General features: G+C 49.5%; 2 pseudogenes; one reads left to right on the top strand and one right to left on the bottom strand.

Moving 5' to 3' along the window:
• Nucleotides 1-4,192: 4,192 nt before the first annotated feature.
• On the top strand, nucleotides 4,193-5,042 carry LOC112445765 (ubiquitin-conjugating enzyme E2 D3-like; annotated as a pseudogene).
• A 36,852-nt stretch (nucleotides 5,043-41,894) lies between these two features.
• Nucleotides 41,895-68,203, bottom strand: LOC112445764 (melanoma-associated antigen B4-like; annotated as a pseudogene).
• Nucleotides 68,204-71,411: the final 3,208 nt, after the last annotated feature.

The raw sequence follows: 71,411 nt of genomic DNA, 5'->3' as shown, positions 1-71,411 counted from the left end.
CTGTTGGTCCAGTGGTTATGCGCTCCCAATGCAGGGGTCCTAGGTTTGATCCCTCGTCAGGTAACTGATCCCACTTGCCGCAACTAAAAATCTCACATCCAACAACTAAGAGTTCACGTGCCACACCTAAAATCTCACATTCCACAACTAAAGAGCCCTGCATGTGGCAACAAAGATCCCAAGTGTCACAACTAAGACCCAGAGCAGTCAAAAAATAAATAGAAATAACTATTTTTAATTAAAACATATAAAATTACTTTCTACATAGAAGGATAGCGCCAGATAATCTTGTAAGCCCTCGATCACTTGAGGGTGTTTGAATTGCACATGCAGGTGATCATATGCTAACTGAGCATTACCCCCTTCTCCCCTTTATTCACACCTCTTAATTATTATGGTGTTTATATTGCCTTGGCTATGTATTTCATCCCAGTGTTTTCATCACAGAGTCCTTCTTTCTGTCACTCAAGATACATGTTGAAGTGCTAGAAGACAGTGAATTAACTGACTCATGAGCACCTCAGATCGGGACAAGTGGAAGGGTACATGCTGTGGTTAAATTCAGACCAGCGCTCTAGTCCCAGCTCTGCCTCATATCAGTTGTGTGGACTTGGGTCCATCCCCAAACTCGGGGAGCCTCAGGTGAAGTGGCTTTTGTAGGGCCAGTGGCATGTAGCTAAAGCACCTGGCACACTGCCTGGACCACACTGAGACTTTACACAATATCTGTTTTTACTATGATTATGAATAGTTTCATCCTGGAGGATACCACCGACCCTGAGGAATCTTTTAAATCCAGGAGATGTCAGAGAATCTGTGGCATTCTAGCACATGGAACACCAAATCAGTCCAAAATGCTGTTTAGAAAGAATCTTTCATTTCCACTACTAGATCGTATTTTGAGTGTGGGGGTATGTTTTTAACTGAATGAAACTCGAAGAATCTAAATTTGATTCTGAGACTAATTCTGTCTTCCTTCCCGGCTGCTCTTTCATCTGAACAACTCCTAGAGACTTCCTTAGTGGTCCAGGGTTAAGACTCTGCACTCCCAATGCAGGAGGCCCGGGTTCCACTGCTGATCAGGGAACTAGGTCCCACATGCCACAGCTTTGCCGCAACTAACAGTTCACAAGCCACACCTAAAGATCCTATATGCCACAACTGAAACATTCCTCATGCTGCAACTAAAGAACTCGCAGGCTGCAAGGAAGATCAAGGATCCTGCGTGCCAAAGGTAAGACCAAGCATAGCCAAATACATAAGTAACTAAATAAAATAAGCCCGCATCTTCATCAATTTCACCATCACCTAAAATAGACTCACCTCATAGACTTTGGTGGAATTATCAACGTAGCCAAAAACGCTGAATGGAATGCCCTTTCAATAAAATGAGCTCTGTTTCCACGACTCACAGCAAAGAGTGTTAGCCCACTAGCTTCTGAGTTTCCGGTTTCATTCTACTATTACTTTTATTTCACAGAATCTCCTTGGAGATGATATGCATGAAACATCTAGGTTGTGCACTGTGTTCACGGGCACTGGGACAGGAGCACAGGGCACATTCCATCCCCTCCCTAGGGGGGATTTCTCTCTGGTCTACTTGTGTTGCTGTTTAGTCACTTGGTGGTATCTGACCCTTTTCTACCCCATGGACTGAACAGATTGCTCTGTCCATGGGATTCTCCAGGCAAAAATACTGGATTGGGTAGCCATTTCCTCCTCCAGGGGCAGCTTCCTGACCCAGGGATTGAACCCATGTCTCCTGCATTGGCAGGCGGGTTCCTTACAACTGAGCCACCTGGGAAGCCCCATAATTCCAAAGCAATTGTTCGGGGTAGTTTTCCATTCCAGGCTTAAGTCTCTCAACTTTGAGACCCGCCATCTGAGGGTCTGACCCCTATTCAGTGTTTCCACAGCCTCCCTGGTGGGCTCGCCCTGTAGCCTAACTTAAAACTACCTTCCACTGCCAGACTTTTATTGTCCTAAAGTCTCCAAGTGCCTTGCCTCACTGTATTTACACTAGACTCCTCATGAGGAAGCCCTCAATCCCCTCACCTCCTTACACCTCATTTTTATCAGGCCCCTAGATCTCAGTTCACCAGCTACTTTAGATGAATGCTGCTCTTAGACACTAGAATTCTATAAGAAGGGGTTGAGTTTATTTTTCTTAGCATCCCCAAAACCACCCAGAAGCCTTCCAAAGAGCAGATGCTAAATTGATATTTGAACAACTATAGTGCAAGTGTGCAAGAAAGCAATGTTACTGGGATTTCACTTCTTCCACATTCTTAAATAAGCGAAGCCAATCCAGGTAAATAAACTTCAATATTACAAAGAAAGACTAAACAAATAAAACAGACGAAGAAATGAATACTTCTTAAAATTTTTTTCTGTATCTGATAATCACACAGACTTCACTGTGGAAAAATTTCCATTTTCACAAAAAAATCCATATTGCAATATCATGTTATCTTGTTCCGAATGACAAGAAATGATTCAAGGATTTCAGTCTGTGCTATGTAATACGAAATTTCTTAGTTTTCAACTTGATAATCTGCAGTACATGTCAGAGGTGTGCCATTAGTGTACTTGGAATCTGAAGCTAAACACATCTTTAATTAAAAGGAACAATATTTAAAAACAGAAAAAAGAAAAACCTCCAATTTGTGCATATTGTATTGGAACACAAATAAATACCTTATACGCTGAATTTCCATGAGCCCCACCGTGGCCCTCCACTAGTGGGAAGTTTGCCTGCTTTCTTGAAATGCAATGTGAAATATCTGCTCAGACTTCACTAGGGGTGGGAGGAAATTTGGACATGCTCAGGAAAGTGCACTGGCCCTGGCACCATAGGAGCCCTGGCTGCAGCTCTGGCTCTGGCTCTGTCTTCTTCAGCTCTCAAAGCCTCTTCATACCAGAATGGGAAGGCACTTGACTTGGTATCATTGACATTAGCCCCAAACTCCCACATTCTTTTATATATCTATATCTATCATGGAAGCACTCCATATTAGTTTACAAAATTGTACTCATTCCTTTTTATAGCTTTGTAGTACTCCACTCTGTGCATATATCATGTTCCCTCAATTAACATGTGCATGGACATTTATGTATTTTCATATGGTTGTGGATGTCTCTTCAGATTTAATTTCTGAAAACACTGAATTACTGGCTCAAATATAAAAGAACATTTAATTTTCTGACTACCAAATTGTATTTACACTCTAATCTCATTCTTTGATATGTAGCTCTCAAAGAATGAGATCAGTATATTCTCTAACACTATATACAAAAGTAAACAGAAAAGGGATTAAAGACTTAGCTATAAGAGTGAAAACCATAAAACTCTTAGAAGATAATATGAGCAGAACACTCTTTGACATAAATCATAACAATATTTGTTTGGATCTGTCTCTGAAAGCTAGGGAAATAAAAGCAAAAGTAAATAAATGTGTTGTAATTAAAGTTAAAAGCTTTTGCACAGCAAAGGAAACCATCAACAAAATGAAAAGCCAACCTATTATATCGGATAAAATATTTGCCAATGATGTAAGCAATAAGGGGTTAATATCCAAAATATATAAACAGTTGATATAACAGTCTAAAAAAAATCAAGAAAAAGATGGGCGGAAGACTTAAATGCACATTTTTCCAAAGAAGACATACAAATAGCTGAGAGGCACATGAAATGATGTTCAACATCGTTAATCGTCCTATGAATGCAAATTTAAACCACAATGAGGTATTATCTTATACCTATCAGAAGGGCTATCATTCAAAAGGAACAGAAGTAACAAATGTTGGTGAGCATGTGGACAAGATCTATACACTGTTGGTGGGAATATCAATTGGTGCAGCCACCATGGATAACAGTAAGGAGCGTGCTCAAAATCTAAAAAGAGAACTAACACATGACCCAGCAATCGCACTCCTGGTTGTATATCTGAAAAAAAAAAATAAAAAAGAACCCACTAATTTGGATGGTCTCCGTCAGGTACTCGATGCTTGTCTGAGTCTAAGGGTTTGCACTGCTTGTTTCCCCTTCCCCTCCAGCCTCATCTACTCTCTGCCAGTGACCCCACCCCAGTCCAACCTCTCTGTTTATTAAGAAGGGACCTGTGCCTGGCAGAGCCAGTGTGAGATGAAGAGACAGTCCTTCCCAGCCACCAGATAATCAGGAGTTTTGGCCGGACCTTTGAGTACACACTGAGACAGTGAGGAGTCAGACAAAAAGCACAGATGGTGGCACTGAAATGGATTAATAAGGAACTTAGTGATGTCGCCAGGGACCCTCCAGCACAATATTCTGCAGGTCCAGTTGGGGATGATACATTTCATGGGCAAATCACAATTACGAAAAAGAACGGCAACCCATATCAAGGCAGTTTATTCTCTGGGACAATTCATTTCCCTAAAGACTACCCGTTCATACTACCTAAGGTTGCATTTGCAACAGAATTTATCATCCAGACATGAACACTAATGGCAACACTCCGTTCGCTACTCTAGGATCACTGTCGTCTCTTGCCTTCATGATTTCTAAAGTTCTGGTATCCATTTGTTCACTGCTATGTGATCCGAACCCAGATGATAGCCTACCAAGTGCCAGAGGTTGCATAGATCTATAAAACAGAAATAAGTACAAAAGAATTTTTCAGGAATGTACTCAGAAGTATGCCATGTGATGCTACCTTAAAGTCAGAATAACTTGCATTAAAGCTTGAATAAACTTTCAGTTCAGTTCAGTCGCTCAGTCGACTCTTTGCGACCCCATGAATTGCAGCATGCTGGGCCTCCCTTTCCATCACCAATTCCCGCAGTTCACTCAGACTCACATCTGAGTCGGTGATGCCATCCAGCCATCTCATCCTCTGTCACAGTCTTTTCCAATGAGACAACTCTTCACATGAGGTGGCCAAAGTACTGGAGTTTCAGCTTTAGCATCATTCCTTCCAAAGAACACCCAGGACTGATCTCCTTTAGAATGGACTGGTTGGATCTCCTTGCAGTCCAAGGGACTCTCAAGAGTCTTCTCCAACAGCACAGTTCAAAAGCATCAATTCTTCAGCACTCAACTTGCTTTAAATTACTGCTAAAAAAAAAAAAAAACAAAACAAAAAACACTCATTTGAAAAGATCTACACACATACAATGGAATATTACTCAGTTATAAAAAAGAATGAACTTTTGCCATTTTCAAGAACACGGATTGATTGGAAGGCATTATGTTAACTGAAATATGTGAGAGAGAGGAAGGCAAATGCTGTATAATACCATTTATATGGAGAATTAAAAAATAAAACACAGATGAAGCAGACTCACAGATACAGAGAACAAGCTAGCAGTGGTTACCAGGGGAGAGCAGCAAGGGGGAGGGTAAGGGCAGGGATAGAAGATTAAGAGGTGCAAACTTATATGTATAAAATAGATAAGCTACAAGGATATATTGCAAAACAAAGGGGATATAGCCAATATTTTATAACAAGTATAAATGGAACATAACATTTACAAATTGTGAATCACTTTGTTGTGTCCCTGAAACATAAAATATTGTACATAAACTATGAAAATGAAGTGAAAATGTTAGTTGCTCAGTCTTGTTCAACTCTTTTTGACCCTAAGGACAGTAGCCCACCAGGCTCCTCTATGGATGGAATTCTCCAAGTAAGAATTACCCACTGGAGTGGGTAACCATTCCCTTCTCCAGGAGATCTTCCTGAGTAAGTGATCAAACCCAGGTCTCCTACATTGCAGGCAGATTCTTTGTCATCTGAGCTACCAGGGAAGCCCACAACAACTATAACTCACTTTAAAAATATATATATACTCCCAAATCATCCCACCCTCTCCCTCTCCCACAGAGTCCAAAAGACTGTTCTATACATCAGTGTCTGTTTTGCTGTCTCGTATACAGGGTTATTGGGATGACCCAGAGGAATGGTATGGGGAGGGAGGAGGGAGGAGGGTTCAGGATGGGGAACACATGTATACCTGTGGCAGATTCATTTTGATATATGGCAAAACCAATACAATATTGTAAAGTTAAAAAATAAAATACAATTAAATAAATATTCTCTCAGGAACTTTCACATATACAATACAGTATTATTAACTATGCGCTTCCCTGGTGGCTCAGTGGTAAAGAATCTGCCTGTTGATGCAGGAGAGACGGGTTCAATTCCTGGGTCGGGAAGATGCCCTGGAGGAGGACACAGCAACCCAATCCAGTATTCTTGCATGGAAAATTCCAGACAGAGGAGGCTGGTAAGCTACAATCCATGGGGTTGCAGAGAGTAGGAAACCACTTGGCCACTAGCAACAACAATGATCAACTATAGTCACAATGCTGTACATTATATCCCTGCTGCTGCTGCTGCTGCTATGTTGCTTCAGTCGTGTCCGACTCTGTGCGACCCCATAGACAGCAGCCCACCAGGCTCCCTCATCCCTGGGATTCTCCAGGCAAGAACACTAGGGCTTCTTTATTTTGTAAGTGAAAGTTGTGAATGTTTATGCCATTTGGACACTTACACCCATTTCATCCATCCTCCAACCCCCTCTTGTGGCAACCGCCAATCTACAACATGATGGACCTAGAGATCATTACTGATTGAAGTGACTCAGAGAAGGAGAAATATTATATGACATATCTTAGATGTATAATTTAAAAAGAGATGATACAAATGAATTTAAGTACAAAATGGAAAGACTTACAGTCTCAGAGAACAAATTTATGGTTGCCGCTGGGGAACGATGTGGGACAGGGATAGTTAGGGGATTTCCGATGGACATGTACACACTGCTATATTTAAAATGGATAAGCAACAAGGTTGTACCGTGTAACACAGGGAACTCTGCTTAGTATTATGTGGCAGTATTGATGGAGGTTTGGGGGAGAGTGGATACGTGTATATGTATGGCTGAGTCCCTTCACTGTTCACCTGAAAACTGTCACAATATTGTTAATTTGCTATACCTCAACACAAAATAAAAAAGCTAAAATTTTACAAACACTGTGCCTGCAGTGCAAGGGCTGTGAGTTCAGACCCTGGTTGGGGAATTAAGATCCCATGTGCCACATAGCAAACCAATCCACAAAATATCATCACAGAAAAAAGTGATGGGGATCCATGAAAGAAATAATTGATAAGCTAGATTTTATTCCCTTCAAACTTCTGCTCTATAAAAATACATCAATAGAACAACAAGATGAGCCATAGTCTAGAAGAAAATATTTGCAAAAGACATATCTGATGAAGGCTCTAATCTAAAATATACAAAGAACTCTTAATATTAATAAGAAGAAAACATTTCATAAAAAATGGACAAAAGATTGGAATAGATACCTTGCCCAGGAAGATACAGAGATGGCAAACAAGCATATGGAAAGATGCTCCACATCATATACCATTAGGGAACTGCAAATTAAAAAAACAAGCAGAGACCACGACATGCCTTTCAGAATGGCCAGCGTTCAAAGACTGACAACACCAAATGCTGGTAAGGACGTGAATCAATAAGAACACTCATTCCTCAGTGGTGGTGATGCAAAATGGTAGAGCCACTTTGGGAGACAGTTTGCAAGTTTCTTAGTAAACTATACATATTCAACACTGCTGGTACGAATATAAATTGGTACAGCCAATTTACAGGGAAAACAGTGTAGCAGTTCCTCAAAAAATCAAAAATAACACATAATACTTTCCACATTCCACTACTATCCACAGGAACTGAAATCAGGACCTCGAAGAGAGCTCTGCACTCCCATGTTCATTGCAGCACTACTCACAATGGCCAAGAAAGGGAAGCAGCCTAGGTGTCCAGTGACAGATGAATGGATAAAAAAGATGCAAAATACACATATAATGGAACACCATTCAGCCTTAAAAAGAAGCTAACCTCTCCAGTTATTACAGCGTGCATGAACCAAGAGGACCTTCTGCTAGAGTGAAATAAGCCAAACACAGAAAGACAAATACTGCATGTCATTTATATGAAGAATCTAAAATGCTCAAAGTCAAAAAAACAGAGAGCAGAGTGGTGGTTGCCATGGTCTATGGGAGGGTGAATGAGAAGGAATTGTAGACTTAAAAAACATTCACAGTCTATACATGAGACAGGGTGTTCAGGGCTGGTGCACTGGGATGACCCTGAGAGATGGGATGGGGAGGGAGGTGGGAGCCGGGTCAGGAAAGGGAACAATGCACACCCATGGCTGATTCATGTCAATGTATGGCAAAAGCCACTACAATATTGTAAATAGCCTCCAATTAAAATAAATAAATTAAAAGAAAAAAAAAAAAAAACATTCACAGCTTAAAAGCTGACAGGTATGTTCTCTTTGGTACAAACATTTAGGACTTCATCCCAGGAGGCAGCGTCTCCAGTAATCCTGAGAGAACTCCTCCAAAGAAGGGAGGGGAGGAGCCAGGTTACATAGAAGTTTTGCAACAAAGGGCAGGTAGTCTGAATATCAAAAGATTATGATAAATGAAGGAAAACCAGATAACCCTGGTTAAGGAATTTAGCATTTTTCCATATATGGAAAAATGCAAGAATCGGGGCTCACTGAAATCATTCCTTTGATATGAACTTCACATATCTGGGGCCCGTATCCTGTATTTTTACATGCTGTGTTCCCTCAGGGTTCACCATCCGTGGTGGCTGCAACTGTCAATAACTGACAGTATTTATTCACTGATACAGCAGGCAGCATTCCAATTCTCAGTATTAATCAAAAGTTACAAAGTTTAATTATACAAAACGAATAAGTTCTAGGGATCTACTATATAATATAGAGCTTATAGTTAAAAATACTATATTGTACACTCTCTAAGAGGTCAAATCTTATGGCAAGTGTTCTTATCCCAGACACAAAACATAAAGGGTGAGAAGGCATCTGTCAAAATGGCCATCATCAAAAAGTCTATAAACAATAAATGCTGGAGAGGGTGTGGAGAAAAGGGAACTCTCTTGCATTGTTGGTGGGAATGTAAATTGATACAGCCTCTATGGAGAAGACTATAAAGTTTCCTAAAAAATTAGGAATAAAATTACCACATGACCCAACCATCCCACTACTGGGCATAAACCCTTAGGACACCATAACTGAATAAGACACATGTACTCCAATGTTCATTGCAGCACTATTTACAACATATAGGCCACAGAAGCAACCCAGATGTCCATCGCTGAATGGATAAAGGAGCTCTGGTTTCTGTATATGATGAAGTACTACTCAGCCATAAAAAGACCATATTTGAGTGAGTTCCAATGTAGTGGGTGAACTTAGGGCCTATTATACAGAGTGAAAAAAGTCAGAAAGAGAAATATAAACATCGTATCCTGACACATACATGGAATCTAGGAGACAGCATTGATGAATGTATTTGCAGGGCAGGATGGAGATGCAGACATAGAGGACAGACTTGGTGACACAGGGGTGGATGAGAGGGAGGGACAAACCGAGAGCAATACTGAAACATACACATTACCATATGGAACATCGACAGCCAATGGGGATTTCCTGGGTGATGCAGGGAGCTCAAACTGGTGCTCTGTGAAAATCTAGACGGGTGGGAAGAAGTGGGAGGTGGGGGGATGTTCAAGGGGGAGGGGACATATGTATACCTATGGCCGATTCATGTTGATATATGGCAGAAACCAACACAATAGTGTAAAGCAACTACACTCCGATTAAAAATAAATTTAAAAAAGGATAAGAAGGGAATTTTGGAGGTAATGGATATGTTTATGGCATAAACTGTGGTGGTCATTTCACAGGAGTAGACTTATCTCCAAACTCATCAATAAATAAATCAGAAAAATACTGGTTAGCAAGGAAACCTAGCATATCCCAGTTAAGAGTATGCCACTTAAGGTCGCCATGAGGTAGACATCCTCAGTGGATGTAACAGAAAGCTCCAAAATGTTTCAAAGGCCCCAATCTTACCTATCTCTCACTTGACCTTTTACATAAACCACTCCCACTTTCATTCATTTAACCACCCAAAAGTGTCTATTCCTTCCCTATTGTTTGCCACATTACAGTCAAGATAACTTGATTTCAATTATTATTATTTTTTTAGTGGCGTAGGCTCTAGATCCCCCACCGAGGGCAGAACGCGCCAGTCCAGCGGCTTGAAGGCATCATCCCGCCTCAGGGGAGTGCCACCCTGATTTCTGGGAAACGCCACAGACAGAAGACAACATGAATAAACCATCTAATCTGCACAGGGTTTCCCTGTACTGGAATAAGAGCACAGGACACATTCCATGCCAGCTTCACATGATTTCTCTCTGATTTACTCATAATCCCAGGCAGACTCAGAAAATGCTGCAGGTTTGGGTCTCAACCCCCAAAGGAAAGTCCATATCACAATTGAGTCATACAAATTTTTTGGTTTCCAGTGCTTTCATAAAATTTATGTTTATACTATACTATAGGTTATTAAGTGGGCAATAGCATTGTGCCTCAGAACAATATAGATGTCTTAAATAGAAACACGTCATTGCTAAAAGAAAAAAGATGCTAACCATTATGTGAGCCTTCACTGAGTCCATCATTTTTGCTGCTGAGGGTGTGAACATTGCAAGAGGTATCAAAACGTGAGACACAGACATGAAGTGAGCAAACGGTGTTGGAAACATGGAGCTGAAAGACTTGCTGGAAGCAATTTTGACTGACACAAACTTTTAATTTGGTAAAGAAAAACAACAAAGAAAAGAAAAGCAGTACCTGTGAAATACAATAAAGCAAGGTGTAACAGAGTGAAGTGTGCCTGTAACTGTTAAGGGCAGTTTCCCATCCCAGGCTTTGTCTTTAAACTATGTAGCCCACCATGTGAGAACCTGGTTCCTGGTCACGATTGCCACAGCCTCATCCAGCCTGCCATGCACAGAACTTATAATTACTTCCCACCGGAAGACTTATACTTTCCCAAGGCCCACCACTACCTTGTGTCAGGGAATTCACATTTGGCTGCTGTCATGTCACCATTTCCTTTACATGACAGCTGCTTCTCGACTCTATAATTTTACGGTGAGTGGCTAGATCTTTTTCTCAGCTCTCCAAGTATTAGCATGGAGTCTTCTATGAGCAGAGGTTCAATTACTGTTTAGGGAATAAATGAGCCTGTGAGCATGAGGATGAATTTCTTAGAATTTAATTTTACATTTTTGAATTAACAAAGCATACACGGTCACTTATAATTTTGTAAAACACAACTAGGAAAGATGAGGAAATAAAATACCATGCATCTTACTTTCCCTCTATTTCTTGATCCCACATATTGCACTGCTTAGTGTTTTCATATTGTCAAGGAAATAACATATTGTAATTCCATGTTATCTTGAACCAGCTTACTGAATAAGATGGAACCTTTCCCACTTCTTTTACACAACAGAAAAACTCTTAAGACCAATAAACAACAGAAAGTGTGACTGATGTCATTCGTACAGTTAGATTATAAGCTTTCATTGAGGAGCAACCTTTGAAAAGTAGCAAGAACATAAAAACACAGATTTATCTCTAAATTCCTCATACAGAACACAAACCCCAAGAAATTATACACTGTGCACCCTCTGGGATGCCCCGTTCTATAATACTTATAGAACACTGAATGCTATCCTCAACCACAAAGTCCAGAATTTGGCTCAGCTTCATTAGGTGTGGAAAGAATTGCTGGAGGAACACTGGGACATCCGCTGGCTTGGGCCCTCTCTTCCTCGCCTCTTAAAGCTGTGATACCCAGGATCTCTGATAGCTGACAGAAGTGGTGGGGTTGGGGGAGGGCGAAGAAGGCTGGCAGGGTGTTCTACAGTCCTCAGAGTCCCAATCTTCATATCTCTCAGAGTCTGACACTGCTCCCTTTCCCGAACTGTGTCAACAAGCCTCCAAACAAAGTTTCACCTCTTAGAGATCGGCAGGGGAGAAGTCCGGGAATTGAGTGCATGGGTGCCGCTTTGTGTCTCCATCTTTACTGCCCCATGCCTCGTTCGCACTCGGCGCTCTCCCAGTGACTGGAGTTAGGGCCTAGGTTTTCTTCATTTACAGAGTCAAGTAATCGCTTATCTTACAGAATGTCTTAGATCACGATGTACCGAAGAAATTGGCCTAAGAGAGCTGTAGGAACCGTCCCCTGCCGATCATAGAGATGAGACTTTGGGCGTTATCTTTGTTACAGGACGGGGGAATGGTCCCTTGAGTCCACATTCAGGTCCTCACCTTGCCCACAGATCAGTCCTGGGAATCCACTCTTAGCCACACGAATGCGCTGAACATCAGTCCGAGCTCTTTGCCACCAGCACGGAAGTTTTGCAGACACGTCCGGCTATGGCTGCCCTGTGCACGATCTCTGAGGGATGATGGAAGGGGCGGAGCTCTATGGGGACCCCGTAGTTCAGTGTTCAGCAGTCCTTGGGTCATCCCTTAGGGTTCTCACCATGCCGTCTGTCAGAGCCCAGGACCCTTCACACTATGGACTTGAGAACTCCTGCCCCCAAACGAAGCCCTCACCTCTCCGAGTCCCTAGTGGGGAATCAGGGCACTTCTCTGTGCATCTCTCCTTGACAGGGGCAGAGCCACTTTGTGAGCCTTCCTCCTTTGTGGGAGAGACCCTCTCATCAGCACTGATGGTCCTCATCTTCCCAGTCATGAGGGCCAAGATGCCACCCTCCTCAGAACTGGGGTTCCATCCATTCTGTCACTGAGACCAGATAGAAATGAAGAGGCTTCTGATCCCTATAACTCTGCCTGGAGCCTCTGGGGTTAGGAATAGGGGCAGGGGTCTGTAAAGCCTCCTCATTTGTGGGTCTAGTGATACTTCTTTCTTCACTCAGGGACCTCACCATGGTCCTGGCCAGTCCTGGGACCTGACCCTCCAACCTGAGATTCTCCTCTACTGAACTGAGGCCATTCTTCTTAGACTGAGACTTTGACCTCACAGAGAGCTACAAGGCTTATAAGATGGAATGTCCTGTCTGGGCATTCTAGGCCTGAGAGCAAGTTTGGGAGGTCTCTGAATGACCTGTATTTTACGGTGCTTGTCTCTCCAGTCCTCACCTATGGGAGCCCAAATTTTGTCTATCTCTTGGATTAAAGGATTCCTGGGGAGCACCACATTCCGGCAAACTCTTCAGCAGTGTCCCTAATGCAAACCTTACAGTTTCATGTCCCAGACTTGACCTGAGATGGGGAAAATAACACAGAAGGCAGGGGGCAAAATGGGGTGTCCTCCCAGAGAAAAATGCTGCTCCGTCCTTTTCAAAAGCCAGAGTCAGTCTCTTTTCACGACTTGTTTTAATTGATTGACAGGCATACTTTTCAAACATTGTACTGCACGTAATCATGTGTCACAAATACTGTGTTTTGTTACAAACTGAAAGTTTATGGTAACCATGCATTAAACACGTCTATGGCATCATTTCCCAACATCATGTATTCACTTGGGGTCCCTGTTCCACATATTGTTAATTCTTTAAATATTTTAAACTCTTTCCTTATTTCATTTCTTCTGGTGCCCTCATCAGTTGTCTTTGTTACTATTGTAACTGTCTTACATTTGTAAATTAAGCTATGTGCATTTTTTTAGACATCTTCTAGTAAGTGTACAATAGGCTTAACAACTTTTATAAGCACTAGGAATCCCCCAAATTCCTAATGATTTACTCTATGGCAATTTTCACTTTATATCAGTGATCTAGAACCCAAGTCACTATATTTGAGATATGAGTACAATTCTAAAGGAAAAAAGCCATCCAAGATGGTTTTGTGCTATTCTGAATGAGGTTATCTGACACTGCACAGAGAGACGATCTTATGGTCCCTATCATCTGTTTCTCTTCTTTATTCCTGTCATTTATTGATGTAGCCTTCAACGCTTTGTGCCTAAAGAAGTGTATTGGAATATATCCAGAGTCCTTACTTTTATCCCAGGATACATTTGAGTGTTAAGGAACACAAGTTCTGCTTTAGAGCAAGAAGAGTATAACAGCGTCAGATCTAGAGGAATTCAGAGAGGAATCTAACTCCAGGCCTATCAGGCACTAGTGTTCCCCAGCGAGGGCTCACTGCCTGATGCACATAGAAGCCAAACTATGGAATGGGCTTTTGAGAGACAAACTTTAATCCAAGGTGGACTAGCAAGAAGACAGAAGTAGGGCTCTCAAATCTGTCTCCTCAATCCAGAGTTTGAAGTAAAATGAAAGGGTTTAGGGGAACCGCAAACTTGGAAGCTAATTGGCTAGTCTTGAATTAGTTCATGTAAGCTATTCATGCTGCTAGAAGCCAGATTTTCCACATTGAAGGACTTCATAAAGTTCTCCCCTGGCCACATTCCTACTCTGAGAGTTCCACAGACTGAACCCTCTTGGTTCTGCAGTCATCCTGGAAACATAGGCTCCTTTTTGGCACATGCATAGTGCTGCCTCTATAAATAACTCAAGGTTTGATTATTCAACAACCTGTTTTAAGGAGGCAAAACCACTTTAAACTGGTCAATGCTTTATGCTTCAATCCTCCCATTTCTCTTTGTACATTCTTCAAGCTTGTGGGAAATCATCCTCAATTTGGTTAATGAGTCTCAAATTCTGTAGAAAATGATAATCCCAGGTCCCAGAGTTTTGTACCACAAGGACTGGAGTGTTACATAAGCACTGACAAGGTTGGATTAATTGGTATTTAAGAAAGGTGATTATCAGAGGCTTTGTTTCCTTCACATGTCTCTTTTCCGGCTATTGCTTGAAGTTTGGCGTTTTGGTGCCTGGATGGAATTTATTACTATTGGGTCATCTGTCTTGGCTCTTCCTGGCCACTCCTCAGCCCAAACTGAGCTCTGCAGTTGACTGATCAATTTCTTCCACTGTGGTGCTCAAAATAGTTTACCTTTTGGCCAGCAAACAGAGCCTGGACCTACTGTCTTTAACCAATGCATGCTGCCTCTTCCCAGCCTTCATGGATTGAAGTCGTTGTCAACCAGAACTCTTTATCAGGAACTTGATGTCTCCCTGGAAAGCCCTTGCATTCGTGGGAGCTGTAGGAAAGCCTTCAGGGCTTCTCTATCTGTGGCTCAGAGCACTTTGTTCCTCTCTAGGAAGAAAATGGGCAAACTTGAGGCATCGCCCCTTAATTTAGGACCCAATTCCATCTCCTAGTTTGTTTTCTGGAAAGCATTGGCTGTATGAGTTCCCTGGAGAAACCACTGAGAAGAATGGATAGTCTCAAGGTGACCAGCTTGGATCTGAGGGTTGACTTAAAGAACCCTGAAAAGTTTTCCATTATTATATGTGGTTGTCAAACTGTAGCTTGAAAGGCACACGTGCTACCCAGCTTCCAAGGAATCTGTCCCACCAGTTCCAAGACTGGAGCCCATTGGGTCACAGGCTCCTAATATTTCTGCCCCGCCATGTGCTGAGGGCATGCTTGTCTACTGAGGAGGGTCCTATAGAAGTTCAGGCTCTGTCTCAGTCTCCACGGAGAAAAACTTACCTAGTGAGTAGGAGGCTGAGACAGTGATTGCATCCCATTGAAGAAAGTGAAAGAGGAAGCTGTCTTAGCCTCAGGCAGAGCTGATTTTCAGACACACACATTCAAACACCAATTTCCTCACTTCCTTTCTGAGCATGCTGGGGTTTAATCTTTCTGGTAGATGACCAAAATACTTTACCCCTCCAGCAGAGATCACCGACAAGCAAATCTAGATGTCTGGGCAAATTCCAGGGGAAATACATTCACTCCAAGGACTCTATGTAGCCCATGGCCCTTAAGACCACAACCAATGGCTATTTTTTCCTGGTAAAATTTCATTTTTAACATCACGCATGCACAAATATATAAAAGTAGTTCAGTACTGCTGCTAAGTCACTTCAGTCGTGTCCAACTCTGTGTGACCCCATAGACGGCAGCCCACCAGGCTACAGCATCCCTGGGATTCTCCAGGCAAGAACACTGGAATGGGTTGCCATTTCCTTCTCCAATGCATGAAAGTGAAAAGTGAAAGTGAAGTCGCTCAGTCGTGCCCGACTCCTAGCGACCCCATGGACTGCAGCCCACCAGGCTCCTCCATCCATGGGATTTTCCAGGCAAGAGTACTGGAGTGGGGTGCCATTAGAGCCAACTCCTATTAGCCAATCCCAACACATAAAACAGTCAGACACAGACAAACATAGGCAATTAAATACAAAGGCCTGGGACCTTAAGCCAGTGTTCAGAGCTCTAACCCAATCATTCGAGCACCTCAGTAGCTCTAACCTCTGACATTGTCCTCTTTTGGGTGGGTCTTTAACCCACGACTGTAGCCTTAGGATTCAAATCAGACAGAAGAAACTCTCCTAGGTGGGACTCTAACCCACAGTGGTGTTGTCCTTCTTCAATCAATTCGTCATGTCTGACTCTGTGCAACCCAATGGACTGCAGCATACCAGGCTTCCCTGTCCTTCACTTTCTCCTCGGGTTTGCTCAAACTCATGCCCATTGAGTCAGTGATGCCATCCAACTGTCTCATCCTCCCTAACACACAGTCCTGATGAGATTATTAGACTACATATAGCACATTTAGTTACAGGCATATTTTAAGGAGTTTACTCACCCCAAAGATGTCTGATCCAGGAGCTGTTTCCTTCCTTAAAAGTGAAAGGAGCCCCAGAAGCCAGAGGAGCCCAGAGTGCCATGGCTAGGAAACAGGAACCCGAGAGCCAACTCTCTAGACAAACTCAGTATAGGTGGCCACTCAGGGTTGGTGTTGAGGGCCCACCAGGGGCTACAGTGCATCAAGCAGATGGTCACAAGTCCTAAACCTCAGCAAGGCCGCCCAAACTCACGGAACATGGGCTCAAGCCCGATGCTCAGAGAAGTCAATACTTAATGCAAGAGCTTTAGAGAAAAGAGCTTTACTGCAAGGCCAACCAATGCAGGAGGCAAGGTTTCAGATCTCTCTCCAATCCAGGAGCCTGGGTGCAATTGAAGGGGTCTCGGGAATTTCTAATTGGAAGCTAATTGGCTAGTCTTCAGTTAGTCTGTTTCAGCTACTCAGGTTACAGGAAGCCAGGTTTTCCTCATTGAAGGACTTCTCACTTTGTAAATGGCCCAGGGCAATATTTCTCTTCTCTGAGTTTTGCAGACTGAAGAGCTTGGCTCCAGGGTCATCCTGAGGTCATGTGTTCCTTCTTGGACACATGCAGTTCTTTCTTTGTAAAATGACTCAAGGTGTGACTAATCAACAATCTATTTGAGAGGGTCAAACCAGTTTCAGCTGGTCAATTGTTTCACGTGCTGTTTCACTAGCCCCCTAAACTCCAGCACATTACCCAAACTCCAAGACAAAGATAATCACAGTGCACTAAATGTTGCCTAGCAAGGACAAGCATGCAACATTCCCATCACAGGATGTAACATAGAATGTGCCTGAGGTAGAATCTTTCCCAGCTGGAAACAACTCAGAGTTCTTAGAATTTTTGTCATTGACCAGTTATCTTCCCTCCCAGATACCAGTTCATCTAAATAATGAATATTTCCACATATTTAAGTACTAACAAGAAACTGAGAACTTGCCTAGAATTTGCCCAATTACACACAAGATAAAATAATCGAGTAGGTCCTTAAGGAGAGGTCTCTGGCTCCCTCAACTCAGTGTAAAGGTCACCAATCCAGGAGACTGTGGATTTTCTGAGGCCCTCCATCTGAGGATCTGGCTGTGCTCACCACTCCCACTGTCTGGGAGTAGCCCACCAGGCAACTTCAGCCTTCGCTGAAGGCTTTACATTTTCCTAAGGCTCCAAAGCAAGACTGTGTATTAAAAAATGGAGACATCCGTTTGCCGACAAAGGTCCCTGTACTCAAAGCTATGGTTTTTCCGGTAGTCATGTATGGATGTGAGAGTTGGACCATAAAGATGGCAGAGCACTGAAGAATTGATGCTTTCAAACTGTGGTGCTGGAGAAGATTCTTGAGAGTCCCTTGGACAGCAAGGAGATCAAGCCAGTCCATCCAAAAGGAAATCAACCCTGAGTATTCATTGGAAGGACTGATGCTGAAGCTGAAGCTCCAATACTTTGGCCTCCTGATATGAAGAGCCGACTCATTGGAAAAGACCCCGATGCTAGGAAAGAAAGATTGAGGGCAGGAGAGGAGTGGGCAGCAGAGGAGAAGATGGTTGGAAGGCATCACTGACGCAATGGACATGAGTTTGAGAAAACTCTAGGAGACAGTGAAGCACAGAGAGGCCTGATGAGCTGCAGTCTATGGAGTCACAAAGAGTGGGACATGACTTAATGACTGAACAACAAGAAGGCTCCAAACTGCCGCACTGCAGGCCATTTACACTTGCTTTCAACTCCAACTGCCTGCCCCCCCTTACCCCTGCTTTTGACTTGTTCTTTCAGCAGTCCCCAACCTTTTTGGCACCATGGACTGGTTTTGTAGAAGACAATTGTTCCACAGACTTGGGGTGGGGGATGATTTTGGGGTAATTCAAGCACAGTACATTTATTGTGAACTTTATTTCAAATGCAAATGCCACTGCTGATCTCACAGGAGGTACTGGTCCAAGGCCTGCAGGTTGGGGACTGCTGCTTTTGGTCAGAGAGTATCTCACCATATTTTTATGTAATAGTACCTCCTAGATTCTAAAATTCAACGGGCAGGGGCTAGATCTTGTTCTGGTGGTTGCTGTTGTTCCATTTAAAAAAAAACAAAAACAAAAACAAACCATCCATAGTACTAGTAAGCATCCAAAAAGCTCATTCTCAGAACTTCCCTGGTGATCCAGTGGATAAGACCCCCTGAACAATTAATGTAACATCTACCCTTTTAGAAAATCTTTAAGTGTACAATATGGAATTGTTAACTATAGGCTCTATGCTACACGGTATATTCCTAGAAATTATTCACTGTGTATAACTGAAAATCAGTGCCCTTTGACAATCACTTCCTCATTACACCTCCTCCCAGCCCCTGGAAATCACCATCCTACTCTGCTTCTATCAGTTTGCCTATTTTAGATTCCTCATTTAAGTGATATCATCTATTTCTCCTTCTGTGTCTGGATTATTTCACTTAGCACAATGTCTTCTGGGTCATCTCTGTTATTGCAAATGACAAAGTTTCCTTTGTTTAAGGCTGAATAATACTCCATTATAGGCTTCACAGGTAACTCAGTGGTACAGAATCCACCTGCCAATTTGGGACACACAGGAGACTTGCGTTCAATCCCTTGATTGGGAAGATCCCCTGGAGGAGGAAATGGCAACCATTCCACTATTCTTCCCTGGGAAATCCCATGGTCAGAGGAGCTTCGTGGGCTACAGTCCATGGGATAGAAAGAGTCAGACACAACTGAGTGACTGAGAACACACACACACAACACTCCGTGATATGTATATACCATATATTTATCCATTCATCCATCAAAGGACATTTAGGCTGCTTCCCTGTTTTGGTTATTGTGAATAATGCTGCAACAAATACGGGAATACTGATATCTCTTGGAGAGTGTAATTTTAACTCCTTTGGATAGATACCCAGGAGTGGTTTGCTGAATCATATGGTAATTCAATTTTTAATTTTTTGAGGAACCTCAATACTGTTTTCCACAGTGGCTTTACCCATTGACATTCTCACTAACAGTATAAAAGAGTTCTTTTCTAAATGCTTGCACTTAATCAGCTTACTCTCTACTGGAGAGCAGGGCAATCAAAATTTCAAATTATTGTTGTGGCAAACACATTTAACATTAAATCTACTCTTAAAATTTTAGGCACACAGCACAGTACTGTTAAAAACAGGTACACTGTTGCACAGCAAATCTCTGGAATTTATTCATCTTGAATAACTGAAACATAATACCAAGTGAAAAGCAACTGCCCATTTCTCCCTCCTGTGGCCCGTCTGTGTTTCTATGTGTTTAAAGACTTTAAATACCTCATATAAGTGGAACCATGCAGCATTTGTCCTTCTGTGACTGGCTTATTTCATTTAGAATAATGTCCCTGTGGTTTCTCCATGTTGTCCCATATAACAAAATTTCTTTCCTTTTTAAGGTGAAATTATATCTCCTTGTCTGTGTCTACCACATTTTCTTTATCCATATATCTGTTGGTAGATATTTGGGTTGTTACCATATACTGGCTATTGTAAATAACGGTGCAATGAACACAGGAGTGAAGATGTCTCTTCAAGATACTGATTTCACTTCCTTTGGATAAACAATTAACCCTTGCATCATGTGGAGTTTAGAGGCACCAAACCCCCATGCCGTCAAAACCCCCTGTATTCTTTTGACTCTGTTCACACGTAACTAATAATAACCTACTGTTGACTGGAAGCCTGACTGACAAACAGTCAATGCTTATTTTGTATACTATAAGTATTTTCTACTGTATACTTATGCTAAAGTAAGCTAGAGACAGCAAAATGTTATTAAGAAAATCATAAGAGAAAATATAACAGTACTGTGTTTATCAGTACTACAGGATTACAGCATCCATTTACAAGAATTGTCTGTCAGTACCTACATCTATATTGTCTTACTGACACAAAAGACTATAGATACAAGACACTATATATCAAAACTGAAAACATAATGTGAAAAGAAATTCATATTTAGTTACAGGTATAATGATTCAAGCATTGATCATGAAGAAGAAGAAATATAATTGCTTTATAGTAGCCTAGTGTCGGAGAAGGCAATGGCACCCCACTCCAGTACTCTTGCCTGGAGAATCCCATGGATGGGAGGAGCCTGGTGGGCTGCAGTCCGTGGGGTCACTAAAAGTCAGATATGACTGAGCGACTTCACTTTCACTTTTCACTCTCATGCATTGGAGAAGGAAATGGCAACCCACTCCATTGTTCTTGCCTGGAGAATCCCAGGGATGGGGGAGCCTGGTGGGCTGCCATCTATGGGGTCGCACAGACACGACTGAAGTGACTTAGAAGTAACAGTAGCAGCAGCCTAGTGTACTTGATAGGATTGCTTCGTGGTAGCTGAGAATATACAGTAGTGAATGAATCACTAAAATTTTTTTATATCATACACTATTATGGTCATATTTATAATAGAGTACTGAAAACATTGTTGGTTTAAGAGAAAACACCTGTGATGACAGCTTGATATGCATTTATGTTCATCCACTCACAAGAGAGAGGTAGGACAATGCACAATAATATAATTCCTTGAAAGTAAAGTCATAAAACAGTAAAAAAAATGAAACATTATTAATTTTATAGTAAATATCACTCACCTTCTGCCTATGCAATGGTAGGCTATCCATTTCAATACAAGTCTTGCACGCAACGTTCTACATGATGAATCCTTAGCTGGTGGTGATGATGAAGATGATGACACAGAAACATCTCATACAGTCCTTGCCTACAGTTATTAGCTCTTAGAACAAAGACACTCACACACATACTCAACAGATAAGCTGATTACCCATATGGCACAATGATTATTTACTACTCATTGACTGGAAGTGGATCATCATGAAGGTCTTCATTCCTGACACCTTCTTGCTGAGTAGGCTGAAGAGGAGGAGGAAGAGGAGGGGTTGACCTTGATGAGTGGCAGGGATGGAAGAGCAGAGGAGGTGGAAGGGGAGGCAGGCACACTCAGTGTACCATTATGGAAATACATTGTAATTTCTGTCTAAAGATTTTGCTTTTTCATTTCTCTAAAAACGTTTCTGTGTGTTATCAGTCCTCCTTCCACCACTTGCTTTCTTTTCAGTGCCTTTATCATAGAAGGGTCCATGCCATGCAAGAGTCAAAAGCAGTCTTGAGTCCTCAGAACACTTCTGCCAGATTGTCTAATGTCAATTTGTTTTCTGGCACTGCTTCTTCTACATCTTGTTCCTCATCATCCAGCTCTGGTTGGGAACCATTCATCTCCATCAAGTGGTATTTTGTTAATTCCTCTGCTGTAGGGTCTGTTAGCTCTTGGGTTTTTCCAAGATCTGTATTTTGGGATTCTGCACCCCCTCCCACCCTTTCATGTCATATCCACAGTCTCTTTCATGATTTCCTTGACTCTGTCACAAATCCTGTGAAGGCATACACAACACCTGGACTGTTTTCATTAGCAGGAATTTATTGTTTTGGGCTTTCATGTTTGTTTTTTTTTTTTTTTTTGGTAACAACAATCGCATCTTCAGTTGTGTAATCCTTCTAGAGTTCATGATGTTCTATCAGGGTTCTCTTCCATAGCATTGACAATCATTTCCATACAGTACCCTGTGTAACGAGCCTGAAAGGTCCTTTTGACCCTCTGATCTATAGGCTGACTTACAGATGTTGTGTTTAGAGGAAAGGGGACCACTTTCATGCCTTCGGTGTTGAACTCACAGGGTTCTTGGTGACCAAGGGCATTGTCCAATATCAAAAGAATTTTAAAAGGCAGTCCCTTACTGGCAAGGTACTTCCTGAATTCAGGGACAAAGCACTGATGAAACCAATCCCCCTCAAGGTTTCATGCTGTCCAGCCTTCTTGTACAACTGAAACCCTGGCCGATGATGTTTATAGTTTCCCTTTAAAGCTCAGGGTTAGCAGCTGTATAGGTTAGGGGAGTCCTGATCATTTGCACAAAAACCTGATGACATTTGCACAAAGTCAGAGAATTAGCCTATCTCTGTCTCAGTCCTGGAGCTCATTTCCCTTCCTTACCAATGAATGTACTTTGTGGCATTTTGTCCAGAATAGGGTACTTTCATCTGCCTTAAAACCTGTCCAGACAGATCTTTCTCCTCAGTGATTTTCTTTTTTAAATCTTATTGGAGTATATTTAATTTACAATATTGTGTTAGTTTCAGGTATACTGCAAAGTGATTCAGTTATTCATATACATATATGCATCCTTTTAGAGAATCTTACCTCATATAAGTTATCACAGAATATTGAGTTTCCTGCTCTATACAGTAGGTCCTTGTTGGTTATCTACCTTACATACAGTAGTATGTATATGTTCATCCCAAGCTCCTGATTTATCCCTCCCTGACACGTTTTCTCCTATTTCCTCTTTGGTAACCATGACTTCGCCTTTGATATCTGTTCAGTCTGTTTATATTTTCTAAAGAAGTTCATTCGTATAATTTTTTTTAAAGAACTACATTTTCAGATGAGAACAAGATGGCAGAGGAATAGGTGGATGTGGAGTACATCTCTCTCCAAGGATACATCAGGACTACACCTTCAGACACAGAAGTGCATGCAGAACACCAGCTGAGAGTGGACAGGAGTACCTGACCAGCAGAAAAGAATATACAGAACCAGGCAAAACTTGGTAGGAGGAAGGAACTAGGGGAAAAAAGTAGGACTGGACCTGCCCTCAGCGGGTGGGGGCACTGAAGCAGGGGTTTGATCCCCACATCAGGGCAACTGTCTGAGTCAGAGGAAAAACATTTAAGGCTGAGAGTGAAACAGCTGGTCTGTGGCAGCCTAAATGGAATGAGAATCAGACAGTCCTTGCCGCACCCATACATACCCCAGACAGGGATGCAGGTCCCCTAGAAGGCACAGCAGCTTGAAACTGGAGTTTAAGGATTGTGGAGCAATCCTATGGCGAGGGCTGCTGTTGACCGTGGAGAGAACAATTGGGGGGATGTGAGAGGAGATTGTGGTGGGAAATGCCTGTGGAGGAACGATAGGCAGCCATGGAAGCAAGGCAATACTACTGAGTCACATATAGAGAGTGGAGCCATCACCATAGCCTCTCTCCGCCAACATGCCAGCATCGACAGCTGAAGAATAGAAAGGCTGGCCCATCAAACGCCTGATGCACTGAACTACAGAATAGGATCACATCCAGGGTGTCCCTTTAAGTGCCTGACATGCCAATCTACAGAGTAGAGCCCCAGCCCGGGGGGGACCCTCTATGTGCCTAATGTACACAACAGAGAAGGACCACAGGTAAGGGAGCCCTCTAAGTGCCTGAATGGGAAGAGCTACAGAGAAAGACTAGCCAAAGAGGCCTTCTGATCACCAGCTACAAGAAACTTGAAAAAAGACTCTGATAGGGCCACAACTCCTGCAGTGGAGGCAGTCCATGTCCTGCACACTTGGTGATGCCAGGGTCCCCACAACCCAAGTAGGTGTGCCACCTTCACAATCAACCCTCACCGGGGCTAAGCTGCCACGGGCAAAACAGTCTTGTGTCCATGCATGTAGGGTTGCTCCATTCATGTCCAACTCTTGCAACCCTGTGGACTGTAGCCTGCCAGGCTTCTCTGTCAGGGGGGTTAGCCAAGAAAGAATACTGGAGTGTATTGGCCAATACTGGTTGCCATACCCCTCTAGAGCACTATATTTCCTGCTGCCCTAGCTACCAACTCTCCTGAGTACCTGGTGATGCCAGAACCCCTGTGACCCAAGCAGCTGCAGCACCTCCACATCTGGCCCTCATTGGGGCAGACCTCAGTCCTCCAGGGCAGACTCAGGAGTAACCCCAGTGGATGACTCACATGCAGAGGTGGAAATAAAACCACAATTGAAACGCAGGGGCAGTGTGGCTAAGGAAGAAGACCCAAAACCTTCCTACCAGCTGTACAAGCTGCAGATGAAATCCACACAATCAACTAGGCAGACTCTGTGTCTATGGAATATATAAAAGGTCATTGAGAGCTCCCGCAAAAGAAAATGCACTAGTTCTGATAGCTGTGGACATTGGAGGCAAGAACACAGAGTAGTAGGACCAGATTAGAATCTGAGCTGCCCCCACAGCAGGTCCAGAGACCAGCACAGTGTTGGAGGGCATCGTAGGGAGGTGAGGTGGACTGTGACTCCCAGCGAGGGAAAGAACTCTGACAGCAGTGACTCAAGAAAACATTCATTATTCTTATGTTTTGACTTGTTCTGTAGATTCTTTTGGATGTTTTTCTTTTTCTTCCCCCTACCTCTGTTGTAGTTTTCAATTTTATTGGTGCTATTAAATCTAATTAAGGTTTTGGGTTTGTTTGATTTTTTTTTAATTACACTTTTTTCTGTTGTTATAAACCTCTGCCTCTACGTTGGGTTTTTGCCGTTCTGTGGAGTTTTCCTTTTTCTTTTTTTTCTTTCTTTTTTTCTATTTTAATTTTTAAAGCTATTATTATTTATTCTACATATATTCCTTTGTTTGCTTTTCCTACTGTTCTTTCCCCCTTGCAGTTAATCTTTAATGTATATAAATCCTCTTTATCTACCTCTATTTAACTTTACATATCTATTCTTTCTTTCCTTTCCTCTCAACACATTTGTTACTTTTGTTTTCATTGCTTTATTCTCCACTTGCCATCTTGCTTTAGTTTTGTTTTCCAGTTTGTGCTTTAGTAAGCTTTGTTCTTAAATTGTAGATATGATTTTTGGTTTCTTTTGTTTGTTGGGTCAATCTATTGTACTTTATTTTCATTGGACTGTTTTGATTTTGCTTATGGGTTTATATGTATATGTGTATATTCCCTTATTTTAATTATTATTTGCCTGATTTTGTAACTGCCATTTGCCTGGGGTTCATCTTTGGTTTCTTGTTTTTGAGTATTTGTTTTAATCTCATTTAATGCCATAACAAATCACTTGTGGAATCTTCATTCCTGACAGAGGTCAAACCCTGAACCTTTGGACTGGGAGTACTGACTGCAAGACCCTAGATAACTGGAGAACTAACCCTGCTGCTGCTGCCCTAGGGAGTATCAAATAGTGAGAACTCACACAAAAGAAACCACCTGAACACAAGACCCAGCATCACCCAACCACCTGTAGCACCCTCTGCAGGACACCTCATCTAAACAACAAACAAAACAAAAATACAAACCCAATCATCAGCAGACAGGATTACCAACCTCACTCAGCCTTGCCCATTAGAGGAAAAACAAACAAACAAACAAAACATCTCAGCACAAATCTCACCATATACAAGGTTACACAAACCACTGGGCCAACCTTAGGAGGGCATGAGCCAAAAGGAAGAAAGAATTCAACCGTGAAGCCTGGGAAAAGGAGACCTCAAACAAACAAACAAAAAAGAAAGGAAAGGCAAAAAAATACTACACAAGTGAAAGAACAAAGTATAAACACACAAGTCCAAATAAATGAAGAGGAAATAGTCAAACTACCTGAAAAAGAATTCAGAATAATGAGAGTAAAGATGATCAAAAACCTTGAAAACAAAATGGAGAAAATTCAAATATCAACTAACAAAGCTCTATAAGAATTAAAGAATAAGCATGCCGAAACAAACAACCCAATTACTGAAATTAAAAATATGCTAGAAGGAATCAAGAGCAGAATATCTGAAGCAGAAGAACGAATCAGAGAGCTGGATGATAAAATGGTGGAAATAACTTCGGAAGAGCAGAATAAGGTAAAAGGAATGAAAAGAACTGAGGATAGTCTCAGAGACCTCTGGGACAATATCAAACGTACCAACAGTCGAATTATAGGGGTCCCAGAAGAAGAAGAGAAATAGAAAAGGGATGAGAAAATTTTCCAAGAGATTGTAGTTGAAAATTTCCCTAACATGGAAAAGGAAATAGCCAATCAAATCCAAGAGGTATAAGGAGTCCCATACAGGATAAATCCAAGGAGAAACATGCTAAGATACATACTAATCAAACTAACAAAGATTAAACACACACACAAAAAGAATATTAAAAGCAGTAAGGGAAAAGCAACATGTGACATACAAGGGAAACCCCATACATTTAACAGCTGATATTTCAGCAGAAACTCTGCAGGCCAGGAGGGAAGGGCAGGATATATTTAAAGTTCTGAAAGGGAAAAATCTACAACCAAGATTACTGTACCCAGAAAGGATCTCATTCAAAATTGATGCAGAAATAAAAAGCTTTTCAGACAAGCAAAAGTTAAGAGAATTCAGTACCACCAAACCAGATTTACATCAAATGTTAAAAGGACTTATATAGTCAAGAAATATAACAGAAGAAATAGATCTACAAAATCACACCCAAACAATTAAGAAAATGGCAATAGGAGCATATATATCAATAATTACTTTAAATATAAATGGATTAAAGGCTCCAACCAAAAGACACAGATTGGCTGAATGGATACAAAAACAAGAGCCATATATATGCTGTCTACAAGAAACCCACTTCAGACCTAAAGACACATATAGACTGAAAGTGAGAGGATGGAAAAATATATTCCATGCAAACGGGAAGCAAAAGAAAGCTGGAGTATCAATCCTCATATCAGACAAAATAGACCTTAAAATAAAGAAGATTACAAGACATAAGAAAGGACACTACATAATGATCAAGGGATCAATCCAAGAGGAAGACATAACAATTGTAAATATCTATGCACCCAACATAGAAGCACCTCAATACATAAGACAAACACTGCTGCTGCTGCTGCTGCTAAGTGACTTCAGTCGTGTCTGACTCTGTGCGACCCCATAGACGGCAGCCCACCAGGCTCCCCCGCCCCTGGGATTCTCCAGGCAAGAACACTGGAGTGGGTTGCCATTTCCTTCTCCAATGCATGGAAGTGAAAACTGAAAGTGAAGTCGCTTAGTCGTGTCTGACTCTTAGCGACCCCATGGACTGCAGCCTACCAGGCTACTCCGCCCATGGGATTCTCCAGGCAAGAGTACTGGAGTGGGGTGCCATTAAGAAATTGACAGTAACACAATAATAGTAGGAGACTTTAACACCCCACTCACACCAATGGACAGATCATCAAAACAGAAAATTAATAAGGAAACACAAGTCTTAAATGATACATTAAATGAGATGGATCTCATTGATGTCTTCAGCACATTCCATCCAAATGCAGAAAAATACACCTTCTTCTCAAGTGCACATGGAACATTCTCCAGGATAGACCACATCCTGGGTCACAGATCAACCCTCAGTAAATTTAAGAAAACTGAAATTATATCAGGCATCTTCTCTGACAACAATGCTATCAGACTGCTGCTGCTGCTGCTGCTAAGTCACTTCAGTCGTGTCCGACTCTGTGCGACCCCATGGACTGCAGCCCATCAGGCTCCCCCGTCCCTGGGATTCTCCAGGCAAGAACACTGGAGTTGCCATTGCCTTTTCCAATGCATGAAAGTGAAAAGTGAAAGTGAAGTTGCTCAGTCGCGTCTGACTTAGCGACCCCATGGACTGCAGCCTACCAGGCTCCTCCGTCCATGGGGTTTTCCAGGCAAGAGTACTGGAGTGGGGTGCCATTGCCTTCTCCAGCTATGAGACTAGATACCAATTACAAGCAAAAACTTTAAAAAACAGAAACACATGGAGAATAAATAATATGTTTCTAAATATCCAACAGGTTACTGAAGAAAGCAAAAGAGAAACCAAAAAATTTCTAGAAACAAATAACAATGAAAACACGACAACTGAAAACCTATGGGATGCAGCAAAAGCAGTTCTAAGAGGGAAGTTTATAGCAATACAATCCTACCTCAAAAGACAAGAAAAACATCAAATAGACAACTTAACTACACTTAAAACAACTGCAAAAAGAAGAACAAAAAATATCCCAAAATTAGAATAAGGAAAGAAATAATAAAGATCAGAGCAGAAATAATTGAAAAAGAATTGAAAGAAATAATAGGAAAGATTAATAGAACTAAAAGTTGGTTCTTTTAGAAGATAAAGCTGACAAACCTTTAGCCAGACTCATCAAGAACAAAAGAGAGAAGAATCAAATCAATAAAATTAGAAAGGAAAATGAGAGGTTACAATAGATAATGTAGAAATACAAAGGATTATAAGAGGCTATTATGAGCAACTGTATGGCAATAAAATGGATAACCTGGAAGAAATGGACACATTCTTAGAAAATTCAATCTTCCAAGAATAAAACAGGAAGAAAGAGAAATTATGAATGACCCAATTACAAGCACTGCAGTTGAAGCTGTGATTAAAAATCTTCCAAAAAACAAAAGCCCAGGACCAGGTGGCTTTACAGGAGAATTCCACCAAACATTTAGAGAAGAGCTAATGCCTATACTTCTAAAACTCTTTCAAAAAATTGCAGAGGAAAGAACACTTCCAAACTCATCCTACAAGGCCACTATCACCCTGATACCAAAACCAGACAAAGACAACACACAAAAAAAGAAAAGTACAGGTCAATATCACTGATGAACATAGATACAAAAATCCTCAACACAATTTTAGCAAACAGAATTCAGCAACACATCAAAAAGCTCATACACCATGATCAAGTTGGGTTTATTTCAGGGATGCAAGAATTCTTTATTGTATGCAAATCAATCAATGTGATACATCATATTAACAAGCTGAAACATAAAAAAATGATATTAGATGCAGGAAAAGCCTTTGACAAAATTCAGCACCCATTTATGATTAAAACTCTTCAAAAAATGGGCATAGAAGGAACCTACCTGAACATAGTAAAGGCCATATATGATAAGCCTACAGCACACATTATTGTCAATGGTGAAAAATTGAAAGCATTCCCCCTAAGATCAGGAACACGGCAAGGGTGTCCCCTTTCACCACTATTATTCAACATAGTTCTGGAAGTCCTAGCTACAGCCATCAGAGAAGAAAAAGAAATAAAAGGAATCCAGATCCGAAAAGAAGTAAACCTCTCACTGTTTGCAGATGACACGATAATGTACATAAAAAACCCTAAAGATAGTATCAGCAATTACTAGTATTAATCAGTGAATTTAGCAAAGTTGCAGGATACAAAATCAATACACAGGAATCACTTGCATTTCTATATACTAACAATGAAAAATCAGAGAGGGAAATCAAGGAATCAATCCCACTTACCACTGCAACAAAATGAATTAAATATCTAGGAATAAACTTACCTAAGGAGACAAATGACTGTACACAGAAAATTATAAGACACTGATGAAAGAAATCAAAGATGACATATACAGATGGAGAGATATTCCATGTTCCTGGGTAGGAAGAATCAATATTGTGAAAATGACTATCCTACCAAACGCAATCTACAGATTCAATGTGATCCCTATCAAATCACCAATGGCATTTTTCACAGAACTAGAACAAAACATTTCACAATTCATATGGAACACACAAAAGACCCCAAATAGCCAAAGCGGTCTTGAGAAAGAAGAATGGAGCTAGAGGGATCAACTTTCCTGACTTCAGATTATACTACAAAGCTACAATCATCAAGACAGTATGGTACTGGCACAAAAACAGAAATATAGACCAATGGAACAAGATAGAAAGCCCAGCAATAAACCCATGAACCTACTTATTTTTCACAAAGGATGAAAGAATATACAATGGGGCAAGGACAGCCTTTTTGATAAATGGTGCTGTGAAAACTGGACAGCTACGTGTAAAAGAATAAATTAGAACACTTTCTAATACCATACACAAAGATAAGCTCAAAATGGATTAAAAACCTCAATGTAAGACCAGAAACTATAAAACTCTTAGAGGAAAACATAGGCAGAATACTTGATGACATAAATCAAAGCAAGAGCCTCTATGTCCCACCTCCTGGAGTAAAGGAAATAAAAATAAAAGTAAACAAGTGGGACCTGGTTAAACTTAAAAGCTTTTGCACAGCAAAAGAAACTATAAGCAAGGTAAAAAGACAACCCTCAGAATGGGAGAAAATAATATCAGATGAAACAACTGACAGAGGATTAATTTTCAAAATATACAAGCAGCTCATACAACTCAATACCAGGAAAACAAACAACCAATCAAAAAGTGGAAAAACACCTAAACAGACATTTCTCCAAAGAAGACATATAGGTGGTTAACAAACACATGAACAGATGCGCAAAATCACTCATTATTAGAGAAATGCAAATCAAAACTACAATGAGATAGCATCTCACTCCAGTCAGAATGGCCATCATCCAAAAGTCTACAAACAATAAAGGCTGGAGAAGGTGTGGAGACAAGCGATTGCTCTTGCACTGTTTGTGGGAATGTAAATTGATATAGCCACTATGAAAGATGATGCAAAGATTGCTTAAAAAACTAGGAATAAAACCACCATGTGACCCAGCAATCCCACTCCCTGGCATATGCCCTGAGGAAACCAAAATTGAAAAAGACACATATATCCATTGTTCACTGCAGCACTATCTACAATATCTAGAACATGGAAGCAACCAAGATGTCCGTCAACAGATGAATGGGTAAAGAAGTTGTGGTACATATACACAATGGAATATTACTCAGCCATAAAAAGGAACATGTTTGAGTCAGTTCTAATGAGGTGGATGAACCTAGAGCCGATTACACAGAGTGAAGCAAGTCAAAAAGAGAAAAATAAATAATTGTATTCCAAGGCATGTATACAGAACCTAGAAAAATGGTACTGAAGAATTTATTTACAGGGCAGCAATGGAGACGAACAAAGCTAGTGGAGGTGATGGAATTCCAGTTGAGCTATTTCAAATCCTGAAAGACGATGCTGTGAAAATGCTGCACTAAATATGCCAGCAAATTTGGAAAACTCAGCAGTAGCCACAGGACTGGGAAAGGTCAGTTTTCACTCCAATCCCAAAGAAAGGCAATGCCAAAGAATACTCAAATTACCACACAATTGCACTCATCTCATATGCTAGTAAAGTCATGCTCAAAATTCTCCAAGCCAGGCTTCAGCAATACCTGAACTGTGAACTTCCAGATGTTCAAGGTGTTTTTACAAAAGGCAGAGGAACAAGAGATCAAATTGCCAACATCACTGGATCATGGAAAAAGCAAGAGAGTTCCACAAAAACATCTATTTCTGCTTTATTGACTATGCCAAAGCCTTTGACTGTGTGGATCACGATAAACTGTGGAAAATTCTGAAAGAGCTGGGAATACCAGACCACCTGACCTGCCTCTTGAGAAACCTCTATGCAGGTAAGGAAACAACAGTTAGAACATGACATGGAACAAAAGACTGGTTCCAAATAGGAGAAGTGGTACCTAAAAACTGTATATTGTCACCCTGCTTATTTAACTTATATGCAGAGTACATCATGAGAAACGCTGGACTGGAAGAAGCACAAGCTGGAATCAAGATTGCCGGGAGAAATATCAATAACCTCCGATATGCAGATGACACCACCCTTATGGCAGAAAGTGAAGAACTGAAGAGCCTCTTGATGAAAGTCAAAGAGGAAAGTGAAAAAGTTGGCTTAAAGCTCAACATTCAGAAAACTAAGATCATGGCATCCGACCCCATCACTTCATGGGAAATAGATGGGGAAACAGTGGCTGACTTTATTTTTGGGGGCTCCAAAATCACTGCAGATGGTTATTGCAGCCATGAAATTAAAAGATGCTTACTCCTTGGAAGGAAAGTTATGACCAACCTAGATAGCATATTCAAAAGCAGAGACATTACTTTGCCAACAAAGGTCTGTGTAGTCAAGGCTATGGTTTTTCCAGTGGTCATGTATGGATGTGAGAGTTGGACTATAAAGAAAGCTGAGCACTGAAGAATTGATGCTTTTGAACTGTGGTGTTGGAGAAGACTATTGAGAGTCCCTTGGACTGCAAGGAGATCCAACCAGTCCATCCTAAAGGAGATCAGTCGTGGGTGTTCATTGGTAGGACTAATGTTGAAGCTGAAACTCCAATACTTTGGCCACCTGATGCAAAGAGTGGACTCATTTGAAAAGACCCTGATGATGGGAAAGATTGAGGGCAGGAGGAGAAGTGGACGACAAAGGATGAGATGGCTAAATGGCATCACCGACTCGATGGACATGAGTTTGGGTAGGCTCTGGGAGTTGGTGATGGACAGGGAGGCCTGGTGTGCTGTGGTTCATGGGGTCACAAAGAGTTGGACACGACTGAGCGACTGAACTGAACTGAACTGAACTTAATGCAGAAACAGTCATAGAGAATAGACTTATGGGCATGGGGAGAGGGGAGGAGAGGGTGAGATGTATGGAGTGTGTAACACGGAAACTTACATTATTGTGTGTAAAATATATAGCCAATGGGAATTTGCTGTTTGTCTCAGGAAGCTAAAATGGGGCTTTGTATCAATCTAGAGGGGTGGAATGGAGAAGAAATGGGAGGGAATTTCAAAAGGGAGGGGATATATGTATACCTAGGCAGTGGCAACCCACTCTAGTACTCTTGCCTTGAAAATCCCATGGACAGAGGAGCCTGGTAGGCTGCAGTCCATGGGGTCGCTAAGAGTCGAACACGACTGAGTGACTTCACTTTCACTTTTCACTTTCATGCATTGGAGAACGAAATGGCAGCCCACTCCAGTGTTCTTGCCTGGAGAATCCCAGGGACGGGGGAGCCTGGTGGGCTGCCGTCTATGGGGTCGCACAGAGTCGGACACGACTGAAGCGACTTAGCAGCAGCAGCAGCATGGCTGATTCATGTTGAGCTTTGACAGAAAACAACAAATTTCTGTAAAGAAATTATCCTTCAATTAAAAAAATTATATTTCCACATGAGTGATGTGATCTCTCTCTTTTTCTGACTTCACTTAATATGAAAATCTCAAGGATGTCCACGGTCTCCACTTTTACTCAACATGATTTCAGAAGTACTAGTTGTAGCAAGCAGAGACGATAAAAAATGAAAGGATCCAAGTTGGAAAAGAAGTGAAACTGGCACTGTTTGCAGATGGCATGATACTAGACATAGAAAAGCCTAAAGATGCTACCAGAAAACTACTAGAGCTCATCAATAAATTGGTAAATTTCCAGGATACAAGATTAATACCCCGTGATTTTCTTAATGGCATCTGGGAATGCATCTGTTGCCTCTTGATTTCTCAAAAGCTGCTTCTACTATTATTTTGATATTTTAAGTCAAACCTCTTTCTAAAATTATCAGTCCATCCTTTACTGGGATAAAATTCTCTAGCTTTAGATCCTTTACCACCCTTTTGCTTTAGGTTGTCATAATGACTTTGATTTTTCTTCAATCATATTAGAGTCTATAGATATGCCTTGCTTGTAGCAATCCTGCACCCACATACAAGCTATATTTTCAATACAAGATAAAAAGGTATGTCACAAAAAGCACACGGTTTTCACACCTGCTGGTGTAGCTGCAGTGATGGCTTCATAAATTTCCTTTTCTTTTTCTTACAGTGGTCCTTATGCTGGATTCATTCATCTTGAAATGGTGGCAACCACGACTGCAGACCCAAACTGTGGTACATAACAAGCAATTCAACTTTTTGTATAAAGTCATGACTTCTCTCTGTTTCTTGTGAGCACTTCCAGCACCACTAGGGGCACTTCATTTGAGTCCTATGGTGTTATTCAAGGTTATGGTATTGTACTAAACACAATGAGAAATACCCATGCACCATCAGTGATCACTTTGAGATCACAGCTTACTATAGAAATTGCTCATCAGAGATGAACAGTGCTATTCATGTTCCATAAGTGTATGTGTGCATAACTTTTGATAAATTTAATCCTTTTATATTTGTGTATATTTTATGGTAGTAAGTGATAAAATAGACTAGTATCTATATAAATTTTATGCATTCATGACACTTTTTTCTCAATTTTTTATATTTCTAGGCTATGCGAGTCCCCTGTGAGTTTTTTCAAGTCATCTCAAATCTCGGAATAGTTTTCCCATGTATTTATTGAAAAAAATTCATCTATAAGTGGACCTGCACAGTTCAATCTTGTGTTGTTCAAGGGTCAACTGCATACTCAGACGTGGAAATGCTGAGTCGTACGATAGTTACAGTTGTGATATTCTGAGGAACCTCCACACTGTTTTCCATAGTGGCTGTGCCAATTTATATTCCCAGCAACTGTGTGCAAAGGTTCCCTTTTCTCAACACCCTTGCCAATGCTTCTTATCACTTGGCTTTTTGATAATAGCTCTCCCAACAGGTATGAGGCGATCTGTTATTGTGGTCTGGATTATCATCTCCCTGATGAATAGTGTTGCTGAGCCCTTTTTCACATAGCTGTTGGCCATTTGTATGTCTTTTTTGGAAAATATTTAAGTTCTTTGCTCATTTTTTAAGTTATTTTTAATTAATTATTCTGTTATTGAGTTGTATGACTTCCTTTCATGATTTAGATATTAATTTATCAGATATATGGCTTGAAAATATTTTCTGCTATTTCACCTTTTCATTTTGTTGATCGTATCCATTGCTATACAGAATCTTTTAATTTGATGTAGTCCAACTTATTTTTGTTTTTCTTCCTTGGGTTTATGCTGTCAAATTAAAAACAAATGAACAACAACAAAAAACAAAAAAACACCCAGAACTTTGCCAAGACCAATGACAAGGAGCTTTCCCCCATGTTTTCTTCTGAGAATTTTATGGTTTCTGGTCTCATTTTTAAGTCTTGAATCCATTTTGCATTTTTAAAAAAATATGATGTAAGATAAGACTCCAGTTTTACTCTTTTCATGCAGATATCCACATTTCTCAACACTCTTGGTTGAGGATGTAGGTTTTTTCAAACGTTGTGTATTCTTAGTGCCTTTGTCAAGGTTTACATGCCTATATATGCATATGTTTATTTCTAGGCTCTCTTCTGTTCCGTTAGTCTGTGTGTCTATGTTTATGCTGGTATCACACTGTTTTGTACTATAGTTCAAGTCAAGAAGTACCATGCTTCCACATTTGCTCCTCTTTGTCAAGATTACTTGGTCTATTCAAGGTCTTCTGTGGTTCCATATGAATTTTAGCTTTTTTATTTCTCTGGAAAATTCCACTGAAATTATGACACACATTACATTAAATCTGCAGATCACTTTGGGTGGTATGAATATTTTAACAGTGTGAATTCTTCTAGTCCATATACTTGGGACATCTTTTTATTTGTGTCTTTTCCACTTTCTTCCATCAATGTCTTGTTGCTTGTAGTGTACAGCTCTTTCACTTTCTTTGTTAAGTTTATTCCTAAGTATTTTACTCTTTTTGACATTTTTGAAATAGAACTGTTTTCTTAATTTCTTTTTCAGATAGTTTGTTGTTAGTGTTTACAAACACAACTCTTTTTGTGTGTTATTTTGTGTCCTGCAGCTTTCTTGAATTCATTTCTTAGTTCTAACATTTTCCTGGACACTCAACACATTCACCCCACTCTCACTTTCCCCCACCAAGAAAGGTCACAATCTCTCTTGTTACTAAGCTCGGCCATCCTGAGACAGGGCCTGATGCCAATAAAGTCAAATTGCTGTTCTTACCCATTTCAAGTGCAGCTGATCCAGGTTATATGCTTATGTGTGGTACTGCAATTTCTTAATTGCATTCTGGACGGTTACTTGTACAATTTTAAAATCTGGGTTGCTGTAGGTAAAGGGGCTGGGAATTCCTGTTCCACTGTATTGCAGATGCCACTCAGTCAAGATCCTTTTATTTTCTGATACCAACTATTTTACTCAGTGTTCTTTCACATTGGCAAGAAAACCCCAACTCTCTTGACATGTCTTGTTCTAAGCACAAAAGGAGATCCAAGGATTTCTGATTCATTATATAAAATACCAAAACTTTTATACCTATACTGAAATACAGCAATAAATGGCATATACTTTGTTCATAAACACAGATATGGATGTCAAATAAACCTTCAATTATAAGGAATAGTATTTTAAGAGTATCAGAAAGAAAGCCCTAAACAGAAAAAGATACATCCCCCAGTTACTGAGGTCAAGCAAGAACAAAAAAAGACATAGAATGTGTTCCCTTCAGCTCCACCTTGGCACTCAGCTACTTGGAATACTTACTTCTCTTTTCAATCACAAGATGAAGGATCTGCCCTGGATGTCACTATGTGGGAGGAGCTGGAGGACTTGGTTCTGGAATGTGTCCTACCCATGGCAGTAGCACTCTGTCTTTCTCAGCTCTCAAGGCCTCTATCTTCCTCATCCTATGATGGAATTCAGGACCTCCAAGGGCTGATACTGGATGCTACAGAACCCCAGTGGTTCTGGGTGGCTATTTCTTTCACTTCCTTTGAAGGGGCTTCACATATATATCTGACAATTCCTTCTGTGACCGGAGATTGCCCTCCTTAGACCTAAGGTCTCAAACCCTGACAACTATACTGTGACAACACAGCAAGGAGATATTCAGTTTGAGAGCTCTGCCTGAAGCCTCTTACACCTAATATTCTGGGGCGTTGCATTCCTCGGTCCAGGTGCACGGTGTCCTCCTATAGGCCCTTGCCCCTTAGATTAGAGGCTTCTTGGGAAATGCCGCATCCCTGAAAAGCCCTGATCAGCTTCCCTACTCCAAACCTTGCAGGGGAGTCCCTGTCCTACAAGTGATGAGAGATGGGAAAATCCATGGCATAAGTAAGGGGGTCCAGGTAGAGACCTGTGAGGGAAACAAAACGTGGTAACCTGTCCCTTCTCTCTTTCAGCCAGGCTTCTCAGGGAACCTCTATTCTAATAAACTTCATATTTTAGATCTAATAGATATGTCTTTATACAAAGAAATGGCTGTGAGGTGATTTTTTTTTTTTTTTCTGAATTCTGATCTTGTGAGCTTATCTGAATCTTTAAAGCTTTCAGATCTTTTAAGCTTATCTGAGACCTAATATGTATGGATAGATGATCAGCAAATAATATCTCTTTTTTTCCTCTCTTAATATGTCACATATATTTTGCTTTTATTATTGCTCTGGCTATGTATTACAATACAAGAGTTGGACATGAGAGTCCCTCTTATTATTGCTTCAGACACATTTCATAGTAATGCGAATAAAAAGGGAATTAGGAGCATAAGGTCAGCTCAGGCTTGCAGGAGTGAGAGGGTGAGCTTTAGACTAACTCAAATCAAGGGCCTATGACCATCACTGTCACTTACCAGCCATGGGAAGTTTGTCACGTTATTAAACTGAGAGTGCCTCAGCTTTTTAACTGTGAATTGAGTGTGCTAAGCCCGGTCTGGAAGGACTGGTGGCCTTGGTGCTAACTGTAAATAAAGTATCTGCCACAGTGCCTAGCAGGCACCATAACCCTCTCTTTTCATGACTGGTGGCTGCACTTTCCAACAAAGATCTGACCTTCCTTATGCCTGATACAGGGCTCAATGTATCAGGCATAAGGTGGCTCAATGGTAGAGTATCCGCCTGTGGTACAGGAACCGCAGGAGACACAGATTTGATTCCTGGGTCGGGAAGGTCCCCTGGGGGAGGAAATGGCAAGCCACTTCAGAATTCTTCCCTGGAAAGTCTCATGGACAGAGGGGTCTCGTGGGCTACAGTCCATGGTGTCACAAAAGTGTCAGACATGACTTAGCAATTCAGTAATAACAAAAAGGTGTGATATAAAGAAGTTAGGGAGAGTGCTGACAGCCATGCTCTAATCTACTAGAACTGACTTCACAGGGTAGGGCATGACTCTCTTTTGTCCCCTCTATTCAAGGATGGGTAGTCTCCACTCGGGCTCCACAATTTGAATTCTGGTGGGGCCTGGGGAATCCCCTCCTTCTTGAACTCCTCTTAGTAAGACCGATACCTCCCTGTGAGCCTGAAAGAAATAAGGGTGGCCTTAACTAGCCATGCCTGCCAATAGTCTCACAACGATGAAAGCTCTGGAAGCTGCTTGAGGACGACAGATGGTTCCCCTCAGGGTCCCAAATTTGACTCTCAGCCAAGCCCAAGATTCCCTCTTGTTAACATGGGACCACCACCATCAGATCAAAACCCTAACTTTCCTGCTACTCCTCGGTCAGAACTGAAGGGCCCCTTGGCCTGATAACTCTGCCTGGGGCCTTGTAGCCTGACAGTAGGGAGGATTCTGTGTGGACATCCTGGTATGTGTGTTCCCACATTCTTTATCATCCTCAATTTGACTTGGAAATAACCTGGAAATATTCCCTGAATTGCCTTAACGCTTCCCCAATCAGGCCCACAATTCCCTGAGACTCTCAAGGTAGAAGTGCAATTTGCCTCATGGGCCACTCAGCACATGGTCTTCCAAGGCTAACAGGAGTGGAAGGAATATGTTCTGCCCTCACTGTTTTGAGGCAGGTAGTCTTTTCAGTCTTCAGTGTCCTTACCTTGACTTCTGGCACAACCTGGAAATCATCCTTCTACTGAGCTTTGGCTGCTCCCTTTGATCAGGATGAGGTTCCTTACCTCCATGTGATCCTCTGGGAGGAAGTGAGTAGGACTCACCATGTCACCAGGCCTAAGTGGCACAGTCTCAGGCCTGACAACAGGGACAGTGCCCTCTGTAGCCCCCTTCTTTCTGGGAGAGATCCTTCGCTGTCAGTCAGTATCATCAGTTGACTCCTGTTAGGAAAGGGGTACCCTTCCTCAGCTGATAGAGGCTCCCTCCATTAGCCCAAGGACTTTAAGGCACTGAAGCCATTCACCTTCAGAAAATACGGAATAAACCTAGTCTGAAAGCCCTGCCTGTTCCCTCCCAGGGCCCATTACATTTGTAGGACTTTCTAAGAATTTATCTGTAATGGCGTAGTTGGCTGACACACTCCTCATACAGGACTGTGCAAATGTCATGCCTGGGATTTCCACTCTCTGATGAAGAGCCAGCCTATAAATCAATGTCCACATCTCCTTGACACCCTCCAGGCAGAAGTCAGGGGCCCCTTGAGCTGGCCAGCACTTATGCTTCCCAGGGCTAACTGGACAGGAGGGACTAAGTGTAGCCCTGTCGGCTGTGGATTGAGGGGCTTCCATATCCACACCCTGGGTCTTCAATTTGCACCCTTCCTGGGGGTCTATGGCACCCCACTCCAGTACTCTTGCCTGGAAAATCCCATGGACGGAGGAGCCTGGTAGGCTGCAGTCCATGGGGTTGCTAAGAGTCGGACACGACTGAGCGACTTCACTTTCACTTTTCACTTTCATGCATTGGAGGAGGAAATGGCAACCCACTCCAGTGCTTTTGCCTGGAGAATCCCAGGGACGGGGGAGCCTGGTGGGCTGCCGTCTATGGGGTCACACAGAGTTGGACACGATTGAAGTGACTTAACAGTAGCAGTGGGGTTGTATTGTCTGCTGAACTGAGGCTGAGGACTCTGCTGATTCCCAGTGTCCCACCTTCCTGGGACTTGGAGTGAAGCCATTAACCACAGCAGCCTGGATTTTTCTGGACTTTTTATGGGCTTGCCAATGAGGACAGGTCTATACAGGTTGCTACCGTTGTGGCTGGGTCTTTCTATCACCCCCATTCACGTTAATCACCATCAATTCTGAGAGACTGATCGTCACTCCTATCCAACCTCAGAACTCTGCCCCAACACCAAGTTTCTTAGGTCTCTGAGAAGCCTTAAGAATAAGCGAGGCTATGCTTTGCCTAACAGTTCTGAGATCTTCTGTGTCTGAGAGCAGTCGGGAATGCTGTTCCAGTGACCACCCCCTCCTTTTCTGGGGTGCTGCTCTCCTTAATCCTCCTACATGGGGTCCTCCCCATCTTGCTTGCTGTGTCTTGGATTAAAGGCTTCTGGGGAAATTATACATTTCTGCAAACTCTTGAGCCGTGTTTGCTCTGCAGTGCTACAGAGAATGGGTCCCTGTCCTAGGAGTGATGGGAGATGGAGAAGCTATAGCCCAAGGCAGGAGTCCCAGGACAGGTGGTCACCCATCAGGGAAAAAAGTACATTAACCTATCTCCTCATCAGACAGGTGAAGATTCTCATGTTATTTCTGATAGATATACTTTCTACCCGGAGAAGGCAATGGAACCCCACTCCAGTACTCCTGCCTGGAAAATCCCATGGATGGAGGAGCCTGGTGGGCTTCAGTCCATGGGGTCCCTGAGGGTCGGACACGACTGAGGGACTTCACTTTCACTTTTCACTTTCATGCATTGGAGAGGGAAATGGCAACCCACTCCAGTGTTCTTGCCTGGAGAATCCCAGGGATGGGGGAGCCTGGTGGGCTGCCATCTATGGGGTCACACAGAGTCGGACACGACTGAAGTGACTTAGCAGTAACAGCAGTATACTTTCTACAGGCAAGAGACTGTAAGCATGATATGGAGAGCCCTTGGTCTTCAGAGGTTATCTAACATGGCCAACATACATGCTTATGCTGGCACCAAATACTGTGTCATTAATCTGTGAATAATGAATAAGGGGTATGTATTTTTTGTTAAATATGTTTGGTATTCTTACTGCTCTGGCTACACATTCTGATCCAGTAGCTTGAGCACAAGGGCATTCCTTTTTATCACCTAGAACACATTTTGAAGTGCTGAGAAAAACCCTGAAATAAAAGATACAGGGTGGGGACTTTCCTGGTGGTCCAGGGGCTAGGACTCCAAGCTCCCAATGCAGGGGGCCCAGGTTCGATCCCTGGTCAGGGAAGTGGACCCCACGTGCCGTGCCACAACTAAGAGCCAGTACAGCCAAATCAATAAGAAAAAGGAAATGAAATATCAAATATTAAAAGTATTTTTTTAAAAAAGACAAGGGTATGTCTTGGGGTGGGGGTGAAAATAGTATGAGTGCTACAGTAGTTTATAGAGCAGGAGTCTAGCCCCAGCTCTGACATTTACCACCCAGAAGTATTTCAGCAAAAATCAAACACTGTCTCTATGCGCCTCGGGCTCTCCATCATGAACTGTGTTTGATAGGCCCTGTCCTATTGGACTGGTGGAATACATGTATTTACAGAAAGCATCTGTCATGGTGCTTGACTCTGCTGAGACATTAGGGGCAATGGCAGTTATTACTATGATTATCTTGACCTCAGATAATCAGATGGGATTACATCAGCTGTTTTTTTTTTTTTTTTTTTTTTTTTATTGCATCTAAGAGATATCAGGTACTATGCAGCATTCTAACTGAAGGGGGAAAAAAAAAATACCCAACCTCCTGAATCTAGCAAAAATTCTGCCTAGCAATGAAAACAAAGTAATATGCTGTTTCCAACCCCACTTAACCCTTTTTTTCTTTTTCTTCTTGAGGTAGAGAGCATCTCAGCCTCTTCCATAGGATGACAGCTTCTCTGAGAGTCTATAATTGAATGGGAAGAGGCTGGGACATTTCTGACTAAATATCACCAGTATAAGCATGAAGACTTCTTAAGAGCAGATGCTCAATTAATGTTTGTGTAAAAGAAGAACCATGAATCAATCATTTGTGATAATTTATATTCTCAAACATTCTTGAAAAACATAAGCAGATTCAGATATATAACTTTTACCTTTACAAAAGGGGAAACTAAACAGAGAGGAAAGTAAACCAAAAACTGACTAGCTTTCAGCTATATCTCTATTTATGTATCAATGTTCTGAGCCTCTCTTAGTGTGGTGTCTTTCACATTTCTAAGCATATTCTTATCCTAAAGTGATGTAATTCTCATCCTGCATCACAAGTGATTTAAGGATTTCCAATATGTATTTCAAAAAACAAAACTCTTACTCCTAAATCTAACAAACAGCAAACAATGTGTATCCAGGTAAATAATATACTTCTGTCATTAAACTAAATAAAGTTTCTCTTGAGAAAAGTAATATTGAAAATTTGGGGGGGAAGTCAACAAGTTATTGATGCATAATAGGAACACAGGTTGACAGGCTTTTCCAACCACGAAGTGACGAATGGGCTTCAGACAACACCAGGGGCAAGATGAGCGGCTGGATGTGGCCCTGGAGTGGGCACTGGACGAGGCAGAAGTGCTAGCACTGGCCAAGGCAGTAGGACCAGGCTAGGCTGAGGCAGAAACGCCACGCCTGGCCATGGCAGACATGTGAGCCCTGGATGAGACCAAACTGCCAGCCTTGGCAGCAGCAGAAGTGCCAGGTGTGGCCAAGGCAGAAGGGTGAGCACTGGCCGAAGCAGAAGGGCCAGCCCTGGCTGCAGAAGTGCCAGGTCTGGCCAAGGAAGAAGGGCCACCACTGGCCGAGGCCGAAGTGCCAACCCTGGCTGCAGTAGAAGTGCCAAGTCTGGCCAAGGCAGAGGGTTCAGCAAAGGCCGAGGCTGAAGTGCCAGTCCTGGCTGGAAAGAAGTGCCAGGTCTGGCCAAGGCAGAAGGGCCTGCACTGGCCAAGGCAGAAGGGCCAGCACTAGCCAAGGCAGAAGGGCCAGGCCTGCCCCTGGCAGACATGTCAGCACTGGCCAAGGCGAAAGTGCCAGCCCTGGCTGCAGCACAAATGCCAGGACTGGCCAAGGCCGAAGGGCCAGCACTGGCTGAGGCAGAAGGGCCAGGCCTGGCCCTGGCAAATATGTCAGCACTGGCCAAGGCCAACGTGCCAGCCCTGGCTGCAGCAGAAATGCCAAGACTGGCCAAGGCCGAAGGGCTAGCACTGGCTGAGGCACAAGGGCTGGGCGTGGCCCTGGCAGAAATATCAGCAGTGGCTGAGGCCAAAGTGCCTGCCCTGTCTGCAACAGATGTGGCAGGTCTGGCCAAGGCAGAAGGGTCAGCACTGGCCAAGGCAGAAGGGTCAGCACTGGCCGAGGCAGAAGGGCCAGGCCTGGCCCTGGCAGAAATGTCAGCTCTGACTGGAGCAGAAGTGCCAGGTCTGGCCAAGGCCAGAGGACCAGGCACAGGCCAGGCACTGGCAAAAGGGCCAGGCCTGGCCCTGGCAGACATGTCAGCCCTGGCTGGAGCAGAAGTGCCAGGTCTGGCCAAGGTAGAGGGGCCAGCACTGGCTCAGGCAGAAGGGCAGGGCCTGTCCCTGGCAGACATGTCAGCCTTGGGCAAGGCCGAAGTGTCAGCCCTGGCTGCAGGAGAAGTGCCAGTACTGGCTGAGGCAGAGGGGTCAGTCCTCGCCCTGGCAGACATGTCAGCCCTGGCTGAAGCAGAAGTGCCAGGTCTGGCCAAGGCAGAGGGTTCAGCACTGGCCGAGGCAGAAGGGCCGGGCCTGGCCCTGGCAGACATGTCAACCCTGGCCGAGGTCGAAGTGCCAGCCCTGGCTGGAAAGAAGTGTCAGGTCCGGCCAAGGTAGAGGGGCCAGCACTGGCTGAGGCAGAAGGGCCAGGCCTGGCTCTGGCAGACATGTCAGCCCTGGCTGTAGGAGAGGTGCCAGGACTGGCCAAGCCCGAAGGGCCAGCACTGGCTGAGGCAGAAGAGCCAGGCCTAGCCCTGGCAGACATGTCAGCACTGGCCAAGGCCAAAGTGCCAGCCTTGACTGCATCAGAAGAGCCAGGACTGGCCAAGGTAGAAGGTCCAGCAGTAGCCAAGGCAGAAAGGCCGGGCCTGGCCCTGGCCGAGGCCGAAGTACCAGCCCTAGGTCGAACAGAAGTGCCAGGTCTGGCCAAGGCAGAAGGGCCAGGCCTGGCCCTGGCAGACATGTAAGCACTGGCCAAGGCCAAAGGGCCAGCCCTGGCTGCAGGAGAAGTGCCAGTACTGGCTGAGGCAGAAGGGCCAGCACTGGCTGAGGCAGAAGGGCCAGGCTTGGCCCTGGCAGACATGTCAGCCCTGGCTGGAGCACAAGTGCCAGGTCTGGCCAAGGCAGAAGGGCCAGCACTGGCCCAGGCAGACATGTCAGCACTGGCCGAGCCCGAAGTACCAGCCCTGGGTGGAACAGAAGTGCCAGGTCTGGCCAAGGCAGAGGAGCCAGGCCTGGCCCTGGCAGACATGTAAGCACTGGCCAAGGCCAAAGGGCCAGCCCTGGCTGCAGGAGAAGTGCCAGTACTGGCTGAGGCAGAAGGGCCAGGCCTGGCCCTGGCAGCCATGTCAGCCCTGGCTGGAGCAGAAGTGCCAGGTCTGGCCAAGGCAGAAGGGTTAGCATTGGCCGAGGCAGAAGGACCATCACTGACCCTGGCAGACATGTCAGCCCTGGCTCAGGCCGAAATGCCAGCCCTGGCTGCAGCAGAAGTGCCAGGTCTGGTCAAGCCAGAAGGGCCAGAACTGGCCGAGGCAGAAGGGCCAGGCCTGGCCAAGGCAGAAGGGCCAGCACTGGATGAGGCCAATGTGCCAGCCCTGGCTGCAGCAGAAGTGCCAGGTCTGGCCAAGGCAGAAGGGCCAGCACTGGATGAGGCCAAAGTGCCAGCCCTGGCTGCAGCAGAAGGGCCTGGTCTGGCCAAGGCAGAAGGGTCAGCACTGGCTGAGACAGAAGGGCCAGCCCTGTCTGCAGCAGAAGGGCCAGGTCTGGCCAAGGCAGAAGGGCCAGGCCTGGCCCTGGCAGATATGTCAGCACTGGCCAAGGCCAAAGGGCCAGCCCTGGCTGCAGGAGAAGTGCCAGTACTGGCTGAGGCAGAAGGGCCAGGCCTGGCCCTGGCAGCCATGTCAGCCCTGGCTCGAGCAGAAGTGCCAGGTCTGGCCAAGGCAGAAGGGTTAGCATTGGCCGAGGCAGAAGGACCATCACTGACCCTGGCAGACATGTCAGCCCTGGCTCAGGCCGAAATGCCAGCCCTGGCTGCAGCAGAAGTGCCAGGTCTGGCCAAGCCAGAAGGGCCAGAACTGGCCGAGGCAGAAGGGCCAGGCCTGGCCAAGGCAGAAGGGCCAGCACTGGATGAGGCCAATGTGCCAGCCCTGGCTGCAGCAGAAGTGCCAGGTCTGGCCAAGGCAGAAGGGCCAGCACTGGATGAGGCCAAAGTGCCAGCCCTGGCTGCAGCAGAAGGGCCTGGTCTGGCCAAGGCAGAAGGGTCAGCACTGGCCAAGTCCGAAATGCCAGCCCTGGCTGCATCAGAAGTGCCAGTTCTGGCCAAGGCAGAAGGGCCAGCACTGGCTGAGGCAGAAGGGCCAGGCCTGGCCCTGGCAGATATGTCAGTGCTCGTCGGAACAGAAGTTCCAGTTCTGGCCAAGGCAGAAGGGTCAGCACTGGCTGAGACAGAAGGGCCAGCCCTGTCTGCAGCAGAAGGGCCAGGTCTGGCCAAGGCAGAAGGGCCAGGCCTGGCCCTGGCAGATATGTCAGCACTGGCCAAGGCCAAAGTGCCAGCCTTGGTTGCAGCAGAAGTGCCAAGACTGGCCAAGGCCAAAGGGCCAGCACTGGCTGAGGCAGAAGGGCCAGGCCTGGCCCTGGCAGATATGTCAGTGCTCGTCGGAGCAGAAGTTCCAGTTCTGGCCAAGGCAGAAGGGTCAGCACTGGCTGAGACAGAAGGGCCAGCCCTGTCTGCAGCAGAAGGGCCAGGTCTGGCCAAGGCAGAAGGGCCAGCACTGGCCCAGGCAGAAGGGCCAGGCCTGGCCCTGGCAGACATGTCAGCACTGGCTGCAGGAGAAGTGCCAGGACTAGCCAAGGCAGAAGGGCCAGCACTGGCTTAGCCGAAGGGCCAGGCCTGGGCCTGGCAGACATGTCAGCACTGGCCAAGGCCAAAGTGCCAGCCCTGGCTGCAGCAGAAATGCCAGGACTGGCCAAGGACGAAGGGCCAGGCCTAGCCCTGGCAGATATGTCAGCACTGGCCAAGGCCAAAGTGCCAGCCTTGGTTGCAGCAGAAGTGCCAAGACTGGCCAAGGCCAAAGGGCCAGCACTGGCTGAGGCAGAAGAGCCAGGCCTGGCCATGGCAGACATGTCAGCACTGGCCAAGGCCAAAGTGCCAGCCCTGGCTGCAGCAGAAATGCCAAGACTGGCCAAGGCCGAAGGGCCAGCACTGGCTGAGGCACAAGGGCTGGGCGTGGCCCTGGCAGAAATATCAGCAGTGGCTGAGGCCAAAGTGCCTGCCCTGTCTGCAACAGATGTGGCAGGTCTGGCCAAGGCAGAAGGGTCAGCACTGGCCAAAGCAGAAGGGTCAGCACTGACCGAGGCAGAAGGGCCGGCACTGGCTGAGACAGAAGGGTCAGCCCTGCCTGCAGAAAAAGTGCCAGGTCTGGCCAAGGCAGAAGGGCCAGCACTGGCTGAGGCAGAAGGGCCGGGCCTGGCCCTGGCAGACATGTCAGCCCTGGCCGAGGTCGAAGTGCCAGCCCTGGCTGGAAAGAAGTGCCAGGTCTGGCCAAGGCAGAAGGGCCTGCACTGGCCAAGGCAGAAGGGCCAGCACTAGCCGAGGCAGAAGGGCCAGGCCTGGCACTGGCAGACATGTCAGCACTGGCCAAGGCCAAAGTGCCAGCCTTTTTTGGAGCAGAAGTGCCAAGACTGGCCAAGGCAGAAGGGCCAGCACTGGCTGAGGCAGAAGGGCCAGGCCTGGCCCTGGCAGATATGTCAGCACTGGCCAAGGCCAAAGTGCCAGCCTTTTTTGCAGCAGAAGTGCCAAGACTGGCCAAGGCAGAAGGGCCAGCACTGGCTGAGGCAGAAGGGCCAGGCCTGGCCCTGGCAGATATGTCAGTGCTCGTCGGAGCAGAAGTTCCAGTTCTGGCCAAGGCAGAAGGGTCAGCACTGGCTGAGACAGAAGGGCCAGCCCTGTCTGCAGCAGAAGGCCAGGTCTGGCCAAGGCAGAAGGGCCAGCACTGGCCCAGGCAGAAGGGCCAGGCCTGGCCCTGGCAGACATGTCAGCACTGGCTGTGGGAGAAGTGCCAGGACTAGCCAAGGCAGAAGGGCCAGCACTGGCTTAGCCGAAGGGCCAGGCCTGGCTCTGGCAGACATGTCAGCCCTGGCTGTAGGAGAGGTGCCAGGACTGGCCAAGCCCGAAGGGCCAGCACTGGCTGAGGCAGAAGAGCCAGGCCTAGCCCTGGCAGACATGTCAGCACTGGCCAAGGCCAAAGTGCCAGCCTTGACTGCATCAGAAGAGCCAGGACTGGCCAAGGTAGAAGGTCCAGCAGTAGCCAAGGCAGAAAGGCCGGGCCTGGCCCTGGCCGAGGCCGAAGTACCAGCCCTGGGTGGAACAGAAGTGCCAGGTCTGGCCAAGGCAGAAGGGCCAGGCCTGGCCCTGGCAGACATGTCAGCACTGGCCAAGGCCAAAGGGCCAGCCCTGGCTGCAGGAGAAGTGCCAGTACTGGCTGAGGCAGAAGGGCCAGGCCTGGCCCTGGCAGCCATGTCAGCCCTGGCTGGAGCAGAAGTGCCAGGTCTGGCCAAGGCAGAAGGGTTAGCATTGGCCGAGGCAGAAGGACCATCACTGACCCTGGCAGACATGTCAGCCCTGGCTCAGGCCGAAATGCCAGCCCTGGCTGCAGCAGAAGTGCCAGGTCTGGCCAAGCCAGAAGGGCCAGAACTGGCCGAGGCAGAAGGGCCAGGCCTGGCCAAGGCAGAAGGGCCAGCACTGGATGAGGCCAATGTGCCAGCCCTGGCTGCAGCAGAAGGGCCAGGCCTGGCCAAGGCAGAAGGGCCAGCACTGGATGAGGCCAAAGTGCCAGCCCTGGCTGCAGCAGAAGTGCCAGGTCTGGCCAAGGCAGAAGGGTCAGCACTGGCCAAGTCCGAAATGCCAGCCCTGGCTGCATCAGAAGTGCCAGTTCTGGCCAAGGCAGAAGGGCCAGCACTGGCTGAGGCAGAAGGGCCAGGCTTGGCCCTGGCAGACATGTCAGCCCTGGCTGGAGCACAAGTGCCAGGTCTGGCCAAGGCAGAAGGGCCAGCACTGGCCCAGGCAGACATGGCAGCACTGGCCGAGCCCGAAGTACCAGCCCTGGGTGGAACAGAAGTGCCAGATCTGGCCAAGGCAGAAGAGCCAGGCCTGGCCCTGGCAGACATGTAAGCACTGGCCAAGGCCAAAGGGCCAGCCCTGGCTGCAGGAGAAGTGCCAGTACTGGCTGAGGCAGAAGGGCCAGGCCTGGCCCTGGCAGCCATGTCAGCCCTGGCTGGAGCAGAAGTGCCAGGTCTGGCCAAGGCAGAAGGGTTAGCATTGGCCGAGGCAGAAGGACCATCACTGACCCTGGCAGACATGTCAGCCCTGGCTCAGGCCGAAATGCCAGCCCTGGCTGCAGCAGAAGTGCCAGGTCTGGCCAAGCCAGAAGGGCCAGAACTGGCCGAGGCAGAAGGGCCAGGCCTGGCCAAGGCAGAAGGGCCAGCACTGGATGAGGCCAATGTGCCAGCCCTGGCTGCAGCAGAAGTGCCAGGTCTGGCCAAGGCAGAAGGGCCAGCACTGGATGAGGCCAAAGTGCCAGCCCTGGCTGCAGCAGAAGGGCCTGGTCTGGCCAAGGCAGAAGGGTCAGCACTGGCCAAGTCCGAAATGCCAGCCCTGGCTGCATCAGAAGTGCCAGTTCTGGCCAAGGCAGAAGGGCCAGCACTGGCTGAGGCAGAAGGGCCAGGCCTGGCCCTGGCAGATATGTCAGTGCTCGTCGGAACAGAAGTTCCAGTTCTGGCCAAGGCAGAAGGGTCAGCACTGGCTGAGACAGAAGGGCCAGCCCTGTCTGCAGCAGAAGGGCCAGGTCTGGCCAAGGCAGAAGGGCCAGGCCTGGCCCTGGCAGATATGTCAGCACTGGCCAAGGCCAAAGTGCCAGCCTTGGTTGCAGCAGAAGTGCCAAGACTGGCCAAGGCCAAAGGGCCAGCACTGGCTGAGGCAGAAGGGCCAGGCCTGGCCCTGGCAGATATGTCAGTGCTCGTCGGAGCAGAAGTTCCAGTTCTGGCCAAGGCAGAAGGGTCAGCACTGGCTGAGACAGAAGGGCCAGCCCTGTCTGCAGCAGAAGGGCCAGGTCTGGCCAAGGCAGAAGGGCCAGCACTGGCCCAGGCAGAAGGGCCAGGCCTGGCCCTGGCAGACATGTCAGCACTGGCTGCAGGAGAAGTGCCAGGACTAGCCAAGGCAGAAGGGCCAGCACTGGCTTAGCCGAAGGGCCAGGCCTGGGCCTGGCAGACATGTCAGCACTGGCCAAGGCCAAAGTGCCAGCCCTGGCTGCAGCAGAAATGCCAGGACTGGCCAAGGACGAGGGGCCAGGCCTGGCCCTGGCAGATATGTCAGCACTGGCCAAGGCCAAAGTGCCAGCCTTGGTTGCAGCAGAAGTGCCAAGACTGGCCAAGGCCAAAGGGCCAGCACTGGCTGAGGCAGAAGAGCCAGGGCTGGCCATGGCAGACATGTCAGCATTGGCCAAGGCCAAAGTGCCAGCCCTGGCTGCAGCAGAAATGCCAAGACTGGCCAAGGCCGAAGGGCCAGCACTGGCTGAGGCACAAGGGCTGGGCGTGGCCCTGGCAGAAATATCAGCAGTGGCTGAGGCCAAAGTGCCTGCCCTGTCTGCAACAGATGTGGCAGGTCTGGCCAAGGCAGAAGGGTCAGCACTGGCCAAAGCAGAAGGGTCAGCACTGACCGAGGCAGAAGGGCCGGCACTGGCTGAGACAGAAGGGTCAGCCCTGCCTGCAGAAAAAGTGCCAGGTCTGGCCAAGGCAGAAGGGCCAGCACTGGCTGAGGCAGAAGGGCCGGGCCTGGCCCTGGCAGACATGTCAGCCCTGGCCGAGGTCGAAGTGCCAGCCCTGGCTGGAAAGAAGTGCCAGGTCTGGCCAAGGCAGAAGGGCCTGCACTGGCCAAGGCAGAAGGGTTAGCATTGGCCGAGGCAGAAGGACCATCACTGACCCTGGCAGACATGTCAGCCCTGGCTCAGGCCGAAATGCCAGCCCTGGCTGCAGCAGAAGTGCCAGGTCTGGCCAAGCCAGAAGGGCCAGAACTGGCCGAGGCAGAAGGGCCAGGCCTGGCCAAGGCAGAAGGGCCAGCACTGGATGAGGCCAATGTGCCAGCCCTGGCTGCAGCAGAAGTGCCAGGTCTGGCCAAGGCAGAAGGGCCAGCACTGGATGAGGCCAAAGTGCCAGCCCTGGCTGCAGCAGAAGGGCCTGGTCTGGCCAAGGCAGAAGGGTCAGCACTGGCCAAGTCCGAAATGCCAGCCCTGGCTGCATCAGAAGTGCCAGGTCTGGCCAAGGCAGAAGGGCCAGCACTGGCTGAGGCAGAAGGGCCAGGCCTGGCCCTGGCAGATATGTCAGTGCTCGTCGGAACAGAAGTTCCAGTTCTGGCCAAGGCAGAAGGGTCAGCACTGGCTGAGACAGAAGGGCCAGCCCTGTCTGCAGCAGAAGGGCCAGGTCTGGCCAAGGCAGAAGGGCCAGGCCTGGCCCTGGCAGATATGTCAGCACTGGCCAAGGCCAAAGTGCCAGCCTTGGTTGCAGCAGAAGTGCCAAGACTGGCCAAGGCCAAAGGGCCAGCACTGGCTGAGGCAGAAGGGCCAGGCCTGGCCCTGGCAGATATGTCAGTGCTCGTCGGAGCAGAAGTTCCAGTTCTGGCCAAGGCAGAAGGGTCAGCACTGGCTGAGACAGAAGGGCCAGCCCTGTCTGCAGCAGAAGGGCCAGGTCTGGCCAAGGCAGAAGGGCCAGCACTGGCCCAGGCAGAAGGGCCAGGCCTGGCCCTGGCAGACATGTCAGCACTGGCTGCAGGAGAAGTGCCAGGACTAGCCAAGGCAGAAGGGCCAGCACTGGCTTAGCCGAAGGGCCAGGCCTGGGCCTGGCAGACATGTCAGCACTGGCCAAGGCCAAAGTGCCAGCCCTGGCTGCAGCAGAAATGCCAGGACTGGCCAAGGACGAGGGGCCAGGCCTGGCCCTGGCAGATATGTCAGCACTGGCCAAGGCCAAAGTGCCAGCCTTGGTTGCAGCAGAAGTGCCAAGACTGGCCAAGGCCAAAGGGCCAGCACTGGCTGAGGCAGAAGAGCCAGGGCTGGCCATGGCAGACATGTCAGCATTGGCCAAGGCCAAAGTGCCAGCCCTGGCTGCAGCAGAAATGCCAAGACTGGCCAAGGCCGAAGGGCCAGCACTGGCTGAGGCACAAGGGCTGGGCGTGGCCCTGGCAGAAATATCAGCAGTGGCTGAGGCCAAAGTGCCTGCCCTGTCTGCAACAGATGTGCCAGGTCTGGCCAAGGCAGAAGGGTCAGAACTGGCCAAAGCAGAAGGGTCAGCACTGACCGAGGCAGAAGGGCCGGCACTGGCTGAGACAGAAGGGTCAGCCCTGCCTGCAGAAAAAGTGCCAGGTCTGGCCAAGGCAGAAGGGCCAGCACTGGCTGAGGCAGAAGGGCCGGGCCTGGCCCTGGCAGACATGTCAGCCCTGGCCGAGGTCGAAGTGCCAGCCCTGGCTGGAAAGAAGTGCCAGGTCTGGCCAAGGCAGAAGGGCCTGCACTGGCCAAGGCAGAAGGGTTAGCATTGGCCGAGGCAGAAGGACCATCACTGACCCTGGCAGACATGTCAGCCCTGGCTCAGGCCGAAATGCCAGCCCTGGCTGCAGCAGAAGTGCCAGGTCTGGCCAAGCCAGAAGGGCCAGAACTGGCCGAGGCAGAAGGGCCAGGCCTGGCCAAGGCAGAAGGGCCAGCACTGGATGAGGCCAATGTGCCAGCCCTGGCTGCAGCAGAAGTGCCAGGTCTGGCCAAGGCAGAAGGGCCAGCACTGGATGAGGCCAAAGTGCCAGCCCTGGCTGCAGCAGAAGGGCCTGGTCTGGCCAAGGCAGAAGGGTCAGCACTGGCCAAGTCCGAAATGCCAGCCCTGGCTGCATCAGAAGTGCCAGTTCTGGCCAAGGCAGAAGGGCCAGCACTGGCTGAGGCAGAAGGGCCAGGCCTGGCCCTGGCAGATATGTCAGTGCTCGTCGGAACAGAAGTTCCAGTTCTGGCCAAGGCAGAAGGGTCAGCACTGGCTGAGACAGAAGGGCCAGCCCTGTCTGCAGCAGAAGGGCCAGGTCTGGCCAAGGCAGAAGGGCCAGGCCTGGCCCTGGCAGATATGTCAGCACTGGCCAAGGCCAAAGTGCCAGCCTTGGTTGCAGCAGAAGTGCCAAGACTGGCCAAGGCCAAAGGGCCAGCACTGGCTGAGGCAGAAGGGCCAGGCCTGGCCCTGGCAGATATGTCAGTGCTCGTCGGAGCAGAAGTTCCAGTTCTGGCCAAGGCAGAAGGGTCAGCACTGGCTGAGACAGAAGGGCCAGCCCTGTCTGCAGCAGAAGGGCCAGGTCTGGCCAAGGCAGAAGGGCCAGCACTGGCCCAGGCAGAAGGGCCAGGCCTGGCCCTGGCAGACATGTCAGCACTGGCTGCAGGAGAAGTGCCAGGACTAGCCAAGGCAGAAGGGCCAGCACTGGCTTAGCCGAAGGGCCAGGCCTGGGCCTGGCAGACATGTCAGCACTGGCCAAGGCCAAAGTGCCAGCCCTGGCTGCAGCAGAAATGCCAGGACTGGCCAAGGACGAGGGGCCAGGCCTGGCCCTGGCAGATATGTCAGCACTGGCCAAGGCCAAAGTGCCAGCCTTGGTTGCAGCAGAAGTGCCAAGACTGGCCAAGGCCAAAGGGCCAGCACTGGCTGAGGCAGAAGAGCCAGGCCTGGCCATGGCAGACATGTCAGCCCTGGCCAAGGCCAAAGTGCCAGCCTTGGCTGCAGCAGAAATGCCAAGACTGGCCAAGGCCGAAGGGCCAGCACTGGCTGAGACAGAAGGGCCAGCCCTGTCTGCAGCAGAAGGGCCAGGCCTGGCCAAGGCAGAAGGGCCAGCACTGGATGAGGCCAATGTGCCAGCCCTGGCGGCAGCAGAAGGGCCAGCCCTGGCCAAGGCAGAAGGGCCAGCACTGGATGAGGCCAAAGTGCCAGCCCTGGCTGCAGCAGAAGTGCCAGGTCTGGCCAAGGCAGAAGGGTCAGCACTGGCCAATTCTGAAATGCCAGCCCTGGCTGCATCAGAAGTGCCAGTTCTGGCCAAGGCAGAAGGGCCAGCACTGGCTGAGGCAGAAGGGCCAGGCTTGGCCCTGGCAGACAGGTCAGCCCTGGCTGGAGCACAAGTGCCAGGTCTGGCCAAGGCAGAAGGGCCAGCACTGGCCCAGGCAGACATGTCAGCACTGGCCGAGCCCGAAGTACCAGCCCTGGGTGGAACAGAAGTGCCAGATCTGGCCAAGGCAGAAGAGCCAGGCCTGGCCCTGGCAGACATGTAAGCACTGGCCAAGGCCAAAGGGCCAGCCCTGGCTGCAGGAGAAGTGCCAGTACTGGCTGAGGCAGAAGGGCCAGGTCTGGCCCTGGCAGCCATGTCAGCCCTGGCTGGAGCAGAAGTGCCAGGTCTGGCCAAGGCAGAAGGGTTAGCATTGGCCGAGGCAGAAGGACCATCACTGACCCTGGCAGACATGTCAGCCCTGGCTCAGGCCGAAATGCCAGCCCTGGCTGCAGCAGAAGTGCCAGGTCTGGCCAAGCCAGAAGGGCCAGAACTGGCCGAGGCAGAAGGGCCAGGCCTGGCCAAGGCAGAAGGGCCAGCACTGGATGAGGCCAATGTGCCAGCCCTGGCTGCAGCAGAAGTGCCAGGTCTGGCCAAGGCAGAAGGGCCAGCACTGGATGAGGCCAAAGTGCCAGCCCTGGCTGCAGCAGAAGGGCCTGGTCTGGCCAAGGCAGAAGGGTCAGCACTGGCCAAGTCCAAAATGCCAGCCCTGGCTGCATCAGAAGTGCCAGTTCTGGCCAAGGCAGAAGGGCCAGCACTGGCTGAGGCAGAAGGGCCAGGCCTGGCCCTGGCAGATATGTCAGTGCTCGTCGGAACAGAAGTTCCAGTTCTGGCCAAGGCAGAAGGGTCAGCACTGGCTGAGACAGAAGGGCCAGCCCTGTCTGCAGCAGAAGGGCCAGGTCTGGCCAAGGCAGAAGGGCCAGGCCTGGCCCTGGCAGATATGTCAGCACTGGCCAAGGCCAAAGTGCCAGCCTTGGTTGCAGCAGAAGTGCCAAGACTGGCCAAGGCAGAAGGGCCAGCACTGGCTGAGGCAGAAGGGCCAGGCCTGGCCCTGGCAGATATGTCAGTGCTCGTCGGAGCAGAAGTTCCAGTTCTGGCCAAGGCAGAAGGGTCAGCACTGGCTGAGACAGAAGGGCCAGCCCTGTCTGCAGCAGAAGGGCCAGGTCTGGCCAAGGCAGAAGGGCCAGCACTGGCCCAGGCAGAAGGGCCAGGCCTGGCCCTGGCAGACATGTCAGCACTGGCTGCAGGAGAAGTGCCAGGACTAGCCAAGGCAGAAGGGCCAGCACTGGCTTAGCCGAAGGGCCAGGCCTGGGCCTGGCAGACATGTCAGCACTGGCCAAGGCCAAAGTGCCAGCCCTGGCTGCAGCAGAAATGCCAGGACTGGCCAAGGCAGAAGGGCCAGGCCTGGCCCTGGCAGATATGTCAGCACTGGCCAAGGCCAAAGTGCCAGCCTTGGTTGCAGCAGAAGTGCCAAGACTGGCCAAGGCCAAAGGGCCAGCACTGGCTGAGGCAGAAGAGCCAGGCCTGGCCATGGCAGACATGTCAGCACTGGCCAAGGCCAAAGTGCCAGCCCTGGCTGCAGCAGAAATGCCAAGACTGGCCAAGGCCGAAGGGCCAGCACTGGCTGAGGCACAAGGGCTGGGCGTGGCCCTGGCAGAAATATCAGCAGTGGCTGAGGCCAAAGTGCCTGCCCTGTCTGCAACAGATGTGCCAGGTCTGGCCAAGGCAGAAGGGTCAGCACTGGCCAAAGCAGAAGGGTCAGCACTGACCGAGGCAGAAGGGCCGGCACTGGCTGAGACAGAAGGGTCAGCCCTGCCTGCAGAAAAAGTGCCAGGTCTGGCCAAGGCAGAAGGGCCAGCACTGGCTGAGGCAGAAGGGCCGGGCCTGGCCCTGGCAGACATGTCAGCCCTGGCCGAGGTCGAAGTGCCAGCCTTGGCTGGAAAGAAGTGCCAGGTCTGGCCAAGGCAGAAGGGCCAGCACTAGCCGAGGCAGAAGGGCCAGGCCTGCCCCTGGCAGACATGTCAGCACTGGCCAAGGCCAAAGTGCCAGCCTTTTTTGCAGCAGAAGGGCCAAGACTGGCCAAGGCAGAAGGGCCAGCACTGGCTGAGGCAGAAGGGCCAGGCCTGGCCCTGGCAGATATGTCAGCACTGGCCAAGGCCAAAGTGCCAGCCTTTTTTGCAGCAGAAGTGCCAAGACTGGCCAAGGCAGAAGGGCCAGCACTGGCTGAGGCAGAAGGGCCAGGCCTGGCCCTGGCAGATATGTCAGTGCTCGTCGGAGCAGAAGTTCCAGTTCTGGCCAAGGCAGAAGGGTCAGCACTGGCTGAGACAGAAGGGCCAGCCCTGTCTGCAGCAGAAGGGCCAGGTCTGGCCAAGGCAGAAGGGCCAGCACTGGCCCAGGCAGAAGGGCCAGGCCTGGCCCTGGCAGACATGTCAGCACTGGCTGCAGGAGAAGTGCCAGGACTAGCCAAGGCAGAAGGGCCAGCACTGGCTTAGCCGAAGGGCCAGGCCTGGGCCTGGCAGACATGTCAGCACTGGGCAAGGCCAACGTGCCAGCCCTGGCTGCAGCAGAAATGCCAAGACTGGCCAAGGCCGAAGGGCTAGCACTGGCTGAGGCACAAGGGCTGGGCGTGGCCCTGGCAGAAATATCAGCAGTGGCTGAGGCCAAAGTGCCTGCCCTGTCTGCAACAGATGTGGCAGGTCTGGCCAAGGCAGAAGGGTCAGCACTGGCCAAGGCAGAAGGGTCAGCACTGGCCGAGGCAGAAGGGCCAGGCCTGGCCCTGGCAGAAATGTCAGCTCTGACTGGAGCAGAAGTGCCAGGTCTGGCCAAGGCCAGAGGACCAGGCACAGGCCAGGCACTGGCAAAAGGGCCAGGCCTGGCCCTGGCAGACATGTCAGCCCTGGCTGGAGCAGAAGTGCCAGGTCTGGCCAAGGTAGAGGGGCCAGCACTGGCTCAGGCAGAAGGGCAGGGCCTGTCCCTGGCAGACATGTCAGCCTTGGGCAAGGCCGAAGTGTCAGCCCTGGCTGCAGGAGAAGTGCCAGTACTGGCTGAGGCAGAGGGGTCAGTCCTCGCCCTGGCAGACATGTCAGCCCTGGCTGAAGCAGAAGTGCCAGGTCTGGCCAAGGCAGAGGGTTCAGCACTGGCCGAGGCAGAAGGGCCGGGCCTGGCCCTGGCAGACATGTCAACCCTGGCCGAGGTCGAAGTGCCAGCCCTGGCTGGAAAGAAGTGTCAGGTCCGGCCAAGGTAGAGGGGCCAGCACTGGCTGAGGCAGAAGGGCCAGGCCTGGCTCTGGCAGACATGTCAGCCCTGGCTGTAGGAGAGGTGCCAGGACTGGCCAAGCCCGAAGGGCCAGCACTGGCTGAGGCAGAAGAGCCAGGCCTGGCCCTGGCAGACATGTCAGCACTGGCCAAGGCCAAAGTGCCAGCCCTGACTGCAGGAGAAGTGCCAGTACTGGCTGAGGCAGAAGGGCCAGGCCTGGCCCTGGCAGCCATGTCAGCCCTGGCTGGAGCAGAAGTGCCAGATCTGGCCAAGGCAGAAGGGCCCGCACTGGTTGGGGCCGAAGGGCTGGGCCTGGATATGGTAGACATGTCAGCGCTGGCTGCAGCAGAAGTGCCAGTACTGGCTGAGGCAGAAGGGCCAGGCTTGGCCCTGGCAGACATGTCAGCCCTGGCTGGAGCACAAGTGCCAGGTCTGGCCAAGGCAGAAGGGCCAGCACTGGATGAGGCCAAAGTGCCAGCCCTGGCTGCAGCAGAAGTGCCAGGTCTGGCCAAGGCAGAAGGGTCAGCACTGGCCAAGTCCGAAATGCCAGCCCTGGCTGCATCAGAAGTGCCAGTTCTGGCCAAGGCAGAAGGGCCAGCACTGGCTGAGGCAGAAGGGCCAGGCTTGGCCCTGGCAGACATGTCAGCCCTGGCTGGAGCACAAGTGCCAGGTCTGGCCAAGGCAGAAGGGCCAGCACTGGCCCAGGCAGACATGTCAGCACTGGCCGAGCCCGAAGTACCAGCCCTGGGTGGAGGAGAGGTGCCATATCTGGCCAAGGCAGAAGAGCCAGGCCTGGCCCTGGCAGACATGTAAGCACTGGCCAAGGCCAAAGGGCCCGCCCTGGCTGGAGCAGAAGTGCCAGGTCTGGCCGAGGCAGAAGGGCCAGGCCTGGCCAAGGCAGAAGGGCCAGCACTGGCTGAGGCAGAAGGGCCAGGCCTGGCCCTGGTAGATATGTCAGCACTGGCCAAGGCCAAAGGGCCAGCCCTGGCTGCAGGAGAAGTGCCAGTACTGGCTGAGGCAGAAGGGCCAGGCCTTGACCTAGCAGCCATGTCAGCCCTGGCTGGAGCAGAAGTGCCAGGTCTGGCCAAGGCAGAAGGGTTAGCATTTGCTGAGGCAGAAGGACCATCACTGACCCTGGCAGACATGTCAGCCCTGGCTCAGGTCGAAATGCCAGCCCTGGCTGCAGCAGAAGTGCCAGGTCTGGCCAAGCCAGAAGGGCCAGAACTGGCCGAGGCAGAAGGGCCAGGCCTGGCCAAGGCAGAAGGGCCAGCACTGGATGAGGCCAATGTGCCAGCCCTGGCTGCAGCAGAAGTGCCAGGTCTGGCCAAGGCAGAAGGGCCAGCACTGGATGAGGCCAAAGTGCCAGCCCTGGCTGCAGCAGAAGGGCCTGGTCTGGCCAAGGCAGAAGGGTCAGCACTGGCCAAGTCCGAAATGCCAGCCCTGGCTGCATCAGAAGTGCCAGTTCTGGCCAAGGCAGAAGGGCCAGCACTGGCTGAGGCAGAAGGGCCAGGCCTGGCCCTGGCAGATATGTCAGTGCTCGTCGGAACAGAAGTTCCAGTTCTGGCCAAGGCAGAAGGGTCAGCACTGGCTGAGACAGAAGGGCCAGGCCTGGCCAAGGCAGAAGGGCCAGCACTGGCTGAGGCAGAAGGGCCAGGCCTGGCCCTGGCAGATATGTCAGCACTGGCCAAGGCCAAAGTGCCAGCCTTGGTTGCAGCAGAAATGCCAGGACTGGCCAAGGACGAAGGGCCAGGCCTGGCCCTGGCAGATATGTCAGCACTGGCCAAGGCCAAAGTGCCAGCCCTGGCTGAAGCAGAAATGCCAAGACTGGCCAAGGCCGAAGGGCCAGCACTGGCTGAGGCACAAGGGCTGGGCGTGGCCCTGGCAGAAATATCAGCAGTGGCTGAGGCCAAAGTGCCTGCCCTGTCTGCAACAGATGTGGCAGGTCTGGCCAAGGCAGAAGGGTCAGCACTGACCGAGGCAGAAGGGCCGGCACTGGCTGAGACAGAAGGGTCAGCCCTGCCTGCAGAAAAAGTGCCAGGTCTGGCCAAGGCAGAAGGGCCAGCACTGGCTGAGGCAGAAGGGCCGGGCCTGGCCCTGGCAGACATGTCAGCCCTGGCCGAGGTCGAAGTGCCAGCCCTGGCTGGAAAGAAGTGACAGGTCTGGCCAAGGCAGAAGGGCCTGCACTGGCCAAGGCAGAAGGGCCAGCACTAGCCGAGGCAGAAGGGCCAGGCCTGCCCCTGGCAGACATGTCAGCACTGGCCAAGGCCAAAGTGCCAGCCTTTTTTGCAGCAGAAGTGCCAAGACTGGCCAAGGCAGAAGGGCCAGCACTGGCTGAGGCAGAAGGGCCAGGCCTGGCCCTGGCAGATATGTCAGCACTGGCCAAGGCCAAAGTGCCAGCCTTTTTTGCAGCAGAAGTGCCAAGACTGGCCAAGGCAGAAGGGCCAGCACTGGCTGAGGCAGAAGGGCCAGGCCTGGCCCTGGCTGATATGTCAGTGCTCGTCGGAGCAGAAGTTCCAGTTCTGGCCAAGGCAGAAGGGTCAGCACTGGCTGAGACAGAAGGGCCAGCCCTGTCTGCAGCAGAAGGGCCAGGTCTGGCCAAGGTAGAAGGGCCAGCACTGGCCCAGGCAGAAGGGCCAGGCCTGGCCCTGGCAGACATGTCAGCACTGGGCAAGGCCAACGTGCCAGCCCTGGCTGCAGCAGAAATGCCAAGACTGGCCAAGGCCGAAGGGCTAGCACTGGCTGAGGCACAAGGGCTGGGCGTGGCCCTGGCAGAAATATCAGCAGTGGCTGAGGCCAAAGTGCCTGCCCTGTCTGCAACAGATGTGCCAGGTCTGGCCAAGGCAGAAGGGTCAGCACTGGCCAAGGCAGAAGGGTCAGCACTGGCCGAGGCAGAAGGGCCAGGCCTGGCCCTGGCAGAAATGTCAGCTCTGACTGGAGCAGAAGTGCCAGGTCTGGCCAAGGCCAGAGGACCAGGCACAGGCCAGGCACTGGCAAAAGGGCCAGGCCTGGCCCTGGCAGACATGTCAGCCCTGGCTGGAGCAGAAGTGCCAGGTCTGGCCAAGGTAGAGGGGCCAGCACTGGCTCAGGCAGAAGGGCAGGGCCTGTCCCTGGCAGACATGTCAGCCTTGGGCAAGGCCGAAGTGTCAGCCCTGGCTGCAGGAGAAGTGCCAGTACTGGCTGAGGCAGAGGGGTCAGTCCTCGCCCTGGCAGACATGTCAGCCCTGGCTGAAGCAGAAGTGCCAGGTCTGGCCAAGGCAGAGGGTTCAGCACTGGCCGAGGCAGAAGGGCCGGGCCTGGCCCTGGCAGACATGTCAACCCTGGCCGAGGTCGAAGTGCCAGCCCTGGCTGGAAAGAAGTGTCAGGTCCGGCCAAGGTAGAGGGGCCAGCACTGGCTGAGGCAGAAGGGCCAGGCCTGGCTCTGGCAGACATGTCAGCCCTGGCTGTAGGAGAGGTGCCAGGACTGGCCAAGCCCGAAGGGCCAGCACTGGCTGAGGCAGAAGAGCCAGGCCTAGCCCTGGCAGACATGTCAGCACTGGCCAAGGCCAAAGTGCCAGCCTTGACTGCATCAGAAGAGCCAGGACTGGCCAAGGTAGAAGGTCCAGCAGTAGCCAAGGCAGAAAGGCCGGGCCTGGCCCTGGCCGAGGCCGAAGTACCAGCCCTGGGTGGAACAGAAGTGCCAGGTCTGGCCAAGGCAGAAGGGCCAGCACTGGCCCAGGCAGACATGTCAGCACTGGCCGAGCCCGAAGTACCAGCCCTGGGTGGAACAGAAGTGCCAGATCTGGCCAAGGCAGAAGAGCCAGGCCTGGCCCTGGCAGACATGTAAGCACTGGCCAAGGCCAAAGGGCCAGCCCTGGCTGTAGGAGAAGTGCCAGTACTGGCTGAGGCAGAAGGGCCAGGCCTGGCCCTGGCAGCCATGTCAGCCCTGGCTGGAGCAGAAGTGCCAGGTCTGGCCAAGGCAGAAGGGCCAGCACTGGATGAGGCCAAAGTGCCAGCCCTGGCTGCAGCAGAAGTGCCAGGTCTGGCCAAGGCAGAAGGGTCAGCACTGGCCAAGTCCGAAATGCCAGCCCTGGCTGCATCAGAAGTGCCAGTTCTGGCCAAGGCAGAAGGGCCAGCACTGGCTGAGGCAGAAGGGCCAGGCTTGGCCCTGGCAGACATGTCAGCCCTGGCTGGAGCACAAGTGCCAGGTCTGGCCAAGGCAGAAGGGCCAGCACTGGCCCAGGCAGACATGTCAGCACTGGCCGAGCCCGAAGTACCAGCCCTGGGTGGAACAGAAGTGCCAGATCTGGCCAAGGCAGAAGAGCCAGGCCTGGCCCTGGCAGACATGTAAGCACTGGCCAAGGCCAAAGGGCCAGCCCTGGCTGCAGGAGAAGTGCCAGTACTGGCTGAGGCAGAAGGGCCAGGCCTGGCCCTGGCAGCCATGTCAGCCCTGGCTGGAGCAGAAGTGCCAGGTCTGGCCAAGGCAGAAGGGTTAGCATTGGCCGAGGCAGAAGGACCATCACTGACCCTGGCAGACATGTCAGTCCTGGCTCAGGCCGAAATGCCAGCCCTGGCTGCAGCAGAAGTGCCAGGTCTGGCCAAGCCAGAAGGGCCAGAACTGGCTGAGGCAGAAGGGCCAGGCCTGGCCAAGGCAGAAGGGCCAGCACTGGATGAGGCCAATGTGCCAGCCCTGGCTGCAGCAGAAGTGCCAGGTCTGGCCAAGGCAGAAGGGCCAGCACTGGATGAGGCCAAAGTGCCAGCCCTGGCTGCAGCAGAAGGGCCTGGTCTGGCCAAGGCAGAAGGGTCAGCACTGGCCAAGTCCGAAATGCCAGCCCTGGCTGCATCAGAAGTGCCAGTTCTGGCCAAGGCAGAAGGGCCAGCACTGGCTGAGGCAGAAGGGCCAGGCCTGGCCCTGGCAGATATGTCAGTGCTCATCGGAACAGAAGTTCCAGTTCTGGCCAAGGCAGAAGGGTCAGCACTGGCTGAGACAGAAGGGCCAGCCCTGTCTGCAGCAGAAGGGCCAGGTCTGGCCAAGGCAGAAGGGTCAGGCCTGGCCCTGGCAGATATGTCAGCACTGGCCAAGGCCAAAGTGCCAGCCTTGGTTGCAGCAGAAGTGCCAAGACTGGCCAAGGCCAAAGGGCCAGCACTGGCTGAGGCAGAAGAGCCAGGCCTGGCCATGGCAGACATGTCAGCACTGGCCAAGGCCAAAGTGCCAGCCCTGGCTGCAGCAGAAATGCCAAGACTGGCCAAGGCCGAAGGGCCAGCACTGGCTGAGGCACAAGGGCTGGGCGTGGCCCTGGCAGAAATATCAGCAGTGGCTGAGGCCAAAGTGCCTGCCCTGTCTGCAACAGATGTGGCAGGTCTGGCCAAGGCAGAAGGGTCAGCACTGGCCAAAGCAGAAGGGTCAGCACTGACTGAGGCAGAAGGGCCGGCACTGGCTGAGACAGAAGGGTCAGCCCTGCCTGCAGAAAAAGTGCCAGGTCTGGCCAAGGCAGAAGGGCCAGCACTGGCTGAGGCAGAAGGGCCAGTCCTGGCCCTGGCAGATATGTCAGCACTGGCCAAGGCCAAAGTGCCAGCCTTTTTTGCAGCAGAAGTGCCAAGACTGGCCAAGGACGAAGGGCCAGCACTGGCTGAGGCAGAAGGGCCAGGCCTGGCCCTGGCAGATATGTCAGTGCTCGTCGGAGCAGAAGTTCCAGTTCTGGCCAAGGCAGAAGGGTCAGCACTGGCTGAGACAGAAGGGCCAGCCCTGTCTGCAGCAGAAGGGCCAGGTCTGGCCAAGGCAGAAGGGCCAGCACTGGCCCAGGCAGAAGGGCCAGGCCTGGCCCTGGCAGACATGTCAGCACTGGCTGCAGGAGAAGTGCCAGGACTAGCCAAGGCAGAAGGGCCAGCACTGGCTTAGCCGAAGGGCCAGGCCTGGCCCTGGCAGACATGTCAGCACTGGGCAAGGCCAACGTGCCAGCCCTGGCTGCAGCAGAAATGCCAAGACTGGCCAAGGCCGAAGGGCTAGCACTGGCTGAGGCACAAGGGCTGGGCGTGGCCCTGGCAGAAATATCAGCAGTGGCTGAGGCCAAAGTGCCTGCCCTGTCTGCAACAGATGTGGCAGGTCTGGCCAAGGCAGAAGGGTCAGCACTGGCCAAGGCAGAAGGGTCAGCACTGGCCGAGGCAGAAGGGCCAGGCCTGGCCCTGGCAGAAATGTCAGCTCTGACTGGAGCAGAAGTGCCAGGTCTGGCCAAGGCCAGAGGACCAGGCACAGGCCAGGCACTGGCAAAAGGGCCAGGCCTGGCCCTGGCAGACATGTCAGCCCTGGCTGGAGCAGAAGTGCCAGGTCTGGCCAAGGTAGAGGGGCCAGCACTGGCTCAGGCAGAAGGGCAGGGCCTGTCCCTGGCAGACATGTCAGCCCTGGCTGGAGCACAAGTGCCAGGTCTGGCCAAGGCAGAAGGGCCAGCACTGGCCCAGGCAGACATGTCAGCACTGGCCGAGCCCGAAGTACCAGCCCTGGGTGGAACAGAAGTGCCAGATCTGGCCAAGGCAGAAGAGCCAGGCATGGCCCTAGCAGACATGTCAGCACTGGCCAAGGCCAAAGGGCCAGCCCTGGCTGCAGGAGAAGTGCCAGGTCTGGCCGAGGCTGAAGGGCCAGGCCTGGCCAAGGCAGAAGGGCCAGCACTGGCTGAGGCAGAAGGGCCAGGCCTGGCCAAGGCAGAAGAGCCAGGCCTGGCCCTAGCAGACATGTCAGCACTGGCCAAGGCCAAAGTGCCAGCCCTGGCTGCAGCAGAAATGCCAGGACTGGCCAAGGCAGAAGGGCCAGCACTGGATGAGGCCAAAGTGCCAGCCCTGGCTGCAGCAGAAGGGCCTGGTCTGGCCAAGGCAGAAGGGTCAGCACTGGCCAAGTCCGAAATGCCAGCCCTGGCTGCATCAGAAGTGCCAGTTCTGGCCAAGGCAGAAGGGCCAGCACTGGCTGAGGCAGAAGGGCCAGGCCTGGCCCTGGCAGATATGTCAGTGCTCGTCGGAACAGAAGTTCCAGTTCTGGCCAAGGCAGAAGGGTCAGCACTGGCTGAGACAGAAGGGCCAGCCCTGTCTGCAGCAGAAGGGCCAGGTCTGGCCAAGGCAGAAGGGCCAGGCCTGGCCCTGGCAGATATGTCAGCACTGGCCAAGGCCAAAGTGCCAGCCTTGGTTGCAGCAGAAGTGCCAAGACTGGCCAAGGCCAAAGGGCCAGCACTGGCTGAGGCAGAAGGGCCAGGCCTGGCCCTGGCAGATATGTCAGTGCTCGTCGGAGCAGAAGTTCCAGTTCTGGCCAAGGCAGAAGGGTCAGCACTGGCTGAGACAGAAGGGCCAGCCCTGTCTGCAGAAGAAGTGCCAGGTCTGGCCAAGGCCGAAGGGTTAGCTTTGGCCAAGGCAGAAGGACCATCACTGACCCTGGCAGACATGTCAGCCCTGGCTCAGGCCGAAATGCCAGCCCTGGCTGCAGCAGAAGTGCCAGGTCTGGCCAAGCCTGAAGGGCCAGAACTGGCCGAGGCAGAAGGGCCAGGCCTGGCCAAGGCAGAAGGGCCAGCACTGGATGAGGCCAATGTGCCAGCCCTGGCTGCAGCAGAAGTGCCAGGTCTGGCCAAGGCAGAAGGGTCAGCACTGGCCAAGTCCGAAATGCCAGCCCTGGCTGCATCAGAAGTGCCAGTTCTGGCCAAGGCAGAAGGGCCAGCACTGGCTGAGGCAGAAGGGCCAGGCCTGGCCCTGGCAGATATGTCAGTGCTCGTCGGAGCAGAAGTTCCAGTTCTGGCCAAGGCAGAAGGGTCAGCACTGGCTGAGACAGAAGGGCCAGCCCTGTCTGCAGCAGAAGTGCCAGGTCTGGCCAAGGCAGAAGGGCCAGCACTGGCCCAGGCAGAAGGGCCAGGCCTGGCCCTGGCAGACATGTCAGCACTGGCTGTGGGAGAAGTGCCAGGACTAGCCAAGGCAGAAGGGCCAGCACTGGCTTAGCCGAAGGGCCAGGCCTGGGCCTGGCAGACATGTCAGCACTGGCCAAGGCCAAAGTGCCAGCCCTGGCTGCAGCAGAAATGCCAGGACTGGCCAAGGACGAAGGGCCAGGCCTGGCCCTGGCAGATATGTCAGCACTGGCCAAGGCCAAAGTGCCAGCCTTGGTTGCAGCAGAAGTGCCAAGACTGGCCAAGGCAGAAGGGCCAGCACTGGCTGAGGCAGAAGGGCCAGGCCTGGCCCTGGCAGACATGTCTGCACTGGGCAAGGCCAACGTGCCAGCCCTGGCTGCAGCAGAAATGCCAAGACTGGCCAAGGCCGAAGGGCCAGCACTGGCTGAGGCACAAGGGCTGGGCGTGGCCCTGGCAGAAATATCAGCAGTGGCTGACGCCAAAGTGCCTGCCCTGTCTGCAACAGATGTGCCAGGTCTGGCCAAGGCAGAAGAGCCAGGCCTGGCCCTGGCAGACATGTCAGCACTGGCCAAGGCCAAAGTGCCAGCCCTGGCTGCAGGAGAAGTGCCAGTACTGGCTGAGGCAGAGGGGTCAGTCCTCGCCCTGGCAGACATGTCAGCCCTGGCTGAAGCAGAAGTGCCAGGTCTGGCCAAGGCAGAGGGTTCAGCACTGGCCGAGGCAGAAGGGCCGGGCCTGGCCCTGGCAGACATGTCAACCCTGGCCGAGGTCGAAGTGCCAGCCCTGGCTGGAAAGAAGTGTCAGGTCCGGCCAAGGTAGAGGGGCCAGCACTGGCTGAGGCAGAAGGGCCAGGCCTGGCTCTGGCAGACATGTCAGCCCTGGCTGTAGGAGAGGTGCCAGGACTGGCCAAGCCCGAAGGGCCAGCACTGGCTGAGGCAGAAGAGCCAGGCCTGGCCCTGGCAGACATGTCAGCACTGGCCAAGGCCAAAGTGCCAGCCCTGACTGCATCAGAAGAGCCAGGACTGGCCAAGGTAGAAGGTCCAGCAGTAGCCAAGGCAGAAGGGCCGGGCCTGGCCCTGGCCGAGGCCGAAGTACCAGCCCTGGGTGGAACAGAAGTGCCAGGTCTGGCCAAGGCAGAAGGGCCCGCACTGGCCCAGGCAGACATGTCAGCCCTGGCTGCAGCAGAAGTGCCAGTACTGGCTGAGGCAGAAGGGCCAGGCTTGGCCCTGGCAGACATGTCAGCCCTGGCTGGAGCACAAGTGCCAGGTCTGGCCAAGGCAGAAGGGCCAGCACTGGCCCAGGCAGACATGTCAGCACTGGCCGAGCCCGAAGTACCAGCCCTGGGTGGAACAGAAGTGCCAGATCTGGCCAAGGCAGAAGAGCCAGGCCTGGCCCTGGCAGACATGTAAGCACTGGCCAAGGCCAAAGGGCCAGCCCTGGCTGCAGGAGAAGTGCCAGTACTGGCTGAGGCAGAAGGGCCAGGCCTGGCCCTGGCAGCCATGTCAGCCCTGGCTGGAGCAGAAGTGCCAGGTCTGGCCAAGGCCGAAGGGTTAGCATTGGCCAAGGCAGAAGGACCATCACTGACCCTGGCAGACATGTCAGCCCTGGCTCAGGCCGAAATGCCAGCCCTGGCTGCAGCAGAAGTGCCAGGTCTGGCCAAGCCTGAAGGGCCAGAACTGGCCGAGGCAGAAGGGCCAGGCCTGGCCAAGGCAGAAGGGCCAGCACTGGATGAGGCCAATGTGCCAGCCCTGGCTGCAGCAGAAGTGCCAGGTCTGGCCAAGGCAGAAGGGTCAGCACTGGCCAAGTCCGAAATGCCAGCCCTGGCTGCATCAGAAGTGCCAGTTCTGGCCAAGGCAGAAGGGCCAGCACTGGCTGAGGCAGAAGGGCCAGGCCTGGCCCTGGCAGATATGTCAGTGCTCGTCGGAGCAGAAGTTCCAGTTCTGGCCAAGGCAGAAGGGTCAGCACTGGCTGAGACAGAAGGGCCAGCCCTGTCTGCAGCAGAAGTGCCAGGTCTGGCCAAGGCAGAAGGGCCAGCACTGGCCCAGGCAGAAGGGCCAGGCCTGGCCCTGGCAGACATGTCAGCACTGGCTGTGGGAGAAGTGCCAGGACTAGCCAAGGCAGAAGGGCCAGCACTGGCTTAGCCGAAGGGCCAGGCCTGGGCCTGGCAGACATGTCAGCACTGGCCAAGGCCAAAGTGCCAGCCCTGGCTGCAGCAGAAATGCCAGGACTGGCCAAGGACGAAGGGCCAGGCCTGGCCCTGGCAGATATGTCAGCACTGGCCAAGGCCAAAGTGCCAGCCTTGGTTGCAGCAGAAGTGCCAAGACTGACCAAGGCAGAAGGGCCAGCACTGGCTGAGGCAGAAGGGCCAGGCCTGGCCCTGGCAGACATGTCTGCACTGGGCAAGGCCAACGTGCCAGCCCTGGCTGCAGCAGAAATGCCAAGACTGGCCAAGGCCGAAGGGCTAGCACTGGCTGAGGCACAAGGGCTGGGCGTGGCCCTGGCAGAAATATCAGCAGTGGCTGAGGCCAAAGTGCCTGCCCTGTCTGCAACAGATGTGCCAGGTCTGGCCAAGGCAGAAGAGCCAGGCCTGGCCCTGGCAGACATGTCAGCACTGGCCAAGGCCAAAGTGCCAGCCCTGGCTGCAGGAGAAGTGCCAGTACTGGCTGAGGCAGAAGGGCCAGGCCTGGTCCTGGCAGACATGTCAGCCCTGGCTGCAGCAGAAGTGCCAGATCTGGCCAAGGCAGAAGGGCCAGCGCTGGCTGAGGCAGAAGGGTCGGTCCCGTCTGCAGCCCTGGCTCCGGAGGTCTCTACCTCCTGTCTCCAAGAGTCCTCATAACGTGGCTGTAAGGTGTCTGGGGCTGAATCATTGACCTTGGTCAAAAGCTGCAGGACTTTTGTCTTGCTGTTTTGTGTGAGCGTGTTAGGACCCCACAGGAACTCATAGCGAGGGGGATCGCTGCCGGGCACCTGGCGGTACTCCAGGTACACTTCCTGCACCAGATCTTATGTGATGAGCTTCCTGGTGTCTCCAAAGATGAAGTGTCTTCTTCCATCATAGATGCTCAACATATTCAGGAACTTCCAGATCTCCTCCTCAGAGGCGCGATGACCATTCAGGTAGGTGACACCCAGCAGAGGCATCAGAAGACCATTCTTCGGCAGCCCCCAGTCACCTCTCATAGACCCACTGTCGCTGAGGTCTAGGTTGCTCACCAGGGTATAGCAGTGACTGTTGGGCCTGACTTCCTTCAGCACCAGGCCAAACTCCAGCTCCATGCACTCAGAGTCCCTGCTGAGGATCTCAGGGAATTGCTCCCTGTAACTTCTGTGGATAACCTTCAGCATTTCTGACCTCTTAATGAGCTCCCTCATCATATACTTAAACAGCATGTACCACAGCAAACTCTCTGCCTCCCTGGTCAGAAGATCTGTGTGAGAGCTCTCAGCAGCAGCTGAGGCCTGGGAGGAATTTTCACCTCCCTGAACTTGGCCCTCGGCACCTACACCAGATCTCGAGTCTGCTGTGCCACCACCACCAGATCTTTTGCATATAGCACCTGCAGCAGCACTGGTGGTGCCTTGGGCTCCCGGAGGACCCGTGGTGGTGCCAGCAGCAGACGAGCTTGAGGGAGCACTCTCTGAATCAGGAGGGGAGGAGGAGGTGGTTTCTTCTTCCCCAGATGTGGTAGCATGATCATGAAGACCCTGAGTCTCAGCCCGGTCCTGGTGACATTTCTCATGAGCACAGTGCTTAGTCTTCTGTCCACGAGGAATGATGGCTGTGGTCAGGGACTGCAGGCAGGGGTCTGGGCCAATAGACAGGAGACTGGGGCACCTGGAGGATGGAGAATGAGGTGACATGAGCACCTTAAAACAGGGAGATTCTACCTTGGCTTCATCAAAGGCCGCCTCTGCAGGTTTCCTTGAGGACACTGCTCTAGGAACTCACAAGGCTCCTGTTTTCTGGGTCAGCCTGTCCCCTGAGAATCCCAGAAGAAGAACAGAGGCTTACTTTTCCTCTGCGTCCTCTCAGCCCTGCTTTGGACTTACTGAGGTGACAGCAGGGGCTGGCAGTGGGGTCCTCTCAGCTCATCTTCAGTATTATCACATCAAGTCCTAGTGGAGCCTGGGCACCCTTCTCTCTGCTACTCTGATGCAGACACTTCAGACCTCCACATGATCCAGAAGCAAGTGAAGGGATGCCTCAGTCCACCTCCCTCCCAGGGGATACCCAGTGCTGAGAGCTCAGTAGGGTCTTTTCTACCCTGAGTTCACTGGGATCATCATTCATGGTCCTTACCTTGGATCCTTAAAACGCTGGGCACTATTCTCCACTTGCTGATTGGTGGTTGCACCTTCAGACTAGACATTTCCCCTCCCCTAGACTTGGTATAAAACAGTAAAGCAGATGTTCAACCTCACAGCCCATCCCTGAGATTTCCTGGGCTGAAATCCAAGGGTTGGGATGCATGCTCTGAGTCTTCACTCAGATTCCTCAACTGAGCTCCTGGCAGAGAACCTCCTCTTTCTCCTGAACTGATACCTGTCTGATAGTAAAAGCCAATCACCCTGTGTCCCCATAGGAGGAAGTGAAGATGATCTCATCTTCCCAAACACGGTCTCCTAAGAATGGAAGCTGTTGCAGGCAGGTTGACGTCCCTGTGGTCCCATCCAAGATCCCAATTCAAAGTTAATTTTTTTTTTTTTTGCTCCTCTTTTCTTCAATATGTCTTTTTTAAAACAAATTTATTTATTTTTAATGGAAGGATAATATATTTACAATATTGTGTTATTTTCTGCCCTCCCTGTCCATCTCCAACTCCCAGAGTTCACTGAGACTCACGTCCATCGAGTCAGTGATGTCATCCAGCCATCTCATCCTGTGTCGTCCCCTTCTCCTCTTGCCCCCAATCCCTCCCAGCATCAGAGTCTTTTCCAATGAGTCAACTCTTCACATGAGGTGGCCAAAGTACTAGAGTTTCAGCTTTAGCATCATTCCTTCCAAAGAAATCCCAGGGCTGATCTCCTTCAGAATGGACTGGTTGGATCTCCTTGCAGTCCAAGGGACTCTGAGTCAAGAGTCTTCTCCAGCACTACAGTTCAAAAGCATCAATTTTTCGGCACTCAGCCTCCTTCACAGTCCAACTCTCACATCCATCCATGACCACAGGAAAAACCATAGCCTTGACTAGACAGACCTTTGTTGGCAAAGTAATGTCTCTGCTTTTGAATATGCTATCTAGGTTGGTCATAACTTTCCTTCCAAGGAGTAAGCGTCCTTTAATTTCATGGCTGCAGTCACCATCTGCAGTGATTTTGGAGCCCAGAAAAATAAAGTCTGACACTGTTTCCACTGTTTCCCCATCTATTTCCCATGAAGTGATGGGACCAGAGGCCATGATCTTCATTTTCTGAATGTTGAGCTTTAAGCCAACTTTTTCAGTCTCCACTTTCACTTTCATCAAGAGGCTTTTTAGTTCCTCTTCACTCTCTGCCTTAAGGGTGGTGTCATCTGCATATCTGAGGTTATTGATATTTCTCCTGGCAATCTTGATTCCAGCTTGTGTTTCTTCCAGTCCAGCGTTTCTCATGATGTACTCTGCATAGAAGTTAAATAAACAGGGTGACAATATAAAGCCTTGCCGAACTCCTTTTCCTATTTGGAACCAGTCTGCTGTTCCATGTCCAGTTCTAACTGTTGCTTCCTGACCTGCATACAAATTTCTCAAGAGGCAGATCAGGTGTTCTGGTATTCCCATCTCTTTCAGAATTTTCCACAGTTTATTGTGATCCACACAGTCAAAGGCTTTGGCATAGTCAATAAAGCAGAAATAGATGTTTTTCTGGAACGCTCTTGCTTTTTCCATGATCCAGCAGATGTTGGCAATTTGATCTCTGGTTCCTCTGCCTTTTCTAAAACCAGCTTGAACATCAGGAAGTTCACGGTTCACATATTGCTAAAGCCTGGCTTGGAGAATTTTGAGCATTACTATACTAGCATGTGAGATAAGTGCAATTGTGCGGTAGTTTGAGCATTCTTTGGCATTTGCCTTTCTTTGGGATTGCCCCACTTATGGGGGCCCAAATTTTGTCTAGCTCTTGGATTAAAAGATTCCTGGAGAACACCACATGCCAGCAACCTCTTGAGGAGTGTCCCTAATACAAACCTTACAGTTTCATGTCCCAGACTTGACCTGAGATGGGGAAAATAACACAGAAGGCAGGGGGCAGAATGGGGTGTGCTCCCAGAGAAAAATGCTGCTCCATCCTTTTCAAAAGCCAGAGTCAGTCTCTACTCATGACTTGTTTTAATTGATTGACAGGCATACTTTTCAAACATTCTACTGCATGTAATCATGCTTCACAAATACTGTGTTTCGTTACAAACTGAAAGTTTATGGTAACCATGCTTTGAACCTGTCTATGGCATGGTTTCCCAACATCATGTATTCACTTGGGATCCTTTTTCCACATATTGTTAATTCTTTAAATATTTTAAACTCTTTCCTTATTTTATTTCTTATGGTGCTCTGATTAGTTATCTTTGTTACTATTATAACACATTTGTAAATTAAGCTCTGTGCATTTTTTAGACATCTTCTAGTAAGTGTACAATAGGATTAACAACTTTTATAGCACTGGGATCCCCCAAATTCCTAATGATGTACTCTAAGGCCATTTTCACTTTACGGCAGTGATCTAGAACCCAAGTCACCATAATCTGAGATATGAGTACACTTCTAAAGGAAAAAAGCCATCCAGATGGTTTGTGCTATTCTGATTGAGGTTATCGGACATTGCACAGAGAGACGATCTTACTGGTCCCTATCATCTCTTTATCTTCGTTATTCCTGTCATTTATTGATGTAGCCTTCAAGGCTTTCTGCCTAAAGAAGTGTATTGGAATATATCCAGAGTCCTTACTTTTATCCCAGGATACATTTGAGTGTTAAGGAACACAAGCTCTGCTTTAGGGCAAGAGGAAAATAACAGCGGTCGGATCTAAGGATTCAGAGAGGGAATCATATTCCAGGCCTATCAGT

The sequence above is a fragment of the Bos taurus genome, unplaced genomic scaffold (genome assembly GCF_002263795.3).
Source record: "Bos taurus isolate L1 Dominette 01449 registration number 42190680 breed Hereford unplaced genomic scaffold, ARS-UCD2.0 Leftover_ScbfJmS_828, whole genome shotgun sequence".
Classification (NCBI taxonomy): Eukaryota; Metazoa; Chordata; class Mammalia; order Artiodactyla; family Bovidae; genus Bos; species Bos taurus.
Note: the sequence above shows the minus strand (reverse complement) of the source record. Positions and strands in the feature narration are given on the sequence as shown.